Source organism: Acinonyx jubatus, chromosome C2, assembly GCF_027475565.1.
Source record: "Acinonyx jubatus isolate Ajub_Pintada_27869175 chromosome C2, VMU_Ajub_asm_v1.0, whole genome shotgun sequence".
NCBI lineage: Eukaryota > Metazoa > Chordata > Mammalia > Carnivora > Felidae > Acinonyx > Acinonyx jubatus.
Window position 1 is genome coordinate 45,709,579 of NC_069384.1, and position 72,089 is coordinate 45,781,667.

Genomic DNA, 72,089 nt, shown 5'->3' on the forward strand with positions numbered 1-72,089 from the left:
AATGCCGATTTCAAGAGTGGTTATCTTCAAGGGCACCTGGGTGGCTCAGTTGGTTAAGCTTCTGACTCTTGATTTCGTCTCTGGTCATGATCTCATGGTTTGTGAGTTTGAGCCCCGCATTGGGCTTGGTGCTGACAGTAAAGAGCCTGCTTGGGATTTTTTCTCTCTCTTTCTCTGCCTCTCCCACGCACTCTCTCTCTCAAAATAAATAAATAAATTAAAAAAAAAGAGTAGTTATGAGAGAGGGCTATTTACTCCCATGTAGGCTCATAAAGATGCCCATAACATAAAGTTCTAGGCAAGTAGTCAAACTTCATCTAAGATTTGAAGAACCTCCATGGTCAGGGAGCTACACTAAACTCCTCTATCTTGAGAGGTGAGGAAGGGGTTCAACAACGAGGACACCACTACATTATACATAGACATGAAGAAAAGCACGATTGTTGAACCATGGGTAGGACTTACCTACAATAATAATTCCTTATTTTTTTTCTTTTTCTCCACTGCAAAACCTGAAGTTGTGGAATGTAAGTAGAATTAAATGATCCCATTTATTTTTCTAAGAATTAAAGGATTTTGATGTGACAAAATGAAAGAATAACTTTTATTTATTCAACATAGATTTATTGACAGCTTCTTATGTGGAAGCACTGTTGTAGGTGCTGGGATATATCTGTTACCAAAATACCAGTTTTTTCATCTTCTTAAACAATAGAACATTGCCACGATTTTAATGACTAACTTCTGGATAAAGGAGGACTCGTATCAAAAAGAAAAAAGCCCTCTTCTACCTCTTCTCTTGATGCTCTGAGGTCTCATCTAAATTCCCAAAAGGCAGGGTGCCTGGGTGGCTCAGTCAGTTAAGCAATCGACTTCGAGTCAGGTCGTGGTCTCAAACTACTTCATGGGTTTGAGCCCCGCTGTCAGCACAGAGCCTGCTTTGGATCCTTTGTCTCCCTCTCTCTCTCTCTCTCTCTCTGCCCCTTCCCTGCTCACACACTGTCTCTCTCTCTCAAAAATAAACATTAGAAAAAATAAATTCCCAAAGGCAATTGTCAGGTTGCAGTTATAGTCCAGGCTAGCCAGTCCCTAAAGCTAACTTTGCATGGAAAATCAACATGTTGAGTCTATTTAGAAAAAGTTGTGGGAACATAGATATAGTATTTCCAATCCTCTACTTCACACATACAAAATTATAACCTCTTTGTTTCTATTTGTAACCTCCAAAAAATCTAATCGAGCCAATTCCATAGAATTAGACATTACAAGATTTGAAATGGAGACGTTTCAAGATTTTCCTGGTTGTTTCTAATTTAAATCCCATCAGTTTAAGATTTTCCCAACCCTACCTCCAACCTTCCTTGATTGCATCTAAATGTACAAGTACTTGTTTGATATCATGGCACTGAAGACAGGTGTCAGTGTCATGTTACAGATTGAGCTCTCTCAATCTGTATCCCTCTGAGATGTTTGATCCTCTAACTTTCTGGTGATCTCCTGGTGCCACTACCAGTTTTGGTTTCTGCATTCACATCTAGTTCCCAGGCTAGACATGGAAGCGTGATTTCAGCTAAAGCATCTACTTTTTAACTCCACGAGGCTCCTGTCATGTCTGTCAGCTCAGTCTTGCTCTCTCACTCTGCTAATTTCTGAGTAAATTCTCTTGACCACCCTTCTGGGATATCTAAGAAGATGGAAAAACTGGGTTAGAGGTTATTGATATACCCTAGCACCTAACTGAAGGAAAGGCCCATGAGAAGACTGGAGGGCACCATTTTTGTACTTCTGATGACACATGGTGTAGGCTCAGTTTAGGATTTTGAAAGCTTTCATAGGTCCCACCAGAAGGTTCCTCTTGCCATATATCTCCAAACTTCAATGGGCATTTGATTGTCTCCCCATCTCATTCCTAGAACACCTGCTGGGAATATAAGTCACAGAATCCCATCTCATCAAACACTAATTATTTCTCTCTGACTTTCTTTTTATCCCCCAACTCACTACATCCTTATTTCTAGTGTGATACATTGTACTTAACTTATAAATACTTCCCAAAGGTACTTTTATTAAATAAATTTAGACTTTGGAGCTGTCCTTAAAAGTAAGACTTTCTCAATCTATTCTTCCTGTCTGGATTTTCAAAGTTATGTTTAGGGAAAAAAGCATGTGAGATTCACATTGTTGTGCTCTAATCTTTCCTTAAGTAATAAATCTGAACTGCAAAAGCTACTCTCTAAAACGTCAGAAATGATCACGGGGCAAAACAGAATCACAGACTGTTTTCATCTAAGTACTACTGGTTATAGAGAGAAAAGTCTCATAAAATTAGACCTTTTAATATCTTGGCCAATATTCCATAGTAACCAAAGAAAAGAGATTTGGTTAAGACTTTACTTTAAAAAATAAAACTAAAGCTTATGGAAGTAAATATTTTATCTTATACTTAACCAAACTTCAGTTATAATCACAAACGCATACTAATTTTGCAAAGAATGAATCAAGCATTGTTTTCCCTGGCATTATTTTCCAGAAGAATAAAGTATGATAACCAGATACAACCTTTACTTCACTTTTGGATTCAAGGGCTAATAGTAACAAATGCTAATAATGGAGCAATTTTGTAAAATATCCAAAAGTCTCCCAAGGATCTTTCCTAATTCTTACTGCACAAACTCTTATCCATTCAATCTGTTTTTATTGTCCTGATCCTACCAGGCCCTATTTGTCAATGGGACTTTGTGTTTCCTTCATGCAGGTCTCCAAGAACACATTCATCAACTTCATGAAGTCTACTGCATCTTTCTCAAGGTCATTTCACATTGGATTCGAATAATGTTTACTATATCAGAATATCAGCAAGTAATATATTGGCACCATGGATAAAGACAGTGGTGCTAAGCAGGGACGAATGTGTACAGGGAGATTAACTCCAAGAGTGATTAGTTCATTCAGGGATATTGTGTGTGATGACAATTCTTCCTTCCCTGAGAAAGCATTGTCACCTCAGAGACTTACAAACTGTTACTGTGATAGCAACAACCTCTGTGTTGGTTCATCAGTTAATATTGAGGTGTATATTATGTATTATGTATACAGAGGTTAATATTTGAGCTGATTTGTAGACATTTTTAACACTTGCAACACTTTCTTTTTTACATTTTAATTATTGGGGTTTTACCCCTAATATGCCATTTTCTGTTACCAGCTGACTCCAACTATCCGAGTATCCAGAGTTTGGTGAAATGAAGAATATTTATTCTATACATACACCTCTCGGCATGTCATTTACTTGCCCTTTATAGACCATTCTTTTTTCGGGTGATTAGTCCTCATTTTCTACTCATTTCCAGCCCAGAAAAATTACTCTGAAGTTGACAGTGCTTGCTGCTTTGGTGGAGGTCTGCCTTATCAGTGAGCCAATTTCACCACATGATTTTTTTTTAATTTTTATTTATTTTTGAGAGAGAGAGCATGAGCAGGGGAGGGGCTGAGAGAGGGGGAGACACAGAATCTGAAACAGGGTCCAGGCTCTGAGCTGTCAGCACAGAGCCCGGCACTGGGCTCGAACCTACGAACTGCGAGATGAGATCATGGCCTGAGCCGAGGTTGGATGCTTAACTGACAGAACCACCCAGGTGCCCCTCACCACATGATTTTAAATATTGGCTCATAAGTGATGCTGATAAAGTATCAGAGAAGCAGAATGTAAAATCTGTAGCCCATTCAACTCCAGAAATCATACTTACTGTTAAAAGTTTAGTTCAGTTTAATACCATAACTCTCAGGTTATATTTATAATCTGTCGAAATGGAACTATATTTGGACTGTGTACAGGGGAGAAAAAAAAACCCACGTTTTAGTAGATAACTTTTCCTACATCAGAGCAAATAAAATACCTCCTTGCACACTTGGATGTGCCTGTGTCTTGTATGTCTTTTAGAAATGTAAAGCTAATATAATATATTATTCATATTAATTTGAAGTTTTCATTAATTTGTTTATCAAAACAGAATTTTAGCTAAATGAAGACATGATTTTTCTATTTAGTTTTCAAAAAAGGTGAACTTGCTAGTGGATTGGGTTCTTTCATTCCTTGAAAAAATATTTATTAAGATGTCTGTGGCACCAGCACTGGGCACATGAGGTAGGAAAGGAAGTATACTTTGGTGCAAAACAATACAAATATACAATATAGCACAGTAACTATGTTTATTCAAAACTATTTTATGTATACACTTAATAGATATAGACATAACTTAGTGCCATCTTCCATAGCTCATAAGTCATAAGTAAAAGAGGTTATGTTTTACTACAAACATTTACGTTGTACTGATATCATTAAAAATTTACTAATACTCTATGGATCTTGTAGTTAATGGATAAACAACATTCAAAACTTCAGAAAACTTAATTTTAAAGATAACTTTTAAAATATATGTAACAATTTTCTTTATGATTCTATAATGACCAAGACAAGATTTTTTAAAATATTTCTTAGGGAAATACTTCCTGGTTAACATTTCAAACTCTTAAAAGTCAAACATGTCTCATGGACATTAAAAGGACAATAAAGAAATATTATGAACAACTCTATGCCCACAAATTTCATGAAATGGACCAATTCCATGAAATACACAGTCTGCCAAAACTCACACACACACAAAAATAATCTGTATCTTGCAAGCAGAAATTTTATTTTTCGCGAAGTCCAGCTTATCAATTCTTTCTTTTATGGATCATGCCATTGGCGTTATATCTAAAAAGTCATTGCCAATCCCAATGGCATTCATTTTCTCCTATGTTTGTTTAGAAATATAAAAGTAAATCCAGAAAAGTTAAAAAGAGTTGAAGTGGTTAAGAGTTGGGGACAGCAGAAGTTGCAGTGGGGGTATTTTTCATTTTAAGTAATGTAAAATGATATGATTTCCAAGATCTGCATATAAATTGTGTTGATAAAAGTAAAAGATAAATTTTAAAACATGGGTAACAATTAAGCTTGAACATTTTGCTCCTTTCCGCTTGCACTGTTTATGGTAGAAAGCTCAGTTAGCATTTTTGAGGAAGGATACATTCGTTTTAAACCTTTGACATTCCAAGCTACTTTTGGCTTCTGTGCCCATCAAAAATAACAGAAACTCCTTGAGAAAAGTATTCTATTACAAGACGAGGCAAGAAAATATGCATCATATTTGCCAAGGCAGGACCTAAAGAAAAGGTGCATATAGGGAATGAAAGAATTTTTGGTAAAAGGTGAGAGATGAGACTTCCGATATCTAAAAAGGGCAGGACTTTATTATGTTCATCCTGAAAAATGCTAGAGCTGTCCTAAGCAGAACGCAGACAGGGCCTGGTCCAGCCCCAGGTCCTACAAAATGTTGCAAGTATAAGATATATTGGGCCACTGTGGGAAGAAAACTTTACCACCCCGCTGTGACTTATGCTCCAGTTAGTTATTCTAAACAGCCCCAATACTCAGTGACCTAACACAGTAATAATCACTATATTTTTATCTCTCATGGTTGGGGGGTCAACTGTGCTTCCCTAGGCAAGTTCTCACTCAATATTATCACACAGTTACAGTCAGATGATGGCTGGGGCTTTTCCTAAAAAATCCTAAAGGCTTTTCCACTTGTATGACTGGCCATGGTGTTAGCTGCTACATGGGATCTCAGTCAACATGTGATACCTCTTTGGGACCTGGTGTTATGGGTTGAATTGTGCTCCCTAAAAACATATGTTGATATCCTAACTCCCAGTACCTCAGAATGTGACCTTATTGAGAAATGAGATCTTTAAAGAGGTAATCAAGCTAAAATGAGGCCACTTGGGTGGGCCCTAATCCCCTATGACTGGTGTCTTCTATAAAAGGGGGAATTTGGACACAGAGACAGATATGCAGAAGAAAGACGATGTAGGGAGACACAGGGAGAATGTCATGTGAGGATACAGGATTGGAGTGATACAGATGTGAGACAAAACATATCCAAAAATGCCAGCAAACCACCCAAAGCTAAGAAGGGGAAATGATTCTTCTGTACAGGTTTCACAGGGAGCATGGTCCCGCGTACACCTTGATTTCAAACTCCTAGCCTCCAGATGTGTGAGATGATAAATTGCTGTTGTTTCTAAGCCAGCCCTTTGTGATACTTTAGTCCCAGGAAACATATACATCTGAGTTTCCTTACAGCCAGAACTGGGTTCCAAGAATGACTGGACCAAGAGAACCAGGCAAAAGTGCATGGCACTCTGAAGGCCTGGTTTTGGACATCCCATAACAGCACTTCCGCTATCCTTCATCACTGAGACAGTCACAACAGTCATCACTGTTTTACTCACATTCAGAGGGAGGGGCCAGAGACCCCTTGATGGGAAATGCATCAGCATCACACTGTAAGAAGAGCATGAGGAATGAGATAGGCTATGTTGGCCATCACAACCTATACAAAGTTTAAGAGTTTAGGAAGAGTTGAGAAAGATAATTGGGCAGGGGTGTGGATACATTAAGGGCTGAGTTTAGACACAGAATGCTAAGGACTACTTGACTCACTCGTTCTTTGTAAAATTTGCTTTCCCCTGAATGAAGGGAAGATGGCTGTTTTGAAACAAAAAGAGGTGAACTCTGAGGTTGTCGCCTTGGTTTCTGGGCTCCTCAGATGTTCCCTCACTTCTATCTCCCCAATAAGCGAGAACACTATGTGGGAGGTATGATTATTATCCCCATGTGACAGGCAAGAAAATAAAGCCCAGTATGGTTTAATCACTGGATCAATATCCCACAGTAATATTTGTGATCTGAACTCCAGGCTAACTCCAACAAAATCCTCTGTTGTCACATAGGAAGTCACAGAAGACCCAGGGGTGGCACACACTTGTTTAGTTTAGCCCACGCGGTACAGAGAACGGTATAGTACTTTTTAAAAATTCATTTCCAAGATTTAACAATTGGGAGAACATTCATAAAAGCAAATTTTAACTTTTCTTGAAAAGGTGAGAGTTCTGGCAACAATTCGTTCTTTTTATGCCACCTACATGCCCCTTTGAACATTCAAATGTGTAATTTTGCATTACAAAATACTGCCTCTCCTCACACTTAATTATTCCAATACTTACTACAGTAAAAATATTTGCTAACTTGCTATTATAAACTATAAAATATGCTGTTTGAATAATTTCTCTCTGTCTCAGCTCACTTTTTATAGTGAAAACACTAAAAAGAAGAGAAATAACCAAAAAGGCTCAGAAGGGATAATCTTTTAATTCACTAATTAATTAATATATAATCAGATATACAGTGGGCTATTTAAAAAGCAAATAAATAACTAATGGTAAATAAATAAGCTAAATAAGTTTATTTACACTTATTAAAAAAGCTTTTTTGTAACGTTTATTTATTTTTGAGAGACAGAGACAGAGCATGAGCAGAGTGGGACAGAGATAGGGAGACACAGAATCTGAAGCAGGCTCCAGGCTCTGAGCCTGATGCGGGTCTCGAACTCACAAACCATGAGATCATGACCTGAGCCAGAGTTGGACACTCAACCAACTGAGCCACCCAGTCTCACCTAAGTTTATTTTTTAAAAGGAAAATCTTATACAGCAGACAGTTGACTGTTGAGCAATACATTTGTTTTTTAAAAAAATTATTTGTTTTATTGGGCAGGAGGTACAGGTATGAACTTGATAGAAATATGGTAGAACAAAAGTCAATGTAATTTATTTTAGGCAAATATACGTTTTCTTTTTATTAACTATGAACTTATTATTTTACTTAGTTTAAATTATCTTCAACTCTTCGCCTTATGCTTGTATATTTGTTTTGTTGGTGAATCAATACCAATCCCAGAGGACAGACACAACAAAACTAGTTAGTCCTGTTTAATGTGTTCACAGGCAATTCTCTTTCATAAGGGAATGAAAGCCAAACGTTGATGTGGGAAAGAGTGCATTATCAAATTGGTATGCTAATTTCGGAGAACTGAATCATTATATACTGGTATTACTTACAGATCTACTTTCTTTAATAATTAATAATTTAGTAATTTAATAATTAATTTAATAATAATTTAATAAGAAGGTAAGGACAAAAGAGCACATATGAAATAAAGGAAAACTGACTGAGATGAAAATCCAAAACTTTCTGTTAAGAGAAAAAACTGCTGGGAATTTTTTCAAATGCAGAAATATGCATCTGCGTGGAACTAATTCTTCATAAAAGCAAAGAGGGAACATGAGAAAAGAACCGCCTTTGGGTTGTGACACGGATGAGCAGGTTAGGCAGGTACTAGGCTCACTAGTATGTCCTCTCAAAGGAGGTTGTGGGACATACATTCAGCACATTTGCCTTCAGTGTGAACATAGACTGAAAGAATTACTTGAGGTTACCACAACTGGGGACCACAAGGCAGGGCAAATTGATTTATTCACCCCGGGAAGACAACTGCATATAGACTAGCTCTGTGAGCATCAAAATGATGTAATTTCAGGAGCTCCAAGCTCTTCTCCTAGTTAAAATATCTCTCCATCTCTAGATCAGTGACATATCCCACCATTAGAATATTGAGACGAACATGGTGAACAGATTATATCTTTCCTGCCAAATGAGCAAGCGATAGCACGATTAATTAATGAAGGATATTGTCCACGGACTCAAAAATGAAGTATGTTATGCTTCCACATTAAAGGAAATAATTTGCGTTGTGTTTTTAGTGGCAGCCCATGCTAAGGGCAGCGTGCAGTCTGCATTCCCAGGGCATCTTACCTTCCTGGCAGCGACTGAGACACTCAAAAAGTATATTAAGAAAGAAAGAAAGGCAAGCAGGAAGGGAGAAATACAGGAAACAAAAAATTAAGAATAAGGTCTTGGAAGTCCAGAGATTAAAATGGAAATCACTTACCTGGAAGGTGTGACTCATTATCCCAATAGTACAGATCAATTCAATAGGTGGTTTGACAAGCGATTCGGAGGGAAACAGCCCAGAGGAACAAGGAACAAATCTGGGAATGAGGCGCCATTATTCTTACACACCAAAAGCCAGATAACACCCCAAATACGTGATTCCTGGAAGGCCAGGGACAGCCTGAGGACACCAGTCTGGACAGAAAGAAACAGAACTAAAAGTAGGAGGGATAGGGGCCCTGAAACAGATTATCTTCTCAGTTTTATGTTGACTGCACTAGAAGTGAGGCTCTTTTTTTTAACGTTTATGAAATGTTTTACATTAAAACATTAAAAATAATGTTTATTATTTTTTAAAGTTTATTTTTGATAGAGAGAGAGAGAGAGAGAGAGAGAGACAGTGTGAGCAGGGGAAGGGCAGAGAGAAAGACGCAGAATCTGAAGCAGGCTCCAGGCTCTGAGCTGTCCGCACAGAGCCTGATGTGGGGCTCGAATTCACGAACCGTGAGATCATGACCTAAGCTGAAGTCGGACACTTAACAAACTGAGCCACCCAGGCGCCCTTGGAAGTGTGACTCTTTAAAGAACATATCACCTGAGCCCTCTTGTACTCTTATACTATCACAGGAAACCAATGTAATACTGAAATTTATTATGTCAAGGATTCTTGCAGAAGCAAGCTATAACGACCATAGTGATGAAATCTCTGGCATAAATTCCCCTGAGGGTTGTCCTCCTTTTTACTGATCTTCAGTGTCCTCCTCAACCCCTCTTATACAGTGTGTCCTCTTTCTACCTGCCATCCCCAGGGAAGCATGTACTGAGCTCCTGTTAGTGTAGGAAATAACACAGTGCCACACACAGTGAAAAGAATTACATGGGCACAATCCCTGTTCCTTAGAAATGTATCCAATGCAGGCTATTTAAGAAGGAAAGAAAGGGCACCTGGGTGGCTCAACTTGTTGAGTGTCCGACTTCAACTCAGGTCACGATCTCACAGTTCGTGGGTCTGAGCCTGTATCGGGCTCTCTGCTGTCAGCACAGAGCCTACCTTGGATCCTCTGTCCCCTCTCTGCCCCTCCCCCACTTAAGCTAGCTCTCTCTCTCTCTTCTCTCAAAAATAAACACTAACAAAATTAAAAAAAAAAAAGAAGGAAAGAAAATGGCATAGGATATTTCTAGTATATTCAGTGTAATTGACCAGCATAGAACTTCATTCCCCACAGTGCTTCCACTCTCTCAGTTTTTTTCTTCTATTTAACCAACTTTTTAATTAAATATGTAGCCCCTACTTAGAGGGAAATACTAATTTTTGAGATAGAAGATATATTAGTCTTCTCCTGAAGCAATGTGTACCAATAACCGATAAGAGGAAATAGTGAAGCACACAACGTAATAATTATGTGTCTATCTATGTCATGGCATCAGGAAAGTGAGTATTGTGGATAACCAGACTTAAAAGATTAGTTCATGCAGGTGGAAAGTCAGCTGCATAATGTTTATTTATTCAGTAAGTACCCATTGAGCATTTTACCATATACTATGCACTGTGCTAAGCACTTGCTTACTGTGAGCAAAGTCAGACAGGATTTCTGCTCTTGTGGGCTTTAACTAACCCAGGGGAGGAAGGAGACATTAAAAATGATTACAATTCAATAATGTTTAACAGGATTTAAATAAAACTTATCCTCTCTTTTCAGTTTGGTTTTATCAGAAGCTCCACATGCTAAAATGAGAGGTTAGACCCCTGTGCAGGATTTGCAGAAGGTGGTCTTAAAACCCATCTTGGGGCTTTCAGCAAATCACTCCCCACAAGGATCTGTAAGTGCTTTGGAGGTTAATCAGAATTTGGAGAACTGGGAGAGAATCTCTGGGGAGAGATACTGCAAGCTCACAGGGTTTCCCAAAGTCCCACCCGCTGTGGTGAGGAGGGAGCTGGCCCCCTCCTCACCCTACTAAGCCAGTTGAGAGGGGCTTTATTCACTCAGAGAGCTTGCCATGTGCTCCCTGACGTTTGAGAAAGCTGTGGAAGAAGATCTGACTCATTCTTGAAATATCTGACAATAAAAGGGCTTGGCCAGATAATTCTGAAGCAGCAAGATCCCAAGTTGAGTTGAAAGGGACTTAGCTGTTTTTGTTTTTTGGGAGCTAAATGTCTTTCTCACAACAGGAGCTGACCTGGAGTCCTGTTTAAGAGACAGGGAGAGAGAGAGAGAGAGGAGAGAGAGAACTCCTGAGCAACCTGGGGGCAGTGTGACCCTAACAGAGAGAAATCAGCCTGCCAGGATCCCAGGGACTGTGGGAAGAGTGGTAAGCACACAGCTAAAGGAGAGACATTGATTTTACTTGTTAAATATAGTCTGAAGGTCTGCAGAGGGAGGGTCTCTGAGAAACTCCCAAAAGCAGTCTTTAAAAGAGAAAGAGCCAGCAATTGTGCATGGGCTACATGCCCCACGGCCAGATGACAACTGTACCAGCCATATTAAACTGTCCTTCTTCCTAATCTACTCTTTCCATGGTTTGACCATGGAGGTTCAGAAAGTCTCTGTCCATGTAGGAGAAAGTGACTGAGAACTGACAGAAGCTAAGTCCCCTCCCCTATTGTAGGGTTTCCAGACAGAGACAAGCCTAAGCTAAGAGAAGATGCAGTTTCAACTTTGAATGGTGTTTTAATTTTAATATTTCACTAACTGGCCTGAAACGTGATTATCAGACTGGACTGAACTTTTTTCACGTGCCTCTTAAAAAGGATTTCATTATTTCTTAGCAACCCTAGAACTTCCCTCAGATTATTTTAAGGTATGGGGAGATTGGATCCAAGGAGTTTAAAAGGAATGATGACAGGGGTGCCTGGGTGGCTCAGTCTGTTAAGCATCTGACTTGATTTTGGCTCAGGTCATGATCTCACTGTTAGGGAGATCATGCCCTACCTTGGGCTCTACACTGATAGCTCGGAACCTGCTTGGGATTCTCTCTCTCCTCTCTCTCTGCTCCTTCCCCACTGGCTCTCTGTCTCTCTAAAAATAAATAAATAAATAAACATTTTCAAAAAATAAAAAAATAAAAGAAATGATGACAAGTAGAATCACTTCTCAACTTGGATTTTACTGCCTGCCACATTTGAGAACTTTAGAGTGTAAAAGAGTAAGAGGGAGAATGAGCCCCAAGGTAGATGGTCAGGGAAATTGTGCTGAATAAGAAAATATTAAGCTTTGATTGGAAAAATGAATAGAAGTTCGCCAGGTAAAAAAGTGGGAAGGGGTAGGGGGAGGGGTATCAGAAAAAGTCATTCAGGAAGAGAAAAGACCTTTTAAAAGCCTATGGTGGGAAATTGTTCTAGATACTATGCATAGCAAACGACCCCAAAATGTAGCAGCATAAAACAACAACTCATTATTACCTCTTGCAGTTTTGTAGGTTGATTGGGCTTAGCTGAGTGGTTCTTGACTGGAATCTCAAAGGTTATTGTAAGATAATGGAGGGCCAGAGTCATCTGACCGTTCAGCAAGACTAGACAGACATCCAAGTCAGCTGAGCACATGGCTAGAAGATGATCTTGACTGTCAGCTCAGAGCTTAGCTTGGAAATGTGACTGCATCACTTACCTCCATGGGGTAGTGGGATTGATAGATCATATAGTATTTTATTTTTAATTTTTTGAGTAATCATACTGTTTTCCATAGGGGCTACACCAATTTGCATTCCCACCAACAGGGCATGAGGGTTCCCTTTTCTCCACATCCTCACGCACACTTGTTGTTTCTTGTGTTTTTGATTTTAGCCATTCTGATGGGTATGAGAGGATATTTCATTGTGGTTTTAGTTTTAGTTTTAGTTTGCTGGAAGGGGGTTATAACCCCAAATGTTTGAAGTCTTTCTAGAATTTTTCTGGTTAATTTCTTATCTTACGTGTCCTTGAATGCTCCCTTAAGTCCTGGGCAATAAGTGCTGCTCTGCAACTTATTATTATAAGTGCTCGTGAATAATACCCAGAGGTTGAAGTTAAGGTGTGTGTTCCTGACATCTGTTGACAAGCTTAGCACTTAAAATGAACCATCCAAATCCAATTGCATATCAGGGGGCAGTAGTTGATTTTAGGAACTTGAGAATAAGCCACAGAAATCCAAGTTCTTCCCATTCCGTCAATGGACGTGGATCCAATTTAAGCAAGACAATGATGCGGCTGATCTTCAATCACCAACCAATGCTTCTCAAAATCATTGAAGAAACAAATATTCCACATTAGTGCCGTCTTGTGTGAGACAAAGGATAAAAACAGAAGCTTTAAAAATTCTTCCACTTTGAGATGCAAGGATGGCTTAAAAGCCCATGTAGTGAATGAAGTGCCATTTTGAAACGAACCTGAAACTGGAAACTAGACTGCCTCCATCAATGTAGCACCAGCCCCAGCCCTATTCCGCACCAGACTGCAGTCACAGGACAAGCCACAGCAGCTGCAACTCCTGCACATGCCAGGCAAAGGCTGCCTTCTCCCCCTGTGCTATGTCGGCCTCCAGACACTAACACCTAACGTTTATTCAGCTCTTGCGTTTCAGGATCTATTTCACTGTCACAGTAACCTATCAAGGCACATACTATTTTATACTCATTTTATATGTCCATTGTCAAGTGCTTCTGGCAAGTGTAGAGGTTAATGTCAATCACTCATGCCTCTGTCCTGGGTGATCCTTTTTTTTTTTTTTTTTTAAGTTTTATTTACTTATTTTGAGAGAAAGAGCATGAGTGGGGTAGGGGCAGAGAGAGAGACGGAGACAGAATCCCAAGCAGGCTCTGTGCTGTCAGTGTCACAACCTGTGAGATCATGACCTGAACTGAAATCAAGAGTCAGATTCTCAACCAACTGAGCCACCCAGGCAGCCCTGTCTTATGTGATTCTAACCAAAAGAGTAGGAGTGCAATGAATTGATAAGCAGACAGGGGTCAAAGTATTCACTTTATTTATGGAGGCCTAATTACGCCACAGTACAGGGTCCCGGAAAGTACTGGATTAAAGAAAGTAATTTGGTAGTGAAGCCAAAACAAATGAGGCTTCCTAACACCTCCTGCCAAATCCAAACCTTAGGAAGAGCCACGGGGGTGTACTGGGTGCAGGCACACTCTCCCTACACATCTCCAACCAGCAGTGGTGTGATGGATTGGGGCCTGTCTCAAAGAGCCAGTGATCAGCAGAAGAGAGTGCTAGAAAGCACAGGAAAGAAATGGCCTCTAGAAAGCAGGCACTGTACCAGGTCTGTTTACTTAACTGTTTCCTTAGACTGTCTTTCTAACAATCTGTCTAGGAGAGAGGGAATCCTATTTCTTGTTTTTATTTTTATTTTCTGTTTATTTATTTTGAGGGAGAGAGAGAGAGAGAGAACAAGAGAGAGGAGAGAACGTGCACACAAGCAGAGGAGGGGCAGAGAGAGAGGGAGGGAGAGAGAATCCCAAGCAAGCTCCACACTGCCAGCACAAAGCCCAATGCAAGGAGCCCAACTCATGAACCGTAAGAAGGTGACCTTTGCTGAAATCAAGAGTGGGTTGTTTAACTCACTAACCCACCCAGGCGCCCCCTATTTCTTGCTTTTAAATATAGTTTCAGATATAGTTTTCAACATAGTTACCCACTGGAATCACTTTGAAAGATTAAAAAAAACAAAAAACATACACAAAAAAGCCATAGTGACCTGGTCACACCCCAGGCCAAATAAATCAGAAAATCTCTGGGGCACAAATACTGTTTTTAAATTCTCCATGCAAGTCCAATGTGCAGGCTAGGCTGAGAACCACTGCTTTATAGGCTTGGTAACCTCATTCCCTCCTCATGCAGCCAGTCACAGCTAGCAGGATTTGAGTGGCTACTTTGTGTTCAGCAATTTACATAATCCTCACGGCAAGTGTATGAGGCAGGTATAAAAATCCTAGCATTTCACAGATGGGGAAAGTGGAGCTTGGAAAGGCTAAGTGACAGACCTGGAATTACAAATTTAGTATTCTGTCTTCTGAACTAGATCCTTCACCAGCATACACTGTGCTTTTTTGCGGATGTCATGATCCTAGCAATATCTCCAATCATAACATATTCTTTCTTTTTTAGGGGCGAGCATAAACAGTTGGAGAAACTGGAAGACTTCATTCCAGTACTCCCTCATGGAAAAAACAACAACATAAAACTCCTTCCATGGAAGTTGAGGATGAAGAGTGTTTCTCACAACTAACTTTCATAGAGATTTTGAGACTGTGTGGTAGGAAGTAGTAATAAATCAACAGTTGGAGATGGTTAAAATTGTCGAGCAGCTAAAGTCAAAGAGCATCACTTTTTACACAGTCAGTTTAATGGTTTTGAACAGCCGTTCTTGGTATCTTGAGACTGACAAGAAAACTGGATAGCAGTCTATGAAGATAAGCCAGCGTATGGAATGCGAAGGAAGCGGCCGTGGGAGGTTATGAGAACAAGGGAGTCTAGGCTGCTCATGAACATACCAACTACAACACAAGCTGCATAGAGAGAAACAAGAACAGAAGGCTGGAAGACAGGGAGGGCCGGAAAGGCTGCAGGAGAGCTGAGGTCAAGTTCACACCCTGAGACACTGAGTCAGAAGATAAAAGGTGATGCATTACTCAACAAGCCAAGTATTTTTAAAAGGTGAAGACAAAACAGAAAGAGAATTATCTTTCCCTCCATATTTCATATTTTTAAAACTCTGCAAAGGTATAAAGTAATATGAATTAGATCTCACTTTATGTAAATTTGCTGTGTGTAAATCTTAATATGTCAAATAGCATATTAACTTTGCTCATAGAATTTTTAGCACGGAAGATCATTTAAATGAGTCGTGTGGCAATTTCCTCTATAGAGCAAATAACCCACTCTTTTTGCAATTTAAAATTCTCTTATGATGAATCTGCAGGACACTGGCATGTATCATAATTTGATTCAAGGAAAAATGTATCTCGTTACAATTGTATGTTGGAACACCTAATGAGCAACAGAAAAATAATTACACACAGATGTGTTTCCTTGTTTTATTCCTCTCTTTTCAAAGTATGAATCATGATTCCCTTATGAGTAGAGGGCTGAAAGGAGGACAGGACCCCACCCAGCTCTGCCAGCACAGAGCTCCGTCAAGCTTATGAAATTACAACTTGCATCTTCAGGGCTGCACCCATTCAGTAGCCAGGAAATCTCGGGGAGTGTTGTAACTGGCAAAATCAGGTTAATTCAACAGATGGTTTTCATTTCTGGTGAAAGTTTGCATGAGGCTTACTTCTTAAAATGCCCTCACACTATCTTACAGTCAAATGAAGATAACTGGATCTATATTATAAGTTTTAATAGTGCTAGTCTGCAATTTGCTCTTGTCTCTGGAATGGGAAAACTAAATTGATCTATCCTATGGCCATCTCATTCTTCTCACTGATGTGACTAAATCAGTTCACCTTTAAGTGACTTTTCAACTCTGTCCTCTCCCCCCAAAACACACACACACACACACACACACACACACACACACGCAAACACTTTGAGCAGGTAAACCGTAACACATTACTATTATATTAATGACACAGACAGTAGGCACAGTGTTAACTGAACAAATAAATTCTTCCAGGATTATTCTGCCCTTTTTATTGTGTCAACTTTTACGGCTATACCTTAAAATTTTTTGAACTGCATCTTTTGCCAAAAAAAGGATATAAAAGATATTTATTCACATCATTTAATAAGATTAGTTAGGAACTATAAAATTACGATTTTAAAACACATTTCTTAGGGGCACCTGAGTGGTTCAGCCGGTCAAGCAACCAACTTCTGCACAGGTCATGATCTCACAGTTTGTGGGTTTGAGCCCTGTGTTGGGCTCTTCACTGACAGCTCAGAGCCTGGAGCCTGCTTCAGATTGTGTCTCCCTCTCTCTCTGCCCCTCCCCCACTCACATTTTCTCTCTCTCACAAAGACATTTAAAAAAATTTTTTTAATGCGTTTCTTAAATTACCGTGAAACTCATGTTCTGAAAAACCTGAAAATTAAGTTTTTACTTTGGGGGTTGCTTTCAAAGATTAGGTGAAAAGAGATTAATAAAACTTTACTTGCCACTGATTTTATGTCATTAGTTTTAATCAAAAATGGGTCAAATATCAGCAATTTCATATGGCTCTACCTGGTTAGAACAAGAGACAGGTGAAAAACTAATTTTCACCTCAAATGATACAACCACGGCCCTCTATGTTCCAAAGAAAAAAGTCTTTGCAAGAGAGGATGACCTCAGATATTCTGACATGTGCTTAAAATATCAACTACAACACATATGCAACCCCAGAGCTTCTGGTGCTGGCTTCCATACTCAAGGAGGCTACCAGTGAGCCTGTAACTCACAAGTCCGATTCTGACGGAGTTTTCACAGTGCATGTGAAAGATTGGTGGTGGACTGACAATCACAGACAACTTTGGAGGGACAAGTGGCAGGGACACTGTCTAAAATGAGTAACTTCCCAATAAAAAATGTCATGTTGGTCAATAACTTTAAAATCCCATACCTAAGTGCTTTGTGTATATTTACTTAGCTTTTCTGCCTTCTACAGAAGGTGCTGAAAGGCAGTGAACTTCAAGAGTTAGGAAGAGGTAGAAAACTGATAGCCAGTAATTGCACAGGTAATAACTGGTGGCAGAGTAATATTGGCTTTAAGTCAGAAAGTGGAGTATTTTATAATAGAACACAAACATCCACAGCCATTAAATAACTTAAGAAAACTCTAGCCACATTAAACAGGATACATAGAGGTCACAAAACTACTTTGAAAACATGTTTTAAAACTCTGAAGAGTGTCTTATTTTCTAATGGGCGTAAGGGGTTCCCATATTTTTTGGAAGATAAAACAGAGACCCTAGCAACAACGCATTTTCCAGAGAAACACAGAGATCCTCATTCAGAATCCTGCACTTCTTTATCCTAAAATATTGAGATTTACATCAACTGAGACACTATACAATATTGAGTTTCTTCTCATTTTTTATTTTTTAAAAAAGACAGATTTAGGATATTGTAAGAAATTACTAAGTTACATTTTTTAAAATCTGTCAAGTGCTACAGTAATGGAATAAGTAAATAAGATTTTTTTTAAAGTTCAATGTTTATATATAGACATATTTATAAAAAAATGACTGAATTAGAAGATGTTAAATAATGTTGATACACACCAGGAAGGGATTTAGGCAAGGAAAGGCACATCATTTCACCACAAGAAATAAAGACCATAGTTGGAAGTTAATGACTAGCCAAAGCTTTAGGTCTTGTGGTAGTTTTCCTAGCTCCGGAGGGTCATTACGGTGGAACCTTCTTTATGGTACTGAGCTGGAATACATAGACAGCAGTTGGAGAATTTTACTCTATGACCCCAAAGTACTGTTAGAAAGAAAGCACTCTTAAGCCTGATGTGTGAAGAGGCAAGGAGCAAAAATCCAAAATGGTTTGGTGGTACTGAAAATCCTATTGACATACTAAGGAGAGTTAAAAAAAAAAAATACAAAAAAAGGTAAAGTAAAAAATAAGGTTAATCCTCTTGTCTGGCTGAATTGGAATTCCTGCAGTTACGAAGTTAAAGTTTCAAGTAAACACTGTATTTTTCACTTCCTTTCTTGTAGACAAACACAGTATAGATAAACAGCTGCCATACTTCACCTTGAATAAAGCTATATGCCAATATTTGGGGAAAAGGCTCTTAGCTAATCTCCTTATTTTATATAGCTTAAGTCTGAAAATAGCACTAATACTTCTGGCTGACTGGCTATCTACAACAGCACAGTGACCATTAAGTTTTGACAATGAAAGGTTTCCCAGAGACACTAAAGGGTTTCTAGTTGAACAGCTAGCTATTTACTGAAAAGTCTAACCGACATCAGTAGGACTTGCTTTGGGTCAATCTCCCACTATCAATTTTCTTTCAGAAATTTGTGCCAACCGTCTACCCACTTCTTGCTCTCTGGACTCTGAACCCACATTGGTTTGTTTAAAAGATGGAATCATTCAGAATAATCCATATACATTTTAGTGGTATTAAGAAACAATTGTCTGTGTGAATAAATAAAATAGATTTTCAGGATAAAATGGTAGATCCACTCAAAAAAATTAAATTAAAAACAACGGGAGGGGAGACAAGAGAAAATATTAATATTAAAAACATAATAAAAATGGCAATTGCAAAGCAGGCAACTTCCCACTCATGCCACACGATAGGCCTTCATTAAGGTGTACTCTTTCCGATTGGTGTGAGCAGCCCAGATGAAGAGGGCAGAAGCCATGAACTGTAGGGGAGCTGAGACACACGCCAGGCAGAAGGACCATCCAAATTCACCAGACACGTTCTCAGGTAGTTCTAGTTTCTGGTGGAGTAGTTCAATCCCAGCAACATAACAACTCACTGAGCCCAGTGTGCACAGCCCTTGGAGGAGAACAAAACAAAACTGGTAAGAGCACAGTGAGAGCTTCTCGGGCAACACAACAGGACGATACTGCGTGAATGTTTAAGAGTTACAACTCTTTGGTCTCTATGGACACAGGAAGAGGAGAAAAGCAAAGTATCCTGACAAGACCCACCTGCAAGGAGATGCAGAATGCCTGTGGCAATGGTGGGATACAAACTCCGGCAGATGCAAGCACAAAGTCCAATTACGGCTCCAAAGCACATCAAACCCAGACTGACAAAAGGTAAGAGGAACTGGCAACGCCAAAGATCTGATTTTGAAAAAGAGAAAAAAAGAAATGTTACCATGATTTCAGATGGTGTTCTCACAATGTCAATTTCTGTCATATACTAAATAGATCTTTTCTCAACAAGTGAGAAAGGAGTACTTTTAATACTGGATGTTTCTTTTCTAAAGCACTTTGTTCAACAGGATGCTACCTTTGTCCTGATAAAAGTGAAAGGACACTAACAGTTAACAATCACTGAGGGCTTACTATGCATCTGGCACTATTCTTTACACGCGTTGCATGTTAATCCTCCAACATCCCTATGAAGAGGTACTATTATTATCTCCATTTTATGAATGAGGAAACTAAGGCAAGAGGTATAACTAACTTGTACCAGGTAAAACAGTAAGCGGGAGAGCCAGCATTTGAAGCAAAACCTTCTGGCTCTACATACAAATGAATCTAAGTCCTTATAGGATCTCAAGGCGGGAATAACAAGTAAATGAATGGTGATTATAAAAGACCTGTTGAAAGAATATACATGAAACACAAAGCAGAGGATCTCTACACTCAGTAAATGGCAGTTTTAATTATCATAAATTCCCTCAACAACAGCTGTGGGAAGAAAGCTGATGATCTTCCAAAGCACCCCCTTACACTCTTACATTACTTTAATTATTAGTAATGTATTAATATCAACTCTAAGCCAAATTCTACCCTATAGTGCTAGTTTTACTTTCTGGAACTACATAGAAGTCTTTTCTCCAACTTCCCTTCAAACTCTGTTAGAAATATACTTCTTCCTATATATTTGCAATACAAATGTGCAGGTTTAAATGTGCAGGTTGAGGAGCGCCTGGGTGGCTCAGTCGGTTGAGCATCCGACTTCAGCTTAGGTCATGATCACACGGTTCGTGAGTTCGAGCCCTGTGTGGGGCTCTGCGCGGACAAGCTCAGTCTAGAGCCTACTTCGGATTCTGTGTCTCCCTCTCTCTCTGCCCTTCCCTGTTTGTGCTCGGTCTCTCTCGCTCTTGAAATTAAAATTAAAAAAAATTTTTTTCAATGTGCAAGTTGACTTATATGCAGATTTTTAACAGAACATACTGCAAATGTATTTTCTCTTCCTTATCATTTTCTTAATAACATTTTTTTCCTCTAATTTATGTTAAGAATACACTATATAATACATACAACATACAAAATACGTGTCAGGCGACTATTTTATGTTATTGGTAAGGCTTCTGATCAACAGTAGACTGTTAGTAATGTATCAGGGAGTCAAAAGTTATATGTGGATTTTCAACCCCGTGGAGGGGTTCGTGCTCTTAACCCCTATGCTGTTCGAGGGTCAACTGTACTTGCCATTTCATGGTCTCTCACAACATGGTCATTCTTTTGGACAAGCTCCAGTAAGCCTCTACAGCCGGAAAACCAGGTGCAAATCTGAAGACAGTATTTCTTATGCAGTCTGACCATCAAGGAATGGAACGCTCCTAATAAATACTTTCATTTGTTTTTGATATCTATACTTTTGTTATTCCCACCTAAGGCTACATTAATGTTTTTGGTAGCCCTAATCCTTAGTTGACTCTTAGAGCTTATAGTCAACTTTTTTTTACATATCCCTATCTGAACTCAGGTAGCTGAAATGTTTAACTCAAATACAAAAATTTATTATTTATTCCTATTAAATTTACTCTTCAAAAGGGCCCACTAATAACATCTTTTGGGGAGGTCTGGATTCTGTCACCTAATGTATTAGCTGCTTCTCTGAACTTTATATTTGCAATTGGTTAGGTACGTACCTAACCTTAAAATATGTTTTCAACAGAAGAGAGTTCATCGGGATACCATTAGAGATCTTATTTCAAGTTGACATGACATACTGATTCATCTTGTTCCCAAAACAGAAATCAACAAATGGCAAAATTATTTCTTTTTTTCCCAACTGTCCGGCTGAAATCAATGTACTCACAGGTCCGAAGCAGATCAATTCCACTATTGTGGTTTCCAGGATCAACAAATTTCTCCATGAACTGCTCATTTAGTGTGAAACTCATGCATTTTGTGACATCAAATGACTCTGGAACATGAATTAACAATGACTGCTTATTGCTTTAATTATAAACATTTAACAAAAATCCCTTTCAGTAATTATTCTCTAAAATAAAAAGTGATGTAGAAAGATGTTCCCAGAGGACAGCAACCTCTTTGGCCTTGAATGACACACAAGATTCACTGATGCCCAATGGATGCCAGTGGTTCTCAGCAGTGGGCTTAAGACATTGGTACAAGGAAGGGGAAAAAAAAGTAGGAGCAGTAAAATGAATGCGAATAGATATGCAAGAAGACTAGGAAGGAGAAGACAAATAAATAGGAACTTTCATCTTCTCCCCGAAACCTACTCCCCCAGCTGTCTTCCCCCATCTCAGGTAATGACAATTCCATTCTTCTAGTTCCTCAGACCAGAAACTATAGTCATTGTTGCCCACATGCATCCCACCAGTTAATCCTTGAGGGTCCACCTTCAAAACATATCTAGAATCCAGCCACTTCTCAGTGCTACTACTGTCGTCTAAGCCACAATCATCTCTCACCTGAATCAGTGCAAAAGTCTCCTGGCTTCCACCTTTGCCTACTACCTGTTTTCAAAACATGCGTGTAGGTGACCAGATCATCTGTCCTCTGCTCAAAGCTCTGCAATGCTCCTTCACATGTGGAGTAAAAACCGAGGCCCTCATCACGCCTAGAAAATCTTGCAAGGTTTGCCCCACTCTCACCCGCAGAGTACCTTTCTGACAACTCTCCCCTCCTTACCCTCCATTCCAGCCCAGTGGCTTTCTTGCTGGTCCTTGACTAATTCAGGCATGCTCCCACCATTAAGCCTTTGCAGTAGCTTTTCCTTCTATCCCACGATTCCCCCTACCTCTGCAACTTTCCATACAGCCAACTCCTTCACCTACCTCAAGTCTTTACTCAAGTAATGTCTTCTTGTTGAAGCCTATCTTGCCTATGCTATTGAAGATTATAACTTATGCACACCAACATCCCCTTCCCTACATATTCCAAATCCCCTGTATTTTCCTGCATTTTTTCATAGCATGTGTCACCTAACATACTATATAAATAACTACTGTTCATGCTATTACACTTATTTATTGAGTTTACTGCATGCATCCCTTACAAGAATGTTAGCTCCCTCAGACTAAAATTATTTTTTTTCTCTGATGTTCTACATGGAATATGGAGGCATGTAATAAATATTTGCTGAATGAATGATAAACGATTGGTAAGATTCAACCATCAAGTGCTCCTATGTCCTAAGTAGAACTGAACCCTTTACAATTAACTTTAACCACCACCCCCCCTTCCAACTACTTTCTTTTTCCCATTATATAATCACAACTATTGTCCTTCTGATATATGGTAACTCCAGCCTGTTGTGCTGTGATTTAAATATAGTGCTTCCCACAAAGTGGTCAACAGAAGTAGTCATAAGTAGAAACAAATTGTAAAGTTGTTCCTTAGAAACAGTTCTAAAGTTTCCATTTCAATAATTGGAAATTAAACATTTTTAATGGTAAGAATGCTTGCAAAATAAATAAGACAATTTCTTAGGTTTTTATTTCCGTAATGCATATTTTTAACCTACAAACTCTATCAAGTTGTTGTAAAACAGACTCAATATACACAGATTTAAACGTAGAGTTGGATCAAATTATATTCTCTAAGATTCACAGGGCAAATGATAATAACTACTAAAACACAGCTAACACTTAAAAGACTATCAATTCATATTTGTTGATTTGATTCTGGATACTAATTCTTTCACCAATTACCAAATATTTAAAGTCTTCCAATGTACTTTCCCAATTATTTCCTCATGACATGTGTGAGACTAATAAAAATAATTTTACTGATAAGTACAGAGATTTAAACTGGCTTTCCCAAGATAAGGACAGTTACTTATCCAACCAATTGTAACGAGTATCACGGTACTTCATGGAAGATGGACAGAGAAGGTGGTAGAGAGAGAAGACACATAGATTTATTTCTTTGGAGAGAGAAAGAACCCACAAACCTCCTTTTACATAACTGGGTCATCACCATCACTTTATTATTGAGTAGATAAAGGAGACAGAAGTTAAAATAAGAGAAATACCTGTCCTTTCTGGTGGGCTATACCAATATGTGTTTGGAGGTATAGTGATACACCGTCTCCACAATCCCACTGTGCCATTAAATCGGAAAAGCGCATCATTATAAGTCTTTTCATCTGCCTCATCACTCTCAAAGTCGGTCCAGATGCTTTTGGCCAAATCACTGGAATTTTCTTGAACTGGACTTCGATATTCATACCAGAAGTCTGTGCCAATCGAGGCTGCCATGTAGATGGTGGAAATGAGGCTAAGCACACAAGCAATTACAAATGCTGTAGCAAAACGGTTATCCATTCTGGCATTCAGACTGCTCTGTTTAAAAGTCGGAGAAAGAAGAAATGTTAGACTTCATGGACATATAGAGGTTACTTTGAAAGGAATTATCTCAAAAACCACCCTTTATCCTATTCCCCATCCCTTGGCCCTTAAAGTAATATATAATCATTAAAAAATAAATAAAGGCAAGCATGTTCTCAATTAAGTTCAAAATAAAACTCATTATTATGAAAAGTACTTATTGAATGCTCACATACCCAGGATGCTACGGAGACAGAGGTCTTGTTCTCTAGTCTATCACCTGCACACTAAAACAGACAACACTGAAATGGACATACACATTACAGATACAAACAATAGACATGCTCAGAGTCAGCAGTGTGCCATACATCAACTCTTCATTACAGGCTGAATTTTTATGCAAGCTGCAGAGCATTAAGTTTTCTGGGGTTGAGCGCGAACAGGGCATTAGAAAAGGAAGCAGAGGAAGTTGGCTCCTCCCAGTTTCGTCTGAAGAGGAAAACCTTCTAAACCAAGGTTAAGAATCAGGAGCTATTTGGAAAACAGAGTTGAGATGTTCCTTAACCCACACAGAAAAGGTAGTTCTGGGTACACAGAATAACAAAGAGAACAGTAACTATGATAATGCTAGATAGCAATCTGCTCTTAATCTATTAAAGCTAAGGAAAACTCCCTTACGCTGCCAAATTCTCCACTCCTGTCTACTCTCCCCATTCCTCACACTTTTTGACTCTCCTCATCTGCAAACTAAATGATTCCCCCTCAGCTAGAAAGAAAACTGAATTAGGCAGAATATGAATACTCCCAATGTAGCAGGATTCTCACACAGAAAGAGTTGGGACACTGAGGCTTTTCTTTCCAGGAAACAGCTTTATTCGGCGGGCTAAGACCCAAAAGGCTGAGCCCCCAGCGCAGGGCGGGAGGGGGGGGGGGGCTTTTGTACAATTTTTGCTCTTTTGTCTCCCATATATGGTAACATACAGTCTGAATAAGCTACGTTACAGAGTCCTGGGGGATGTCACGCACCGGCATAGAGCCAGGTTGCCTTCCCTCCTCTTGAGGTTTTCACCACATTCCTTAGGGAGGGGCTCTACCACACCAAGGTGTGGACAGGACTCAACGGCAGTAGTAGTAAATGGCCGCAGTAAAATGACTCAAGGCGAATCAAGCTGAGTCAAATCCTGCCAAGTATACACCGTGACCGCACCAAACACCTTACAAAGGAGCACGAAAACAGGCTCGCAAACTGGGATTGCCGAGTTTGGAAGATAGCAAGTGTTGACACAGGAGAGACGGGGCAATTACACTGATTAACAATAACTCCAGAAGTTGGTTTTGTATTCTTGTTCTTTCTAATTCTCTTTCATCCTGGTGCTCTCAAATGACCTTAAAAGGTCCCGGCACCGAGAGCGGCTGTTTACCCAGGCCGGACAACTGGCGCTATCACCTCGCAGGGCGCACTACCGAGCCGGGGACCCCGCAGTCCAGTGCCACCCCAGGCCAGGGGCCCCAGGTACGCGACCAGGCCCCTCCCCAGACCACTCGGCCGAGGGAAAACCCCCGCCGCAGCGCTGCGGCGGGGCACCCACCCGCCCGGGCCGCTCCCCGGGAGGGGCCCCTCTTCAAACTGCTGAAAACATCCAACGGCTACGCGACCACTGCCCGGAGACGCCGACCGCGCTCACTCACCGCCCATCCTCCTGCTCCGCCAGCTTCACCCTCAAGCTCAGACCACAGCACCCTACTCTCCCCGCGCCTCCTCTGACGCACTTCCCTGCAGATCCCGCCCCCTCCATAACTCCCGCGCCTCCGCCTCCGCCTCCACCCGAGGCTGGGCTTAGGCCCGGGGCCGAGGGGGCTTGTGGGAGTTGTAGGAGGGACAGAAGGAAAGCGGCGGGAGGTGGCGGCGGTCCGCATTTCTGGCGCCGCGCGCGGTGCATTGTGGGGAATGTAGTTCAACTCCGGGGGGACAGTAGGGGCGCAAAAGGGGGGTGGGGGGTGGCGGCGCGTCTGGGCTGATGGAATCTTGTATTTTATGAAGGAAGGGAGGAAGGTCCGCAAAGGCGACCTGTCTCTGATCACCGACAGTCATTGATTGTGACTTATATAACAGGTTTTCCAGTTCTGTGCTCTCCCTGTGACATAGCCCTACCTCTAAATACGTCAATAGCAGTAAGATACTTCTGCGATATTAACCCATTTATGTCCTCTCCCACAATCTCACTCCCATTGAAGCAGATAGTCCTTCTGGTTTTATTAAGTTTAGACTAAGAAAGATGTGACTTGACCGTAACCATCTAGAATGTAATGTTTGGGTTTCATATAATTTATGTTAATGGCTACTTTCTCTTTATGGCAAGCGATACAAATTTTCTATTTATTATAGTAGAGTTTCGTTTTAATGCTTTTTTAACGTTTATTTTATTTATTTTGAGAGAGAGCACAAGTGGGGGAGGACTAGGGAGAGAGAGAGAGAATCCCAAGCAGGCTCTGCGCTGTCAGCACGGAGCTGGATGCAGGGGCTCCAACTCACTAATGTGAACTCATGACCTGGGCGGAAATCAACAGATGTCTAGCAGAATGAACCACCCAGACGCCCCAGTACAGTTTCACTTTAAAATAAATTCCAGTTAATTAAAGAAAAATATTAAGTTATGATAATACTGAGGGTACCAGATATGTCAAAAACGTGAATTTAAAAAATTGTTATGTAATGTGAAAAAGACTCGATTTGAGGGAACATTGTCTTAAGCAGATAAGGTCATGGACAGCCTCTGAAAGTGCAGATGGCCATGTGTCACAGCAGTAACAGAATGACTCTTAAGTCTTCAAGTATTGCACAGAAGTTCATGGATAGAAAGCAGAGAAGTCTTTGCAATAATGCATGTGGACCCAGGAACATGGCCCAAGACCAGTAAATGATGGATTTCTCAGCACATACTGACAGAGACAGCTTACTCAAGGACCAGAAAAGCTCTCAAACCCTACCCCATCCCCAAATGCCTTGGAATTTAGCTCAAAGTTGATACTAAATTTCTACCATCCCGATAGATTGAAGGCACAGTATCTGTTTTTCTGTCTGTGGTTCTACTTCTTTCACCGGAGTTGGCAAAGTGATATTCATATCTAGCACATAAATAAAATAAGGTAATAGCCAAATATAATATTAAAATATGACTGGATTTTCATGTAGAATGTCTGACTAAAGGAGAACTTTGTCAGAGGCACCAACTAGAGAAGGTGGTGGAGATGTACAGGCAAATTGTTAATATGCAACTTGACTCCTACCAGAAAGGAGGAGTCATGTACCAGAAAATATCCTTGTCCTTTGGCCTTCATCACAAGTCCCCTATCTTCAGAACTACCTCTCTGGTGAAGTCACATGGTAAATAAACCCAGGTAGAAGGGAAGTTTGAAAGAGGAAGACACTACCTCAATTCATAGTCAAGGAAGCTGATCCCAGGGTGAATAACTGACTAATCAAGCTTGGATAATAGGGTGCACTAACTAGTTTTGTGACATTAGACAAGTTAGTTAACCTCTTAAGTCGCAGTTTTCTTTTCTCCAAAATATGAATGTTGATAAACTCCCTATCCCAAATGACCATTGGCAGGATTAAATGAAAAAAAGAAATGCATGTAAAGTGCCCAGCACAGGGTCTGGGCATAGTCAACAATCATTCAATTATTAGTATTTGCAAATATTTGTTGAATATCTATAATGTATGGTTAGGGTCAATATAAACAGCAAATGCTCCCAATTCCCCTAGAAGCTGGAACAAAGCCATTTATAGAGGTAGGTGTCCTGCTTACTTCAGGAGGTTTATGAAACTCGGGGCTAACTGCAGATGACGAGGAAAGACTTGCCACGACCACATTTCAGGCATCCTTGCTGAGCTCGGCTCAGAGGATTCCCAGGCTGGGCTCATGGCATACATAAATCTTCGTGATTCAGGAGGTAGATGTTTCTGGGGAAGCCTGCAAAGGAGGAGGCTGCTTTCATTCATCAGGTCTGCAGAATGCCTAGGAAACACATCAGACACACTTACATTTCACTCAATTTAGGGGGCACCTGGATGTGTCTGCGTGTTTGAGGTTGTGACCATCCTACCCACTCAGCACAGGAGACTCGAACTGCCTGACCACACCAGTACCAACAAGCACATAACCATATTTCTCATTTATCTCTGCATCTTGGGTATTTTCTGTTTTGGGTGCTTGCTTATGGTGTGGGTAGGCAAAACAAATCCTTAATAAATTAATAGAGTTAAATTTCTACTCCCATTCATTACTCTGCTCTTTGGGAAACAATAGCTAGCCTGACATATTTTCACAAATAAGGGATGATTTAGTGAAACCAAGTACCAATTAGGAAATTTAAATTTAAAACTAAAGTTGAACTAGAACTCTGGCTTGATTTGCTAATGATGATTCTAGTTTCAGGACAAAGGTGTTATGGTTACACTATATTTTAAACAAACCAATAGCTGCAAATCTAGATATGCAAATATTATAACTTGTTTGTATCATGTGCTTAGGTAAAATCTCCTTGTGCAAGAATTCCCTTCAATACCAAATTTCCTAATATACTTAAATTTCATTTTTAATCACATTTTAAAAAAAAAAAACTAAAAATTACCTGAAGAAAGATACATCTACATTATGTTTTTCTCATATAATTTTGTCCTGCTTGTTTTCCTTATAAACTGTGGAAGGCAAAAAGAAGGAAAATAGATATATACACAAGCTGTGGTTTCTAATCAATAACCTCAGGAAAAAATGCATCAATCTTTGAATTTCCTTGTACTAATCCATTATACAATGGCAAAATTAATCAAGGATGAGGCAAATAGAAAAGTGCATCTAAAATGGTTCTTTCCTTCTAGCAATTCCTGTAAAATGCTACACAGAGTAGCAAACTATAGTTATTTAGATGTCCATGCTTCTGAAGGACAGTGAATGGACCAAATGTAGGTGACAAGTTTAAAATTAAATTGTCCTCTATTTTAATATCATCAGTGTGAGTCTTTAGTAAATGACCCTTTTTGAGTCTCAGTGTCCTCATTCACAAAATGGTTATGCTGGATGATCAGTAATATCACTTGAAGCTCTAAAATTTTATGATTCATAAAATTCCATTCTGCTGGAAGAAGAATAATGTAACTCCAAAATATAGTTGTAGATCCACAATGTTCAAGTTTCATTGGGAGATTCCCATGTCCTACACCTCCACGCTAGGCAATGTACAAGATAGAGATACAGGAAATGCAGATGGACAAAGGAAAAGGAGGAAGGCTCTATGCATTCTGATTAGAAAAGATACAGCAACACAGGCCATTGCTGTTTCAACAATAAACAGTAATCATGGAAAACGGAAGCTGTCTAAGAAGTTTGTGAAACCTCCCTATTCATTGGAAATAATTCAAAATTCAAGCATAATTCAGTCCGGATCTACAAACATTAATTGACCACCTATTGTATGCCAGACACTGTGCTGGGTACCAGGGACACTAATATAAGTAAACACAATTTTTGTTATGCACAACCTAAATCCAGATTAAATCAACTGTTATGAAGAAACCTAAAGTATATGTGCCTAAAATAATATCACTTTTGTTTATGTAAATATGGGGTACCAAGGGAAATAATCTAATAAGTGAAGGGGAGGAGGGCCCTGATAACAGCAAATGCATGCCATTTAATTTGGCATGATATATTACATTACAGTACATTACACTAAACTCTCCAAGTAACGGTCCAAATAAAAAAGCCACTGAGACTTAGAATATAAACTGATCTCTTAAACTGGACTGTTTAAATGGCTTTACACTTTATGATATTCAAGTAAGAAATGAACAAGAGAGTGTTTCTAACAAATGAATATGCAATCACTGTAATAAGTTTAATGAAAAACAAAAACTTTGCTTCATAATCTTTGCCACTTATTCAGGAACAAATCAGTAGGGTGTATGAATAGCGATTTCTTTCTCCTGTGCTACTGGCTATATAATCTGATTAATCCCTACCTAATAGAGCAGCCAGAGTGATTGATAGGGAAAAAGCAGAAGCAGAATATGCCAAAATGCCAGTTAGGGTGGCTGTACTCACAAAATCATCAGCCCACCTGTGAAGCAAGTCTGCAAGTCACAGCTAGGGCTGTATGATAGATAATACTGTATTCAGCTGAGCAGACATCTCAGGGGACAACACCCGACTGTCTCCCCATCCTCAACATTTGATGCAGTTCTGAACATATCTCAGGAATTGAGGTGCAGAATAGGGAGGGCCCAGAAGTCTAAATTAATTCCAAAAATTTTGTGATATCAGACTAGAAGGTTGCTAAGAAGTTCGAGTTTAGAGGTGATTTTTAAGCTGAAAAAAAAGTTAGCCAAAATCATAACAAAGCATAACATGTAAAGTTGGTGAAGGTTTGTAAATTAAAACAGTGCTTCTAAACTTTAGTGTGTGTGAGAATCACCTTGGAGGCTTGTTAAATATAATAAGCGACCTTGTTAGGAATCACCTGGAGTTGACTCCAGATGATTCTGATTCAGTAGATCTGGGACAGGGTTCAGAAAGCTATGGTCTAGGAGGCACCCAGGTAACTCTAAATGGGTAATGTGGCCTGGCATCCAGAGGTTCAAAACATGACTTTGAGAGTCCAAAGAAGACTTCAGCTAGGTAACTCCTTTATGTTAGAGATGATGAAGAGGTAATGGATGGCCTCTCCCTTCAAGTTGCTCATGATCAGCTCAGGAAGTCAGACACCAAAACAACTAATCATGTGAAATGAAGTAATGGGAATTTAATAAGCAGTATTGTAAAATATCTTAGAGAACACAAAGGTGGAAGTAATTATCCCTGCTAAGGATGGAAAGCATAATATCTAAAGTTGAATATAAACTGTATTTATGTACTTATAAAATAAAGGAGAGTTGAGCATTTTTTTTCTGGGAAAACAGTTCTTAAAAGGGGGCATGTGTGTGTGCTGTCATTCAGTTATTAATATTTACATCTTACTTTTTTTTTTTTGTCATCACCTTGTTCTTGCTGCCTTTCCACAGGCTTATGGTATCCAGTGTTGTTTCTGAGTTTTAGTCTATGTGTAGTTGGTTATTTATTGTTAGTATCCTCATGTTTATTTCAAAGAGCATTCAAAGTTCTAAACATGACTGTTGTGCTGTTTGGAACGATGACTTCCCCTACTTTATCTAGTCAGCTTTTATTGTGGATTCTGTCTTATAATAGCTTTGTACTCTTTGAGTTATTAAAAGCCCAGGACTATGCTGTTTGTTTCCTTTTTGCCTCAAAATACTTAATCTGTTTTCTGACTCAGGTCCCAGGATCATTTTGATCCACGGTGGATATTCTCACATTGCAACATACTACCATGAACTACCATATTCCAAAGTGACTGTATATGATAAAGCAAGATATTTGGTCCACAGCTGCTCCAAAGTTCAGTGAGGCAGTCAGATTTATTTGAGATAGTTTACATCAACAAGCCAACAACTTGAATGCTGAAAGAAAATTTAAGACCTGCAGAATAAATGTAGGCCAGACATTTTTCTCTGGAATATGAGCATGAACTTTTTTTTTCATTTTATGATACTTTTATTGGAATTATTGAGATACAAGAAAAATACAGATATATCTATGGATAGATATATGTATAGATATAGTGTTTAAATATTCTATGTTTACTCCACCAATCCTTGTCAAGTAAATATTGCCCTAGTTCAAACTATTTGACAAAATGAACGATTACATTAAGTATTTAAGGCTTACTCGGTGGGAAAGATTTCTATTCCAGAAATGTCAAAGCATTAGTTTCTCTCATCTGCAGCCTACACTTAGGGAAATATGCCCCCCACGAACAACACAGAAATGCTAGGGACACAAAGAAAGGCAGAGCCCAGTTGTAAATCAACTTCTGAGTGACTTGCTGGGGGTGCCCCAGATCAGGGGAGTCCTCATCTTTCCCTGACCTAGACCCACATGCCTGAGACTCAGGTCACATTAGAACACATCAGGAAAAAGAAAGGGGTACAAAAGGCAAGATAGTTATTTTCAATATATATCAATTATGGGAAAAATAAAAATTCAGTAGAAAGGACTTCAAATGTTAAACAATGGTGTTTTAATTCACAGGCATGCGTTTTTCTACGCAATAGCAGTATCAGCCTGAAACTGTAACTTTGGCTATGAAACCAGATGGAGGGAAAGAGAGAAGTAAAGAGCCTTAAGCCACTTTGACCAGTAAAGAACTGAAATCAATGGAGTCGATTTCAGGATTTGTACTCCACGACAGTTTTCCTAATATGAAAAGGAACAGATGACAGGAAGATATGATAGGACCCGTCTGTTGTTAGCCCGTTTCTCAAATGCTTTGAATGAACCCCAAATCTTTCTGTTAAAGTGCCTGTACTGGCAACTCCATTATAATGTCACTTATTAGAGGTCTGTCTCTGCTAGGTCAATAATCCCAAAAGTGAAGTTCACTGGTTTGTGGAGGTACTTAAAAATAAGTCACAGCTCAAAAGCTGAAAAATCACTGCTCCAGTAGTGAGGTATGAAAAAGACAAGATGGGGGGGACCCAGAGTCTGATGAAGGGGAGTTACTTGGAGGTAGAGAGAAAATCTCCTAATCAAGGATGTTTATTCTAACAAAAAGGAACTTAGCTGGTTGAATTACAAAGCAGATAAGAGTGTAGGGTGCCTGGATGGCTCAGTTGACTGAGTGGCCCGTTCTTGATTTCTGCTCATGGTTCATGGGTTGGAGCCCCACGTAGGGCTCTGCACTGACAGTGTGGAGCCTACTTGGGATTCTCTCTCTCGCCCGCTCTCTCTGCCCTTCCCCCGCTCATGCACTCTTTTTCTCTCTCTCTCTCTCTCTCACAATAAATAAATTTTAAAAAGAGTGTAAAAATAGCAGTTTGCCATTTTTAAACCTGTGTTTGTAAGCTACATAAATAACAACAAGGCCTACAGTTGAACCACAATGAATACATACTTGTTGATTATACTAGATCACAAAACCAAGAGTTTTCCTGAATAATTCAAGTAAATTGACATTTCCAAAGGACCTATCACGTGCAAGGTACTGTGCTAATGACAGTGGAAAATTTTTAAAACTAATATTAACAGCACAAGACATGGTCCCAGTCTCTTGAGAATTTTTAAAAACATATTGAATGAAACAGGATTAATTTTGTATAAAGTGAAAGAAGCAAGTAAGGGGAAAGAATCTCATACCCTAATTAGAATCATTATGTTTGCTGTAGATGTAGACTGGTATGATTTGGGAAATTTTCAATTCACTCTTTCTGCAGTGAAAGACTACTTCCCTCACTTTTACCAGGGATGTGAATAAAAGGACTATCTTTGTCATCACCACCTTAAAATTTTAAAAGAAAATAGTACCTTGTCTGTGAAACAGAAAACCAGATCAAAAGGATTTTCAGTGTCAGAAAAGCAAAGGATGTCTTTAAAGTAGGTAAGGAAAAAAAGTTTATTTGTTTTCTAATTTCTGGATTTAAATAAACAAACTGAATATCTTGAAGACAGAAGTCAAAAAAGCACCCCCGTCTCCAGGGCAAATGCAAATAAAGAAAACCACAACAACAACCACCAAACACCAACCAGGGTGGTGTTCTTTCTGAGGATTGGTAGAAACTGCGTTTTTTAATCTCTGTTTTTATGCTTGTCCCAAGATCTTTTAAGGGGTGGGGTGGTGGGGGTGGTGGGGAAGAGGTAGCCACTATATAAAAGAAGCTGCCCTGAGATTTTAAACTTTTATACAAAAACTTCCTAGGTAAGGAAACTTAATCGGATCTGGCAGCTGACCTTAGTGATGGACCCAGAAGCAACTGCTGTTTATTTCGATTATTTCTATGCTACAAGCCAAAATCCTGATATTGAGGAGACCCACTCCCGTGTTGCTTACACATCTGTCTTCCTTCCCATCTTCTACGCAGTTGTGTTCCTGACGGGGGTGTTGGGGAACCTAGTCCTCATGAGTGCATTGCATTTCAAACGGGGCAGCCGAAGACTGATCGACATCTTCATCATCAACCTGGCTGTGTCTGACTTCATTTTCCTTGTCACGTTGCCTCTCTGGGTGGATAAAGAAGCATCTTTAGGACTGTGGAGGACAGGCTCTTTCCTGTGCAAAGGCAGCTCCTACATGATCTCAGTCAACATGCACTGCAATGTCTTCTTGCTCACCTGCATGAGTGTTGACCGCTACCTGGCCATCATGCGCCCAGCCGTATCCAGGAAATTCAGGAGGAGAGACTGTGCATATGGAGTCTGTGCCAGTGTCTGGTTTATCTCCTGCCTTTTGGGTTTGCCTACTCTTCTGTCCAGGGAGCTCACCCTGATTGATGATAAGCCATACTGTGCAGAGAGGAGCGCTACTCCAATCAAACTGACTTGGGCCCTGGTGGCCTTAATTTTTACCTTCTTTGTCCCTTTGGTGAGCATTGTGACATGCTATTGTTGCATCACAAGGAAGCTGTATGCCCATTACCAACAGTCGGGAAAACATAGCAAAAAGCTGAGGAAATCCATAAAGATCATCTTTATTGTCGTGGCAGCCTTTGTCTTCTCCTGGCTGCCCTTCAATACTTTCAAGCTCCTGGCCATTGTCTCTGGGTTGCAGCAGGAAGTCTACTTTTCCTCATCTGTTATCCAGCTAGGCATGGAGGTGAGTGGGCCTTTGGCATTTGCCAACAGCTGTGTCAACCCTTTCATTTACTATATCTTTGACAGTTACATCCGCCGGTCTATCTTGCACTGCTTGTTCCCTTGCCTGAAGAACTATGACTTTGGGAGCAGCACTGAGACATCAGATAGTCACCTCCCCAAGGCTCTCTCCAACTTCATTCATGTGGAAAATTCGGCCAGAAGGAGGAAGAGGTCTGTGTCACTCTAAAAGTCACTGTGACATTTCAAGCTCTGTTAGTAGATTGGAGACTTAATTTGTGTCAGCGATAAAGAAGGAAAAAAAGTATTGCTGTTGGTATTCATATTCGCAGTCACGAATACAAGGAAGAGTTTATTTTTAAAGAGATGAATGAAAAGTCCCTGTGTTCATGGCTATAATTAAACCATATGCTGTCTTTTTTGTTTTGTTTTGTTTTCCTTTTTTTTGTTTTTTGGTTTTTTTTTTTTTTTTTTTAGCTGAATGGCCTTCTTTTAACTCTGGTCAATCTAGTTTACCCGGCAAAATACGACTCCTGTAAACCTTGAACTCTGACATAAAGGCCAGCTTGGATCGATTCCTTTCTTCTTGATTGTTTATGTACATTCAGGCCTTTTCCTCTCTCAAGAACAATGGTACCTTGACCCACACCGCCCTTCATAATGGGCTTCAATTGGACGACATCTAAAGGATTCTGCCCACTTTCATCTGGTGAGAAATGTGTTAACAAAACAGGTAGCAAAAAATATACGTGTGCCCTTTAGTTAATTATTACTGAGTAACAAAGCGAGAGTCTGGCCTTAATCTTTAAAACTTTGTATGGCGATTCTTTACTGCCTTCCAATGTTATCTTTCACCCTAAGCCATTCACAATAACTTTGGACTGTCAAAATATTCATGGGGGTAAAATCATTCTGTATTGTGTTTATGATTTAGGACTTCCTTTATCACCTGGTCTTCTAGAGTATTTTAACAAGAGAGCACAGGGCAAAGTTTGACCTTTATTTTCCTTATAAGATATATTGGTAAAAATGTATCTCATTATAATGGCATAGTAACTACTTTTCAAGAGGGTTTTACTATGCTCTTTTGTTTTCATTGACTTCATACATTAGGATATGACTTTGTTTTAATTACATGTTTTTAATTACTAGTTATTGAGTTATCAAATGAAATGTAACTACTAATATAATTGGAGGTCCTCAAATGCTTAGCTACATCACCATGTGTATTATCATTTTACATTTTAATTAAAATGTTAGTGCTACACATTTTCTATAGCATCATTTGCTTGGTGTATATCATTTCAAGACTTGATTCAGTAATATAGGAAGACAGTATGCTCTGTATTTAGCTGAAGTGAAAAATACAAAATGAAGATATTACTGATATTTTATATACATTTTTCCAAACCCAGAGACTTTGCTGAATTCTTTTACCCAATAAAAATTTATTAAGTCTACTTGCACGTATTTTCCTTTTAAAGACTTTGAAGTGAAAAACATGTAATTAGCAGCAACCACAAAAGGCTTTTGCTACAGAAAACATACTATTGTAAATATCTTTTGATTCAAGAGAAAGTGGGTTACGTGTTGACCCTCAGTGTTGACGCAAATGAGTTACTATTTTACTTCTAAATATTAGGTTTGAAAATCAGAGAAAGCTTAGAATCTTTTCAGAAACTAGGTAATTCAAGCTCATCCCATGTATCTTTCACATTAAAAGAAATCTCAAATATTGGGCATACCATAATCTATTTAGAAGTTGAAAATACAGTGTTTTGTTTTATAAATTGGTTAATTTATTAATTTCTCTTAACCTGTATTAAATAAAAATATAATTTTCTTAAGTATTCTTCTATGTTGTATTAATTTCTATCAACACAGTTATTATTAATATTGATATTATAAAAGTTTTTAATACTTTATTATAGATATAGAAAAAAAGGACTGTAAATGATAAGAAATAAGGTTTCTTGGAAAACTTTAAACTGAATTTAAAACAGTTAAATAGATCTCCTAAAGTTAAATAAAAACAAAATATAAAAGATAGAAGCCACTCACATTATAAAAACAAATCAGCAAAAGCACTATTACTAATCAGGGAAATAAATGTCTTTGAGAAATGCTACTTTTAAAAAATAGCTCAATAAATCAGGTAAAGTATTTGTTAGGAAATGAGAAAAAATAGGTTATTAGATTCAGCTTCATTCTTAATGTTGGGACATTGAGTAAATCATTGTAATCTTTCATACCTAAAGTAGTTGGTAATATCTATGTCTATAGAATTGTCAAGAATATTATAAGTCTAATAAATACAAAAGTGTTTTTAAATATTGGGTAAAAGTTATTATATAAAGCTATTGGTTCCTATTATTAATTACTGAGTGTTACTTTAAAATTTCCAAACTACGGGGGCGCCTGCGTGGCTCAGTCGGTTGAGCATCTGACTTAGGCTCAGGTCATGATCTCACAGCCTGTGAGTTGGAGCCCCACATGGGGCTCTGTGCTGACAGCTCGGAGCCTGGAGCCCGCTTCAGATTCTGTGTCTCCCTCTCTCTCTGCCCCTCCCCTGCTCGTGCTCTGTCTCTCTGTCTCTCAAAAATAAATAAAAATGCTAAAAATTTTTAAAAATAAGAGTAAATAAATAAAGAAAGAAAGAAAATTTCCAAACTACAGTATCAAGTGACAATCACTCTCATTTAACAAATATTAAGAATATGCCTTACAAAAATCTTAGCATATTGCATATATTATACTCATAATGTTCCAATGATGGAAGGAAAAGCAGATATAAATTTATAGATAGAATAACTCTGATAGTAAAAAGTTCAAAACTTGATTAAGTTGGTATTTTACGATGTCATATATGGAGTCCTCTGGTATGAAATGTAATTTACATTATAATAGCATTGAAAGGCTTATTATAAATTGTATCAGTAGGTCTCATTTTGCAGATTTTTAAACCACGATATTTCCACATTTTAAGACAAATTCATTTATATACTTATATACATATAGATACATGTAGAAACATAGCTTATCAAGATTTTTGTTATCTCAAACTATTCTGAGAGCTGCTTTGTGGTCATTTCATGTCATTAGTAAAACAAATCAACACACATTTCCATGAATTTCTAGAAAATTAATCTGACATCCTAATAACCACATCTGGCCAGTTACATCTAAAGTTAGAAAAACAAAATAGAACTTAGCAAGAATAAGTATATGTGGAAATCACTACAGATTAACCTCATTTGTTGTCATTTTTTAAAGTGATCCAAAGCCACTGCCAGGTCTTTAAGGACAAATATAAAAGGATAGTCATCCCCCAAACATTTCTCAAACAATTTTTCTTGAACTCACCACAAAAAAGTTCTCCAAGAAAGTCTGTATAAGATGTCGTTGAATAACTTGTAATTAATTTTAAAATCCATGTACTTAAGGTTCACATATCACAAACACACATTTACTCCATTCAGGCCATACTAAAAGAGTAACACTAACCTGATAGTTCTGGAAGGCCCACCATTTGTCCCCTCTAACAAGCCAAAATCACTTCTGAGTGAGAGTAACGCTAGTGAGAATAATGGTCTTAAAGGAAACCAATGTGCGTGACTGAGGGTGGAATATTACTAGGGGTCACGAGTTAATTTTTAAATAGATGCAGAAATGCACAGTATGATGGTGAGCTGAGTGAAAGAACTCTTCTCCTATGATTCATCTTGGCTCCTCCAATCATTCTCTATTCCTCCTGGCAATCTCAAAAGTGAGAAATGACTCATTAGGTGTGTGTGCCACAGTGAACAGGAGGTCTCAGTTTTCCTGCAGAGCTCATTCACAAAAGACAAGCAATATTAGAAGAATTATGAATTTACTGTAGCAGAGCCACTGGTGTAGCCAGCTAGCAAGATGATGGCCTCCAGCACCATGAGAGAAAGAAGTGTCATCTGGAGAAAAAGCGAGAGGATTATTCCAACCATCAGAGTATTTGTAAATGGTTATTGGATTTTGCCTTCCACAGAGATTGGTATGGGATGGTTTGTCTGTTGCAAATGCCAGTTTTTATTTTAAGTTCTTTTCTTTGAGTCAACATTCTCTGTTTTTATCAAGTCTATGAGTAAACAATCATGACTAGACTTTACATATAAGTGGACAGGGAAAATCAACAGTAACAGTGACCTGTGACTTACTCTTGGCACTTCTGGTTATCTTTGTCATTTCCTTTGTAGAGTTACATTTCCTAAATGGGAATTGCATCCTAAGACTGCATCCTGCAACATTAAAAAAACAAACAAACAAACAAACAAACCTACTTTAAATATTCAATGTGCCAAACTGTTAATGAAGCGAAGGTTCTTATGGCATTAAGTCACAGTAAAATGTAAACTTACATGAAATTCCCATTCACTAATCTAAAAGTGGGGGGAACTATTCTGTTAGTTGACAGACATTATCAAAGTAAAAATTTCTCAGTTTAACTATATAAGTAACAAATTTCTAAGACCCAAAGGTACTTTAAAATTACAGTTGTCTCTTTTAGGGGCGCCTGGGTGGCTCAGTCAGTTAAGCATCTGACTGAGTCTCAGGTCATGATCTCACAGTTCTTGAGTTTGAGCCCTGCATCGGGCTCTGTGCTGACAGCTCAGAGCCTGGAGCCTGCTTCAGATGTAGTGTCTCCCTCTCTTTCTGGCTCTCTCCCGCTCTCTCTCTCTCTCCCTCTCTCTCAAAAATAAATAAGCGTTAAAAAAAATCTTTTAAATTACGGTGGGCCTTTTTAAAGTTGACCACATGTAATTAAGTTGAATTGTTGTTAACTTAGGCAAGGGCCCGTTTAAAGAATTTATGATACAATGTTCATAATACTTTTATAATGTTCTACAGATCTAGTACAGGTTATCATTATCTATCTGACATCACTCAGTGACTTTCTTATTTGCTAATTAAGAAGATTTAATAATTAGCTAGTTTCCTATCATTGCCATACTACAAAGAGTTAGGCTTCATCTACAAGTACTCCGTGATGTCAACACGGATGGGAAAAAACATTTTTATTTGCTATCTCCTATCATTTCTAATTAGAAAGATTTCATTTCCATATTACAATTAGTTCAAAATGAAATATAAATGGTTCTCCCTGCTAGAATTCTTTATGACCTGTACTTTATAAATGTACTCTTCCATTTGCTCTTAATTACATACAAGCAGGAGATATAAATATTCTTGTGATGTTTTTAGATTAAATAAAATATTATGCATCAAAAAATACGTGCGACGAAAAGACTATTTTTAATTTGTAAAAAATTTTCTCGGGCAGAGTCTTCAACAAACAACTTTGCTCTTTTTATTTATAGAGTATAGAAAGTATTTAAGAACTTTGTATGGCAAAACTGTCACAAATCTCTAAACCTGCAAATTCTAGAAGAACATATGATTACTTCATGTAAGCTTAATACAGTGTAGCCTGTGCAGATCTACTGTATGAGGCGTAGAAAATGAAGCAGAATCGAAAGGTCAATCCTGGGTGTTGGGCCTTTCCCGATGGGTTATTTGTTCATCACATCAGGAGACAGTGGCTTAAATTGATGCCTTTTATGCCACAGACTTGTGGAGTTCCTTGAAAATAGTCAATAACTAAAATATCAAACTGTTAATGCAAAGTGTCTATTGTACACAATGCACTATAATAGCCCAAAATTTTTTAGCATAAGTGACGGATTTCAAAATAGGCAAATAACAGTCACTTACAAAATTTCTCTCACTTTCTCATACATACACCCAGACACACACATACACACACACACACACACACACACACACAAATACACAAACATGTTATGTACAAATGCAGCTGATGAGTATCTGTTGAATCTTGTTGCTAATACTCAGTCTAAAGTACTTGAAAGAGTGCAAGAAAGAAAATAAAAATAAAGCAAAGAAAACATATAGTAAAATGGCATATATAAATATGTAAATATATCAACAATTACAATAAAAATATAAGTGCATCACATTCCCTATTAAAAGGTTGAACAAGTAGCCTGTTTCCACAATAATTTACTATATACATATATATATATATACATGTATGCGTGTGTGTATATATATATATAGCACTATTAGACTCTTGTAGGATGTAAAGAAGTAGAACTTGTTTCTTCATGGAATTTATAATCCCCATTGTTACTTGTTTTTTGAACAAAAGAATGAAGTACTAATGCTCAAGAAGAGCTTGTTAGATAATGATAATAATAAGTCAAATCGCTTTCTTTTTTTTTTAATTTTTTAACATTTATTTATTTTTTGAGAGACAGAGTGTGAGCAGTAGAGGGGCAGACAGAGAGGGAGACACAGAATCCAAAGCAGGCTCCAGGCTCTGAGCTGTCAGCACAGAGCTGGACGCGGGGCTCCGACTCACGAACTGTGAGATCATGACCTGAGTCGAAGTTGGACGCTTAAACAACTGAGCCATGCAGGCCATAAGTCAAATCACTTTCTTTGATCTTTTCTAATGTTTAGGGAAAGGCCCATAAATAGTCCATATCCAAGTCATTTCAGGTAAGTGCTATTTTGACACGATTGTTTCCTAAGTGTTGTCACATTTCCTTAAAGAAGTGTTCACACTGACATCACCAAATAAAAATTCTTTTGTTGTTTTTAAAAGAGTCTCAAGTGTAAATGATCATTTTAAACAGGAGAACGCACACTGAGCAGTATTAAGTTTAAATTTATTTTCAAATGACGAACTAAAATAAGATATGCAAAGAAGATAACTCTATACAAATCTTGCCCAAAGACAGTGATTTATTGAGATGCCCTCTCACTTACCCTCACTTTAGACCAAAAGCAAAACTGACAACTCAGGTGGAGAAGTGGTAAATGAGAAATGAAACTTGGCCTGTGGTTTTATGTTTAAAGCAAAAAAAAAAAGAAAAAAAAGAAAAAGAAAAAGAAAAGAACAAAAACAGATTCAGACCAGTTAAAGGTAGATGGAAATGGCCACTCTATTTCTAATTAAAAAGTAAATGCAGAAGTGCATAACTTATGCAGCGTTTAGGATTATAAATAACAGTAATTTCAACTCTATAATTCAAATATAGAAAAGATACTACCAATAAATTTATGAAAATATTTAGCCTAATAATCAAAGATGGCCAAATTAAAATAACAAAATACAAATTTTACCTATTATATTAGCGAAGATTTAAACATTAAATACTGAGGTTGACCAGGATTGGAGGGGTGGGGTGTGGGTAGAAATTCTTGGACCGTCTACTGAGTGGAAGTTGATTAAGCTAGAGAAAATTTAGAAACATTTACAAAAAGCAATTCCACTTTTAGGATTTTAATGTAATTATGTATATAACTATGGCCATGTGCAAACATATATGTACATGCATTTTTATTGCAACATTGTTTGCAAAAGTAGAAAAGTGAAATAATCTAAATGTCACTGATAGAGAACTGACTGAATAAATTAAGGTTCCTACACATCCTTACAATGTAGGACTACATAGCCTTTATGAGTACTGTACCATGTACTGACATGAAAAAAATCTTCATAATAAATTAAATAAAATTAAGTTAAAAGAAAAGCAGGCTACAAAATAGTACAATTTTCTACAGAATATTCTACAAATATTCTATTCTATTCTATTTGTAGAATATTCTATTCTACAAATATTCTACAGAATAATTGCATGTTTATGACTATTTCATTTATATAAGAATACAGGACTACCAGAACCCTATACAGCAAAATGTTAACTTTGTTCCTCACTATGTAGGTGATTTTTAATATTTTATTTGATTTTTATTTTTGTGATTTTTATTTTTGTTATAACTTGTATTTTCCAAAAAGAATATGCATTAATATTGCATTAAGGAAAAAAAAAGTAAAGCTAGTTCCATTTTTTAAAAATGAAGTACACAGGTAAAAATAGTAGCTAAAAGTAAACTTGTTTGAAAACATCAATTCTGCAATCACAGGTCCTCTGGTTCTTCTGATTTCTGAGTGAGTATAACCCCTACATTGGCCTTGAAACCTTCCTGAATATCTGCTGATTCTCTTTCGGAAGGCCTTTCTGTTACCTGTACGTGTGCTTGTTTCCTTAAGAGCAACAATTTCAGAACTATCAGACATCTATAGTTTTTTTAATGTTTGTTTATTTTTAAGAGAGAGAGAGCAGAAGCAGAGGAGGAGCAGAGAGAGAGGGAGACACAGAACCCAAAGCAGGCTCCAGGCTCTGAGCTGTCAGCACAGAGCCCAACACGGGGTTCAAACTCATGAACAGTTAGATCATGACCTGAGCTGAAGTTGGATGCTTAACCAACTAAACCACCCAGGCACCCCATACACGTTTACAATTTTTAAATGGTGATGAGAGATTGGCTGTTTTAGCATTCATTCCCCATTTCCCAGTGCCTTCCCTCAGCACAGCAGCTCCTGCAACCTGCCTATGGAATCATTGGTGGTCTTTCCCCAGGCTTGGGAGCTTGGGAGAGAGCTCGCCCAGGGGGAGGGGGAGAGCCATGTCTTCATTTTTGTATGTCTATATCCTATTCCAAATCAGGCATTCATGATTGTTGAACTAAACAGAACATCCTAGAAACATGCCATCTCTGGCTTAAATTAAATTTAAGGATTTTTACAAATGTTAAATATTCCCATTTTTAATTTTTACTTTACTTCTAATATGTTGTAATTATGAGGGGCTAGAAGAGTATACCAGTTACACTTCATTTAGGAACATGAATCCTTCCATTCTCCTTGAATTTTGTAGGTCATTCTAGTGGTATTATGATTAGCAAAATGAGTGGTATAGTAACTTTCACTTGATTCCTAGTCATTTCCTTCTCTCTGTGACATTTATGTCCTATTTAAATGGAAGACTTTTCTTAGTGCAAATCTGATTATGATTTGTAATAAAAATTAGTGATTCACAGTTATAATCATGTGATAGTTGAACATTCCTCCTGTGATTGCAAGGATATTGTCAACCTTTTCACAAACTCCAAGCCTATATTCCAGATGTGACAGATGTGACTCTGTACTTTTGAGAGGACATGAAAGCAGCATTATGGGTCACATAATTGGAAGATAATCTCCATAAAAACTAAGGAAAATGCAACAGCAACTAATAGTCTATTTCTGGCACTACCTGGAAAAAGCAGAGCTAATTCAAATACCATGACATAAAACATTTAAATCATTAGCTTGTGATATTCATTGTAATATAGCTATTACTGCAGGGAGCATGGTATAGCATTGTGGCTAAAGAACACAGATCCAAATTTGCTATTTATTGTCTGTGAAAGGTGAGCAAGTTTCTCAGTATTCCTGAGTCTATTTCTCTCTACAAAATGGGGACAGTTATACTTGCCTTAGATCACGGCGGTTCTAAGAAATTAAAGTGAGAATGTAAGGAATTTGGCACAGTATCTGGTACATATTAAGAGCTTGTTAAGTCACTGCTGAGAACTCCATTTTATAGATAAAGGAAATAGGATTCAAAGAAATCAGACTTCACATAATTCTTAGTGAAGTGTACCAAAAATGCAACCTTGATTTCAATGAAATCTAGGCTTACCTATGTGATTCCAAAACTCATGCTTTTTCCACTTCATATTTTTTTCCTCTGAGTCCCAGATTTTTCAATAGATTCTGTTAACATCACAAGCTTGGTTTGGTTTGTTTTTTTCTGTCTCCAATTCCTTTTCAAATTCAAACATGTTTCTTATTTTTTTCTAATGCAAATACCTCAAATCACCAAAATGTCTGCCTATTCGTGGCTAAATAGTGAAGATATTGCTCAAGGGAAGAGGAAATCCATTTTATTGAAAATACAATCTCGAACGAATCATATTTTCTTGTAGCATGTTTCCCTCTTCATCGTGTTTTATTAGAAATGACATTTTCCATCCTGTTCAGTGGTCACTAAACCTCTTATATAGGCAATCAAATGTATGTTGCATGTAAGAAATGGACAGCTGTCTCCTTCTACTCGCTCTCACATTCAATCCCACATTAAAGGACAGTAACATCTATGACAGTTACCCTCACAGGAAAACATTTTTTTTTTACAGAGCACATACATACGAGGGAAGAATTATAGTTTCATTTTCTTTATTTTTCCATTTTGTTCTAGTCACAGATTTCTTGTAATATTCCTATGGCAAGAAGAAAAGATAAATCCAGTGCCAAAGCTCCCACTATAGACTGTGTGCCTATGGGCTCTGCCACCCAAACTGGTATGAGACACTGTAAGTATCACCATCTTTCCTATTCAGTGCTGTTTGTTAGGCCAAGAAGCTGCACTCACTGGTCTATGTGCAGAGAGAGCAATTTGAATACACACTATTCCTGCATTCCAGGAAACTTGTTTACACTTTTCAGAAAGCACATTTGTATAAATGACTTCCTAATTTTAATAAGGATTTCCAAAAGGAGTTTAAAAAAAAACATAGTGGTTTCTCAAATTAGTAACATCATAAACTGCCCCAAACATTTGAAACTTGATTTACATTTACTTTACTTAAGAAATAATATTTCCGTGCAGCATTTTTCGGAGGGGCAGTTAAGAATGTTCTGAAGTAAAATGATAATAAGGTCAATAACTGAATGACCACAATCAAGAAGAAAAGGAAACATAGTTTTTAAGAATAAGAAAGCATAGTGTTCCAACATTAAACCTGCTATTTATTTTCTAAATATATATTTTTTGAGCGTAATTACCTCAGCTTGCTTTATTTAGGAAGGATATTAAAATGTTAACAATAGTTGTTGTAGGTAGTAGAACCAAAGACAGATTCATTTTTAATTTTAAATATTTTTATGAATGTTATCCATTTTTTATAATGAATATGTATTTCTTAAAGTTTAAAATAAGGGATGCTGAAAGAAATGTCATATGTGGCATAAAGCATATATTAATATTTCAGCACAATTTTACCTCTTCCTCTAAAGTCAAAATAGGATTTTTTTAAATGTTATGCTCAGTTTTAAGTTTAATATCCATAACTTTGAGATGATTTAACTTTAGACAAACCCTCAATAAATTAAAATTCAACCAAATCATATTTGTTCTCATATCAAATGCAGCAAGTCATTATTTGGTTCAAAGCTTCTAATTTACTTTTACTAAATTGGCTTGTCCGTTAAGTCAAAGGTCAGGCCAGGTTGTGTGTATAGATGCAGTTCTTTATCTTATTTTAAAATATTTCAACTTTTCAATCAAGTGCAAATTAGAATTGGTTGGATAATAGTTGACTGTGAGTTATACCATTTATTCCAAATGCTCTATTGAAAAGTATTTGCAAATAACATATTTCTTGAAAAGTGTAAATACCTCCAAATGAAAGATTTCTAAAATAAAAGGAATGATTTTTTAATTTGAGCAATCATATGAGGAAGAACGTTGGTTTTTAACGTCTTTCTCTGTCATGTGGATTTATCTACAAACTTTTCTAGCGTTGAGGCTGTGTAAACATTGTTTGCTAAGTTCTCAAGGAAGCCGAACCACCAGCCTGACATCAATTTTCCATTGTAACAGTACAGTTCTGTTACCAAGAAAAATGCACAGGGCAGATGAATTGTAACAGGTATCTATGGTTCTCATTGCAACGATTTTTAAAAATGGAGCTTAAGAATGAGACCCATGTTTATGGAGTATTCATTTAGTACCAAGGAACTGTTAAATGCTTCACATATGTTATCACACTTAATTTAATCCATAAACCAACCTGTGAAAAAAAACTTATCCAGTCCTCCTTCCTTTTCTCTCTTTTTCCACCGTGGTCAGATCTTCCTTTCAGTCTGAAGCTTTCTCCCCAGCTTCTCTAGCTTCTTCTCTCAATAAATCTTTCCTACTCCTGTCTTGAGGTCTGTTTCTCTGCAAACTTGAACACATAAAGAGAAAAAAAATTTTTTCTGAAAGAATATAAATTTTCTAGAGTTAAAGAACCCTTTGGAAAATGCTTTCTCTCAGACATGTCAAAGATGGAGCATGCTATGCTTTGGAGTAACAAGTGTTTTGTGCGTTTTCATACTGCTGAAGTCATATATTTAGCCAAGACTTCTAAAAATGTGCCTCTGAGAAGTATCTTGATTAGCTGTCTTAAGAAAAGCCCTTGATGGGGGTGCCTGGATGGCTCAGTTGGTTAAGCATCTGATTTCAGCTCAAGTCATGATCTCACAGTCTATGATTTCACAGTCCATGAGTTCAAGCTTCGCCTTGGGTTCTGTCCTGACAGCTCAGAACCTGGAGCCCGCTTTGGATTCTATGTCCCCCCCTCTCTGCCCCCCCCCACTTGTTCTCTCTCTCTCTCTCTCTCTCTCACCCCCCAAAAAACAAATAAACATTTACTAAAAAAAACATTTAAGGTGATAATTCTCACCACTATAGTGATGGTTACTATTGTAGCCATTATTAGATTTTATCTATTTGCACCTTTCCACTATTTCCAACTTTTCACCCACATCCCTAGAAAACTAAAATGAGGAATGCCTTCAAATAATGGAGTAAAAAAACATGGTGTGAGGTGATAGAAAACATAAAGGCTTTAGAATTAGCAAACTTTGTTTTGGAAACCACAACAACAAACCACTGGTGAAGTCTGTGTGAACTGCACAAGTTATTGACATTCTCTGCCTCAATTTTCTCACCTGTGAAATGAAGGTAACACTATGTTCTTTGGGGTTATTGAGCATTAAAGAAATGAGCAAACTTATGAAGGTCATGAGAGTAATGTTTGTTTTGTCTTTAAATTCTTTATTAATCCTGTATGCACAGATACAAATACATATATATTGTAAAAACAAATTTTAATTTAAAATAATTTAATTGTGGAGACTTAAGATTTATGAAGATGTTTTTGCAGTATATATATATATATATATATATATATACACATATGTGTGTGTGTGTGTGTGTGTGTATATATATATATATATATATACCATTAAATATTATTAGGCAGACTGTATACATATCCAAACATGCAGACCCCCAAAAACAGGGTCCTCACTCATGGTTAATAAATTTACTGTGGCCTCTGGGCAGCGAATTTTATAAATTATGTTTGAAAGCTATTTTACTCAAAGCATTATGATACATTTATTATTTAGTTCTAGCTATTGCCATAACAGAAAATACCTTTAAAGGGATAAGATGATCAGTCCTAATCCCTGTGACTATGTATTTTCTTAGCAGTCTCTGTAGGATTTTCATCTGGTTTAATTAACACAGATGTGTGTATACCTATAAATCTATCAGAAATTATGTATAAAGAAGGAGGGAGCGACCTGAGACTCCACCAAACCAGGATAGCTTTTTGCTCTGAAGATAAAAGAAAATATTGGCTGTTGTCAAAAAGTTCTCTCTCTGAAAGTCAAAACCTTTCTCAGCTTTGACATTTTTGATGTCTTATAGTACAGGGGGAAAAATCTACAAAGATAGGTCTGCAAATATTTTAAATAATCCTCAGTCTAAAAATTCAAAATATCACAAATATTTTAGGCATGTCTCTATGCAGAAAAAAACAGGAAACATATACAATACTCTTCCCTCTTGCCTGCAGTTCTGGTGACTATAAACAACACTGCCCTCTGGAATAATTAACTCTGTATGGGGGCAAGGGATTGGGGGAGGGGGGACGTAGAAGGGATGAAGAAGAGGATATGAAATGGGAAAAAGGATCATCATTGTTGCTGATTTTCCATTTATTTTAGGAAAATATTCCTTCCTTGTGGTTTTTTGTATCTGAAATGACTGGCCAGTTGAGGACCTAAGAGGTTGGGAAGGCTTCTCGGGACAGTTAGAGCAGGCAGGTGAAGCCCTGGAGAAAAACTCACGTTCTCAAACTGCACATCAGCTCTGCCCTTGACCACACTGACCCATGGGAGAGGGAATGGCCCGTGGCTGCTCCTCCCTCTCGATCCCTCCCCTTGGGTGACCCTAATGAACCATCTTCAGGTGAATGCACGGCTTCCACATATCAACTCTGATTTTTCTTTAGCCATTTCTGTTTTTGTACCTCTCTGCCTTCTGTTGAGGCCAAAGCAACATTAATGGTTTTTAACATGTTAGATGGCAGTTTTCCCCCCCCCCTTGTTTTACCAAAAAACACAGAAAATAAGAAACAAGAACCCTCTCAGGGTCTTCAGAAATAGCACATTTGAAAATTTCAACATAAAGATCTAGTTAAATTCAGACTTAAATTCAGTTAAATTTAATGTGCCAAGTTTTAGATGACAATTTGGTTCTCTGCATTTTAAAATGCATAACTGTTTACAATATTCTATTTAATGCAGACATGTCACAATGTGCATGATAGATAAAATTAAAGGCTTATTTATATATATTTTTACAGAATATAACACAAACATTGCTGTCAAAGGAGTTGTAAAATCATCTAATTTGACTCACTCATTTTTCAAATAAGGAAATTAAGTGAAGAATCTTATTCAGAAACAAAACTTTTTTTTGGTATTTTTTTAAAGTCATTGAGCTAGTACACATGGACATAATTATAAACATCATTAAACTAAGATAACAATATATTTTTATTTCAGCTAATAAAGTGCTACTGCCCAGAGTCCTCTGAGTGCTTACCTATCAAAACCTTCTGACATCTTCCTCAAAAGCTCCTGGACCCTTCAACATTAAGCAACCAAAAGGTTAACCCTTTACAAGCAAGAGGCCTTTGGGAGCCAGGCACCCCCCCTGACGAGAGTGTCTTTTCAGACTGGCTGGTGCCCAAGAGGGTGCAGGCTGTTAACAGTTTTGAGTATTGTCCCTGCATGCAGCCAATGACAGCAACTTAAATTCCCAGCTGTACTGGACATTTGTTGGTTGACCTAGCATGCATTCTCACACTCCGCTTCCACCCCCAGGCAATCATCTACCTCTTCTTCCTCACACAGCTCATGTGTTTTGGTAAAGGTTGAACCCACCCTGAGCTCCATGGAAAAGACTCCGTAAACTTCAGGTCCTTGGTACCTTCCATCCTCTGGCCACAGGTATCACAGGGCGAGCATGTGACCGGCCAACCAGGCTATTTGGAATGCTAGGACAACACTGCTCTCTCCCCTCCCAGGCCCTGTTGAAATTTGCAACAACCTTATTAGGAGAAAGAGACCCAGTCTTGGAATGAAATTAACATTGTTGACACTAAAGAGATACAACAGAAAAACTAAGCAGCACAAAGCAAATCAAAATAAACTGAGTCCTTCCTGGCATGGCTGAACTACTAGATCAACCAATGCTGAAGTCCTCCCGAATTTGGACTTCCCAGTCACCTGAACCTAAGTATTTCTTTTGTTGTTTAAGCTCATCTGAGTTGGGTTTTCTTTTACCTGAAAGTTTATGGGACCTCATATATTAATACACTGGTCCACCAGCAAAGTTTAGCCAAAGGTCTCCAGTATAGCCCTTTAGTTAATTATACCACAAAGTTATGAAACAAAGCAGAATTTCTCAAAATGTGTTCTGAAGAATGGCTAAAATAAAAAATACAAGAAACAAGTGTTGGCAAGGATGTGAAGAAAAAGGAACCCTCTTACACCGTTGATGGAAATGCAAATCGGGGCAACCACTGTGGAAAACTGTATGGAGGTTTCTCAAAAAAAAAAAAAAAAATAGAACTACTCTATGATCCAGCAAGTACACTACTCGTATTTCCCCAAAGAATACAAAAACATTAATTCAAAGGGATACATGCACCCCTATGTTTATAGCAGCATTATTTGCAATAGCAAACTATGGAAGCAGCCCAAGTGTTCATCAACAAATGAAGGGATAAAGAAGGTGTGATATATTATATATATATATATATATATATATATATATATATATATTACTCAATGATAGAAACAATGAAATCTTGCCATTTGCGATGACATGCATGGAGCTAGAGAGTATCATGCTGAGTAAAATAAGTCAGTTGGAGAAAGACAAATACCATATGATCTTACTTATATGTGGAATTTAAGAAACAAAACAAACAAGCAAAGAAAAAAAGAGGGAGAGAACAAGACAAACCAAGAAACAGAGTCTTAACTGTAGAGAATGAATTGATGATTACTAGAGGGGAGGTAGGTGAGCAGATTGATTCCCTGCCCATGCTGGAGGACCTTGACAGGTCTGTTGACTTTTCTACTTTTCTTTGGGAAGACCTTTAAATCTCTTTAAAAAGCATTAATTCAGAAAACAGAACAACTTCTGTTCTTTCCTTCCCTTCACCATTCACCTACTCACCAGCTGCCAGGGTAAAGGTGGAGTAGAGGTAAGTTTTCCAGATTTTGTAGATAAAAATACAGGATCCCTACTTAATTTAAATTTCAGATGAATAACGAATAATTTTTAATATAAGTATACCCAAATATTACAGAGGATATACTTACAATAAAAAATTGTTGGGGCGCCTGGGTGGCTCAGTCGGTTAAGCGTCCGACTTCGGCTCAGGTCATGATCTCATGGTCCGTGAGTTCGAACCCCGCGTCGGGCTCTGTGCTGACAGCTCAGAGCCTGGAGCCTGCTTCGGATTCTGTGTCTTCCTCTCTCTTTGACCCTCCCCTGTTCATGCTCTGTCTCAAAAATAAATAAATATTAAAAAAAATTTTTTTAAATTGTTCATCGTTCATCTGAAATTCAAAATTAACTGAGAATCTTGTATTTTATCTGGCAGTCCTAGGTAAGCACAGGGAAAAGAGGTTCCTCTTTTATAGTCCCTAGTTTCCTGAGTGCCTTCACATTCCTTGGAGAAGGCAAATGGTGAAGATGATTCTTCTGTGCCAACTTGGGAAGTTCTTTGGTCCTAGGGGACCTCTCTAGCATCAACTCTCAAGATCTGAAGGATATTCCTCATTCCCTCAGGATGCCCACCCCATGTAGCCCTTAATCTGCCAGCTGTGGGGCCCCACAGCAGTTACAACCCTCTGCATTGTCTCATGGGAAGCAATGAGACATCTTTGCCCCCATGCAGCAGCAAGCTCCTAGATTGGCCTCCAAAGCGCTAATGAGCCAACTTTTGCATCTACGTTTCGAGGAGGGCATCAGAGGGCATCGACCTCAGTCTGCAGTGTCCCTGAAATACGGGAGCACATATCTCTTCAAGTAGTCACACTGAAGCCACTGGGCTTGGTGTTGGAGGCAGCAACTTTCCCCAGGGGAAAAGGTGGGGGCCCCATCGCACAGCTGCTAGTCTTTCCTCAGAAAATCTCACAAAAACCTCCTCCTCTGAAAGGATCCAAAAATTGTGGAATAGGTTCCCAGATATTTTGCTTGTAGAGTCTGTGCAGGGTGACTTAGCAACTCGCTTGAGAATTCAGCATTTACTTTATCTTGATGCCTAGTTGAAATTTCAATTTTACATTCTGTTATATAGGTTTCTTTTCTGGGAGAATTCTCACAACTTTTAATATAGCATACATTATGAGTCTACAAGAAGGGGTGGGAATTTGCAGTGGTTCCCAAATGTTTTTAATTACATAAACTTTTTTTCTTTTTCTTTCTTTCTTTTTTTTTTTTTTCAGGAGATTTGAATAAAATTGCTGTTTTGTGGCACAGACTTGGGAATGGATTGTCCTAGAACATATATATTTTGGTGATCAAGAGCAAGATTAAGAGGTCTGAGTCCATATTTGAATTCCAGGTCTTCCACTTACTTACCTTTAGGCCCTGTGCCCCAGTTTCTTTATTTAATTATAGAGAATGATATCTACTTTACTGAGTTGCTGTGGAAGGGAAATTAGTCAAAACATGGCGAAGCCCCTGGAACAGTGCCTGGCATAGAACATGTGCTCAATAAACCTCAGCTGCTATTTGTAGCAACCACATCGGTAGCAGTAAAAGCAGCAGTCCTGGGGCTCCTTAGGTGATCGTTATAAAATGGCAGAGTTTTAAATGCATTGGGACACTGTGTCATTGTGCAAATCCCCAGGTTTCTAATTTTACAGATATGTAAAGCAAATGTTTCCATACATTTGAATATGGCTAAGTGAATCAAAGTGCCCCGGAGAGTCCTTCAAATAATACTACAAAGTTTGTATCCTCTTGTGTTTAGAAATACAAAACTTTTTTGAAATGTCGAGCATCATTTTCACAGAGTTAGAAGATTATATAAGTAGGAATTACGTTTATTGTTATCACTGGGTAATTTTTAGAGAAGAGAAAGGGCTTAATCTGAAAGAAAAAGAACATCCTTAGCAACTTCAGGTGAGAATAATGATTGCAATACCCAAAGTTGTGTACTGTATAACCAAATTTCTAAACATGTACCATCATTCGGGTCCTGTGATTTTTCATCAGTCGCAGTTCTGCCCGAGGCCACCGTCCCCTGACTGAGCGGTGCCTCCCTTGCATATGAAACTGGGAAAGGCAGAGAGAAAACACCAAAAACACCAAGCCCAGCCAGCCCACACCTCAAGACCACTCATTTTAGACACATGGCTGTATCTTAGCTTGCAGTAAACAGCACAACAAGCAAAGGTGCGCTCTGGGTATTCCAGTGAAAAGTCCCAGTCAGAACATTTGGTTCTGAGTAGAGGAGAAACTTTGAGCAATTTCATTCACAGTTTTGACAGACTGTATTGTTACTATTATGACCTGTGCCTACCCGACCCTCAATAAAAATGATGTGCTCAAGTCCTAACCATTAGCACCTTGGGATGTGACCCTATTTGAAGACAGGGTCTTCCCAGGGGTAATCAAGTTAAAATGAGGTCTTTAGGGTGGGCTCTGTTCCAATAAGACTGATGTTCTTATACAAGGGGGAAATCTGGACACAGACATACACAGGGGGAACATGATGGGAAGAGACACAGGGAAAAGATGTTATCTACAAGCCAAGGAATGATGGAAGCTACCAGAAACTGGGACAGAGAATACAGCAGATCCTTCCCTAGAGACTTTAGGGGGAGCATGGCCCAGCTGAACTCAGCTTTCAGAATTCTGGCCCCCAGCACTGTGAAAGGACACATCTCTATGGTCCTAAGCCACCCAGTTTGTAGTACAGTTACAGCAACCCCAAGAAACTATTATAGCAACCCCAAGAAACTAATACACTGTATGAAAGTATGTCTCTCCCAACATGCTAATGACTAAACATGGCTATCCTATACTTTTTCCTGCCTGCTGTCAACAGCTCATCAAAGCTCAGGACCTCCCCTCTGAAGTTGGTAGAAATTCCACATAGAAGAAGCCCACACCACATCATGAAGATACAAGGGAGATAAAATTAAACTGGCAAAAATGCCATCTTAGTACTCTCAACTTTTTTTAAGTTTATTTGTTTTTGAGAGAGAGAGAGAATGATCTGGGGGGGGGGGTGCAGAGAGAGAGGGAGCCACAGAATCTGAAGCAGGCTCCAGGCTCCGAGCTGCCAGCACATAGCCTGAGTCGGGGCATGAACCCAACAACCACGAGATCTTGACCTGAGCCGAAGTCGGATGCTTAACCAACTGAGCCACCCTGGCATCCCTCAACTTTTATTTCAAATGGTTAAGAGAGTATCTCTTTTACTGAAAGGGTCACAGGTATATTCTTCTGAGGTTGCCACATTTAAAAAGAAAGTATTAGTGTTAGAAACCAGCCATGTTACATACGAATACACGCATGCCTCAGACATACTACAGGTTTGGCTCCAGACCACTGAAATAAAGCATGTGTTGCAATAGAGCCAAGTATATCTTTGGTTTCCCAGTGCATATAAAAGTTACATTTACACCATACTATAGTTTATTAAGTACACAAAGCATTATGTCTAAAAAATAATATAATACTATAAATTAGAAAATACTTCATTGCTAAAAAAAAAAGCAAACCATCATCTAAGCTTTCAACAAGTCATAATCGCTAATCACAAACCATAACAAATACAATAATAATGAAAAAATTTGAAATATTGCCAGAACAACCAAGATGTAACACAGAGACATGAAGTGAACAAATGCTGTTTGCAAAAAATGTCACTGACGGGCGCCTGGGAGGCTCAGTCGGTTAAGCATCTGACTTCAACTCAGGTCATGATCTCAAGATTCTTGAGTTCAAGCCCTGCATCGGGCTCTGTGCTGACAGCTCAGAGCCTGGAGCCTGCTTCGGATTCTGTGTCTCCCTCTCTCTCTGCCCCTCCCTTGCTTGTGCTCTGTCTCTGTCTCTCCAAAAATAAACATTAAAAATTTTTAAATTAAAAAAAAAATGGCACTGATAGACTTGTCCATCACAGAGTTGTCACAAACCTTCAATTTGTAAAAAAAAAAAAAAAAAAATGCAGTATCTGTGACGTGCAATAAAATGGCACACAATAAGATGAGGGGTGCCTCTAAATTTTAATTATAACGTATAAATCCTGGGATCCAAGGAATGATAGCAAAGCTGCAGTCTTTACCAGTGTGACTCCATTCCCAGTAACTAACAGGGAGAAGGTTGAGCTGGCTCGGCCCTGAACTTGCCAGCCTCTGAGCCACCCTGGTGCCCTCATTCACTGGGCAAGGCTAAAGCAAAGCAGAGGGAAGAAGTGAGCTACTTTCACGGGCTACCTGCCTCAGCATGACCTGACTGACCCCTGGCTATCTGCTGAAAATGTCTTCCCTATAAAAAAAAAAAAATGGCAGAAATTTTTGGTGGCTGCATTGTTGTAAGATTCCTGGTAAAGCACATTCCTCAAAGCACACCTCAGAAAATTCTCACAGGAGTTAAAAACATTTTCCCTTTTCCTCTGTTGTTCTCTTCTCTTCATTCTTCTTGCAAAACATCCTACAGAGGCCTTTACTCCTCAGGCCTGTAATCAGAGTAGGGGCACATGTCAAGTCCAAGGTCTCTGGACAGAAAGATTAGACCAAAGAAAATAAGGCTGTAAATTTCATGGGATCTGACACTCACAACAAACAGTAGCTATGGAGCTTTTGCATGAGGACTTCACCATCTGGTTTCAGAGACCTCAGTTTCCTATCTATGAAGGGAGGAAATTGTACTGCATGGCTTCCTATGACCCTTGCACCTTGAAAATCCTATGATTTTGATTCCTTATTCACAAAAGAGTAGGGTATGGGGTGCCCAGGTGACTCAGTCCGTTCAGCGTTCAACTCTTGATTTCAGCTTGGGTCATGATCTCACGGTTCATGAGCTAGAGCCCCAACTCAGGCTTCTCCACATTGACAGTGCGGAGCCTGCTTGGGATTCTCTCTCCCCACTCTCTCTGCCCCTCCCCACTCATGCTATCTCTCTCTCTGTCTCTGTCAAAATAAATAAACTTAAAAAAAAAAAAAAGAGGAAGGTACGGATGCTGCAATTACCACGTCTTGGTAATCCTGGCAATATTTCAAATGTTTTCATTATTATCGTGTTTGTTATTATTATTCGTGATTAGCGATCTCACGCTTTAGACTAATTTTTAAAAGAAAAAAGAAGCAGTGTCACTAAAAAGATGGAGACATTACCAAAGGAGAGTAGAAGGATTCTGTGGTAGATTCCTAAGGGAAGTGTTACAACATGAAATGATCCTACAGGGAAATAGAGAGCTAAGACTTGCAAGTGCAAGAGACCAAGCCATTCCCAGGCAGTGGGTCCCACCGGGCAAGCAGAGACCTTGGTGTCTCTCCCTCTTTCTGGCTCACTTTCCGCACTTCACATTCCCCCAGATTTGAGTGCAAAGCCCTGCTACAATGAGTGGAATATAGACTCTTTCCATCTTTGTCTTTCTCTCTCACTCTCCAGATGAAACAAAACTCTTACCTCACACTGAAGGTACCTCTTATAGTCTTGCATGAGATCAGGTGATGTATCAGGCTCCCAGGAGGCAAGAGATGGCTTGCCAAAATTACAATAATTCAAGGGGGCTTAATAAAGACGATAACAAGGATAGCGCAGGTAGCCCAGATTGGTGACAACAGAGCTTGTATCTGTGTTCCAAAGGAAGCGGTCGGGGAGGAATTGCGAACCCGGAAGGAAGGAAGAGTGGTTCAGCCCGGAGGCTGCCAGCCTGAAGCAACAGTGAAGAGAGGGAGCCAAGGGAATAAATACATTGGAAGCCAATATAGGCATGTTGAAAACATTTCAATCCTTGCCAGTTGAAGTACTTCCTGAAATAATTCTCTTAATGTCCCCAATCTGGTAAAAATGTATCCTTACTGAGGAAAAAGCCAGAGGTAGAAAATTTTTGTGCCAAAGCAATGCAGAATTTTTGGTGTGGGATAGATATAAGTAGGCGAATCTGAAATGATTCCTTACTCCCAGAATAAGCTCTTCTACCTGAGATTAAAAACTCATCAAAAAAAAAAAAAAGAAAAAGAAAAAAACAAGTTCTAAAAGTTTGCTACTTGTTATTCTTTGTAATTAAGTAAAAGAGAGACTGTTTTTTTTCCTTTGGATACACTCAATCTGAATACAATTAACCAATGATTGATAACAGGGGGAAGTGACCCTTGAGCCTTCTCTTAAATATCCAGCATTTGTTTCAGAAGGCCATTGGGATCCCACTTGTACAGTCTTAGCATAGAGCTAGTTCAGTCCGAGAATCTTCCTGTGTGTTGAATCTATTTTAATTGCATTTCAACCCCCCTCCCAGAGCATAAGCCAAATTCTCTGCAGTGTCTAACCTGGGGTAGCAAATATATGGCAAAGGGTTTCCACTTTTCACTCCCATACTCACAAGAGATATGACTAATCAACCGTTTCTAGTTCCTGGAAACTGAAATATGATAGTGACTCTGTCAACAAATTCTCTGTTAACCAAAGGAATTAGCTTCTGCATCCTTCCTCTTTCAGTCCCTTCAGGCTTTTCAAAATGGTATTAGTACCTACTACAAAAGCCTTGTTACAGCCTATTGCAATGAGTCATTACTACATAATAATTGCTTACTCCCCTACAATTAACCTTCTGTTGACATGGCTCATAAATTATGCTTCTCTTTCTTATCTTCTCCTGTTAATCTTGTAACATCTCTGGGGGTAAGGAGTAATCCTAACTAATTAACATTTATTCTTCAGGTGAGCCATGCTATAAAGACTCCAGTAAACAATTTGTTTTCTTACCAGTTTGTCATTTACAACCCAAGCCAGAATTCTTCCACTTCAGAATAAAACCAGAGTTTAATTAAAGCAAGGAGAACATCAGCTTCCAGGGATATAGCATTCCTTCTCTGTCTTATGCTTTAAGATCCATCAGATGAAATCCTGAAATACCAACGTTGGAGTGGGGGGGTGAGGAAGCTTTCCTGATGCTGAACACAGGTAATTTTTAAGGTAATGCAAAACACTTAAAAAGCTTGTTATGTACAATAACTAGGTAATAAATATAAACCAAGATTAGCTTCAAGGAAATGTAGATAATTACATGAGGATTTACTTTATGGTCCATTCATTTGTTCAACAAATGTTAATCATTACCAAGCCAAACATTTGGCACTGCATATAGGCTCTTCCTAAACTTTCGAAGTTGCCAGACGGACAACTACCAGGTAACTTCACATACTACCCCTGGATCAGTCTGAAACAGGTGGGATTAGCGTGGCTAGACCATAGATCTGGCCCAATTTGGCCAGATCCTATAATCTTGCAGCATTTCTATTATAGATATTGATTTACTCAAACATATAAGAATAATACTACCTAATCCAAACCCTTTGATCTGAGGGATTATAAAGAATATGTATAAATAGACAAAAATAAACATTCCAACTGAAGTCCTATCTGTTCATCTGATTAAAATTCTATTTTTTTGAAAGATGGATGCTTTGGTCAAATAGTTGACTTTTCTATCCTGTATAAAGGGCTAAATCAGTTTCTCTCATATCAAAAGTTTCCTTTTCCACCAACTTTATTCACTGTCCTGCTGCCCAAAGTCCTGGGTCTAAAGATACCAGTCTGATACCACACAATCCGATGATAATACACTGAATGCTTGCCAACAAGAAAGAATGCTCAAGGAATACGATGATCAGTGACTAAACCATTTTAAAATGCTATTGGTTTCCTTTGTCTCTAGAGGATATACACCTAGGAACAATAATAAAAGTTCAAAAAAGCCAAAATCCTTCTTCCCCCTTTCACCACGTAAATTAACCTCCTCCTTTATAAACAAGTGATTATTTGCAAAGTTGGTTAAAAGGAGTTTAGATTTAGGTTTCATTTAGAATTTCTCAGCCACACATTTTGTTTTTCTCCTATTATTTAAAAATTATTTTATTGCACATGATATTCCAAGTATTTAAACTTTGGTGTGAGTTTTTAAAAACGTAGTTAGAAAAACAACAGAGGGGAAAACATGGCACTGGTTATAAAAACGTTCTTGAAACCAAATTTATCTCAGGAAGAAAGGAAAACCAACAATGCAGCTTAAGCAAAAAGATTTTTCTAATATTGTACTTGTTGACTCTGGGGTGACTGACAGAAGAATAAACACATCCACCCTTTTCTACTATTCAAAACACCTTCCCTTTTAAACACATAATGCAGAATCTTACCTTACAGGGGATGATCACAGGCTACTATATTACAGCTCTTTTATTCAAACTAAAAACCATATCTTGGTGCATATAAAAAGTTAAATCAAATCCAGACAGCCAGATAAGAGACAAATAGAGAAAAAAGAAGGAAACCAGATGTTTCTGAAGGCTTTTTTTTTTTTTTAAAACCTCTTTGGCTCCAGCTAAGGTTGAGGTTAGCCTGAGCATTGCGTGCCATTCTTGAAGGACCCTAGGGCTGACTCATTTATTTTATCATTTCTTGTGAAAATGAGAGGTGGCAGCCATCACTGAAGAGTGAAGGGTGACTTGGTGACTGATCTCTTTACTAAAATGAGGAAAGCAATCACACGCGATGTTCAAAATCTCCCCACTCCCAGAGAAACCCAGCACCTTTATAGAAAGGAAGTTATTTCTATCTAAGAAGACAGGTGGCAACTGAAAATACAAATGAAGAAAAGAAGAATAAACATCTTTTTCAGATATGTATCAGCAGTTACCAATAATGAATATTATTCCAGTTTTCTTACCCGCATATTGCAAGTCAAAATAGACTTGATCACTGTGTTTTTAAAGTTCTATCTTTTTAAAGTTCCCTTTCTAAATGCATCACTTCACTCTTAACTGTCCAAAGGACCCGTTAGAGTCTACTTCCTCTAAAACAGGTGCAATTTTAATAGACTAGTGGGGGCAAAGGCCACCTGCCCACCCAGAGTGTTGAGGAACAAGCATGGGCACAGTGAGCAGAGGAAGGTAGGAAGTGATAAGTGTCCTAAGAAAAGTCATGGCAAGGTCAAAGTTCCTTCTCTCCTGGGGCAGTGGGGCTGGACTTTTAATTGAGCTGAGCTTCAGGGACAGACACTAATGTGTTTCCCTGTGGATCTGGAAAGGAAACAGCAAGAACAACCTGGTTGAGCACTTAACTGGAGTGGGAGAGACAGACACTTTTTTTTTAAGTTTATTTATTTGAGAGAGAGAGAGAGAGAGAGCACAAGCTGGAGAGGTCAGAGAGAAGGAGCAACAGAATCCCAAGCAGGCTCTGCACCATCAGCACAGAGCCCAAGGTGGGGCTTGAACTCACCAACCGTGAGATCCTTAGGGAGCTGAGATGAAGAGTCGGATGTTTAGCAGGACTTCACCACCCAGGCACCCCTGGGACGGACACTTTTCTAAATACATTACAAGAATATCAATTTTAATCCTTAACACAACCTGGAGAAGTAAATATTGTTATCCCAGTTTTAGAGATGAGGAAGTTGAGACACTGAGTTGAAGGAGAAGGAGAGTAAAACTCTGACACCCAGGCAGACTCATCCCATCGCCATTCTGCAGTCTTGATGTTTCAAAACCACACCTGCGTTCTATGTGACTAATCAACATTTTTGTATTACTTCAACTAATGAAGCACATTCTCTTATATTATCTCAATTTATCTTCATTAAAGCACTGAAAAGATGCTCTTGTTAGTAAGCTTGTTACTCAGGTGAGAAAAATGAGTCTCAAGTCGTTCATCCAGGAAATGGTAGAGCCCCGACCGGAACACAAATTTTGTGCCCTCAATTCTTCTGCTCTTTCAGTCTAGCCTCTTGCCTTTCATCTCTGCTCCCCTCCTCTCCTTCTGATTCATGGGAAGGCTGTGATGTCTGTAAATTCCCACATCCACCTGCAGCCAAAATTGAAGCTTTAGTCCATCAGCTTTCCAGCTTCAATTCCTGTTAAAACATAAAGGTCCTTATGAGAAGGGGCACTTGAATCTTTCATCAGCCATTTGCACTTCAGTGAGACCAAGGGTCTGACCAGGGTGAGACCAAGCGTAAACATTTTAATGTTTATTAATTTTTGAGAGAGAGAGAGACAGAGAATGAGCAGAAGAGGGTCAGAGAAAGAGGGAGACACAGAATCAGAAGCAGGCTCCAGGCTCTGAGCCATCAGCACAGAGCTCATTGCAGGGCTCAAACTCATGAGCCGTGAGACCATGACCTGAGCTGAAGCCAGCTGCTTAACCGACTGAGCCACCCAGGTGCCCTTGAGATCAGGTTTTCTTAAATAAATGTTACTTCTTAGAGCAGTCTTGAATTCACAGCAAAATTGAAGGGAAGGTACAGAGATTTCCCATATGCCCCTTGCCCCTACACATGCACAGCCTCCCCCATCATTAATATCCCCTGCTAAAGCAGAACATTCATTAGAATTGATGGATGTACAGTAACACTTCATTATCACTCCAAATCCATAGTTCACATCAGGAATCACTCTTGGTGTTGCATATTTTATGGGTTTGGATGAATGCATGATGGCGTGTGTCCCCAACTACATTATCACACAGAATAGTCTCACTGCCCTAAAAATAGTTTGTGTTCTGCCTATTCATCCCTCCCTCCACCGTAACTCCTGGAAACCATTGATCTTATTTCTTTCTGAAATCAGTTTTTCATAGGCATAGATGAGCATAAAAACAACACAAAGGAACAAAAAACATAAAAACGAGGGCATTTAGTACCTAAGGTATACAGGGTGATGTGGGTCGGGAAATTGAAGATCTAAAGATTAACAAACTCTAGCAACCTTATAAGTGAGGTAGATACACACCTCTCTCTGCCTCACCCCTGCCCACATCTTACTGAGACTCGCCTCATTCAAACTTTTTAGCCATGAAAACCTACGTTGAAACAATATCTTACATTTATATACATAGAATATTAACTAAAAATGTGATTGTTAAGAGTTTGTTAGAATGAAAGTTTAACTATTTTAATAAAAGTTATATTGTTACATGTACCTCAGTATTAACTTCTGCTGGCAGCATCCGATCTATTCTTTTTAAATTTTTATTTATTGTATGGCATTGAAAAAATCCAATTCATAATAATAAATATCTGCAAATGGTTCTTTTTTAAAAATTTTTTACTGTTTATTTATTTTTGAGAGAGTGAGAGAGAGAGACAGAGCATGAGCAAGGGAGGGGCCAAGAGAGCAGGCGACGCAGAATCCAAAAGAGACTCCAGGCTCAGGTCTGACAGCAGAGAGCCCAATGCAAGGCTTGAACTCACAAACCGTGAGATCATGACCTGAGCTGAAGTCTATGCTTAACGAACTGAGCCACCCAGGCACCCCTGCAAGTGATTCTTTCAAAGAACTCAACTTGCAGTCTTGGACTATTTCCATTAAGCTGAATCAGAACTTTTACAGGGCACTAATTTCTTGCATTCTTTTTTAAGTTTATTTATTTTTGAGACAGAGAGAGACAGAGCATGAATGGGGGAGGGTCAGAGAGAGAGGGAGACACGGAATTGGAAGCAGGCTCCAGGCTCTGAGCCATCAGCCCAAAGTCCGATGCGGGGCTCGAACTCACGGACCACAAGATCGTGACCTGAGCTGAAGTCGGAAGCTTAACCGACTGAGCCACCCAGGTGCCCCAAATTTCTTGCATTCTTTAGTGTAAATACAAAAGTCTGACACATATCTAAAATGCACAGTTAGCATTAACACCATCTGTATAAAAATATCAAAATATGACCAAGTTATGTGCTCAATTGCTTCTATCTGAGTACTGATGCATGAGGAAAACATTCACCAAAAGGCATTCCTGGGCCTTGCCAGGACCACAATCATGTAAGCATTATCATGGTATACTTAGTGGTGTGCATTTATAGGCTTAAATCTTGCAAATGTGAAGCTATAAACTTTTTTAAACAAATCTCTTATCTGCAAGAGCAATGTATGAGCAGACCCAGGGTAAACTCTGAAAGAAAAGACCATTAAAGAAGACTAGCCTTGCCAGATATTAGAAGATATTATAAAGCTCTAGTGATTAAACTGTGTGTTGAAATAGTCAACCAATGAAAGAGAACAGCGTACATAAATATATATATGAGATATGAATATGATAAAGTTGAGCACTTCAGTATAAAAAAGATGACTTTACCATTTCTTGGGGGAAAAAGCCATATGGAAAACAACAAAAAAAGAACCTGGATCTCTCTCATCCCTTATGTCAAAATACATTTCTGGTGCAGTGATGTGCTAGACCTGGCATATACCAGCTGGCAGGAGCCCATTGCGCACATCTTTTCCTAACTAACTCTGTGTTCAGTTCACATTGATAGCTGATAATTGAGCAGGATGGGAATGTTTACACTTCAGTAACTGGCAAATACTACAGATCAGGGCTGCTGTTGTTTTTGTGTTTTGAGACCCAATTTTCCAGTCACCACTGCTGCTGGAAAAAATCATACAAGATACGAAGCAGAAGATAACATGAAGATTTTTCTTTTTACAACCTTAGAGGTGGTAGAGAAAGTTTTTTATACAATCCAAAATATTTTTTAAAAGATACACTGACAAAAAGCAGAAACCTACTCTGAAAAAATTCTATAAGTCATGTTAAAATTTAAATGTCAAAAGAGGGAAAAATAAACACACATATAAAAAAGGGCTCATTTTCTTATGCAGAGTTCTAACCAATTAATGGGGAAAAGCTGAGCAATTTAATATGAAGATGACAGACAGCAATTGACAGTTAACAGAAACATAAATATAAATGGCTAATAAGTACATGAAAAACATGCTCAACCTCATGCATAATGCGAAATCCAAAATGAAAAACATATATATTTTTTTTTAATCTATAAAATGGCAAAAATCTAGTGTAGGCTGTGATGTTGAGGGTAGAAGTGATGTAGCCCATTCATTCACTGTGGGACATTGTTAAATTAAATTTAACATTATTAAGTAAAATTTACAATTCACACTCTTTCCAACTCAGTGATTTTACATCTAGGAATTTGTTTTATAGGCTTTCACAGTCTCATAAAAATGAGCAGACGTGGATGACTGTTACAGTTCTGTGTGTGTAGTAGTTACCTATTACTACATAAGAAAAGCTTGAAGTCATGTTAAACATTATTATCTTATACAATTTCTGTGTCTCGGGAGTTGGAAAGCCGCTTAGCTGGGCGAGTATTTTTCAGGAGATTGTAGTCAAGGTGTGGGCGGAGGCGTCTGAAGGTCATTGACTGGGGCTGGAAGAGCCAGTTCCAGTGTGACTCACTCATATGGCTGACAAGTTGAAGGAAGCCTCAGTTCCTCACCCTCCAGACCTAAGTCGTCGGATTGCTGGAGTGTCCCCATGACACGGTAACTGGCTTCTACCAGACTGAGTGACCCATGAGAGAACAAGGCAGAAGTCCCAATGCATTTTATAACCTACTCCTGGAAGTAATACATCACCATATCCATAATACCTTCTTGTTACACAGGTTAACCCAATCCAGTGAGGGATGAGAATATACCAAGGGCATGAATACCAGTGGATGAAAGTCACTGGAGGCCATCTTTTGAGGCTGATCTCAACAGCCACTAATAAGGTGCAGGTTAAATAAATGTCCTAACTTAATGAAATGTCATAGAACCTTTTAAAAGAAGGAAGCGGGAGCAGCCTACATGCGCTGCTATGGGGAAAATGCCCAAATTTGAAGCACACATTTATGTGTTTATAATACGAATCTCTGAGTATTCTTATAAATATAGGCATATATGCACAGTTGCATAATTATATGCATAAGGGTACACAATTTCTGCAACAATTTATAAGGAGTTTTATTAGTGGTTAGTGGTTAAAGATAGGTAACTTTTTTTATGCACTGGTAATGTTTGAAAAAATGTTACTGTGCACATATAATACATTCATAATTTTTAAAGCTAGTTTAAAAATATGCTTCACAGATATTTACAGGACAGATAAACAAAGGGAGATATCATTTTAGCCAAGGTCAGATGACAGACTTCCTCCTTACTCTAGCCCTTGCTCAGAGGAGCTGAGGGATAAGCAGGAAAAAACACAACAGGGTTTTCTGAATTGAGGATTGAGCGCTATGAAGTCTCCCTGATCTCCAGGTCTCCAAACTCTGCAAAACTGGATTACATGAGACAGGAATTATCCCAAAGGAAAAATCTGCTGTGATCGATTTCTCCCAATTCTGAGGCCACAGAGTCCAATGGAGGGTCTGGCAGCTGAGAACGTGCAGGAATGTCAAGGCTTGCAGTGGGTAGCAGTTACACAGGGTCATTCAACCATGGAAAGCCTCTCAACACCTTAGTGTTAGTGAAACTCAGTGCCTGTGGATTCCCTCATCATCTGCTGCTAGGAAAGCAGGGCACGTGAACCTGTGTCCTAGAAGATCCTCAGGGACTACCACTGCAAGAGTGACCACTCTTGGTGGATTATGATGATGGGATGTGGACACAGAAAGCCCATGCTCAGTTTATTACGAGGTCAAGCTTGTGTTACAAGGTCAAGAAGCGCTCCGCTGGGTTGAGGGAGAGGACAGCTGAGAACTGTGGGCAGCAAGCATGAGCAAGATAGAGTTATAGATTTTTAAGGAATCTTCCCAAGAGCTTGTATAAAAATGCCAAAAACACAATGATAATAATTATATTATCAGATGCAGCTGATACATATTGAATGCTGATTATTCATTTACTAATTGTGCCCATTTTAAAGTTTAAAATGCTGAGAATAGGAGAAGCCAAGCGATCTTCCCAAGGATATTACATAACTTATTTTGGAATTTCAGTTTTAACAAATAATTCAAAAATGTAATTTAAAAACATTTTGAATCGAACATTTTAAAGTTTTATTTATTTATTTTGAGAGAGAGAGAGTGCATGCACAAGGGGGTGGGGGGCGGGCGGGGAGACAATTCCAAGCAGGCTCCGCACTGCCAGTGCAGAGCCCAATGAGGGCTTAAACTCACAAACCATGAGATGATGACCTGAGCAGGGATCAAGAGTCAGATGCTTAACCAGCTGAGCCACCCAGGCACCCCTGAATCAAATATTTTAAAAGTAAGCACTCCCGCTCAAGAAATCTGAAAACTACTGCTTTGCTGATCCAACACTGAACCAGTGAGCAGAATTTACAGAAGGGTAAATTTCTGTTCAGTATAAACTTATTCATAATTGAAGTGTCAATCATGGAAGGACATTTCCTGAGATAGAAAGCTCCCCATGACTGGAAATGTTCAAACAGAATCGCTCCCGCCACCTGTTAGGTATCTTCTAGACAAGGGTGAGCAGCACCCCATCGGTTCCTTTCATAGCTAAGTTCTGATGTTACCACTGAGAATAGAGGCTTTACATCTGTTACCCTTCAGGTTGAACTGAGCTGAAGCTGCTGATTGCAGAAGACGTGATTAAATATATTTCCTAAGACGTGATTAAATATATTTCCTAAGATTGGGGGGTTTTAGTGACAATAGTAAATACATACAAAGCACTTAATTATATGCCTGGCACTGTTTTAGGTGCTTTACATATATTAACATACGTGATCCTTTCTATCACCCTAATGAAGCATGTATTATTTACACAGAATTATCTAAGATCCTAACCTCAAAATCTGGCTACCAAATCCATGCTCTTCAACACTGTGATATTGCAGTGAGATAGTTGCAATTTATCCCTACAAAGGGAGAAGAGTTTAGCTAAAACACTGCAGATAAAAGAATAAACAGACACAGGAAGTGGTTTGTTATGTAATAGGGAGTTTCTGTCCATGTTTCTAGTTCTGTCTCCAAATCACAGGTTGATACTTCGAAAAAAATGAGTGCCTCGATATCAGTAACATTCCTTGTTTCTGAATTCAGTACAAGTCAGTTTAACCTAAAATTTTTAACTTAATGGAGAAAAAAAAGATAAGGAGAAAATCATAAGAATAGCTTAGTAGAATAAGAGATTCTTAAAAACTGAGAACAAACTGAGGGTTGATGGGGGGGTGGGAGGGAGGCGAGAGTGGGTGATGGGTATTGAGGAGGGCACCCTTTGGGATGAGCACTGGGTATTGTATGGAAACCAATTTGACAATAAATTCCATATATTGAAAAAAAAAAAAGAATAGCTTAGTAGAGTGTAAGTTCCCTAGCCTTTTTTTCTTTATTTTTTTGCATAACAATGGGATTTGTTTTCACAGATCAACAACCAGGCACATTTACAGGTCCCTTATTGAATGCAAACCATGGTTAAGTGCTGAAAAGTGGCCAACTGTGAGGCAAAGTCTCTCCACTCCACTCAGAGGCGCTTTCCCACCTCAGTGATTCAGAGTCAGACGTGGCTCTACACAGGACTCCCTCCTGTGGGGCAAATACTCCCACCCCCCCCACCGCCCCGCCCCACCACACCTCAGTTTTTCTCATACATGTAATGGGGATAATAGTACCTGTCTCATAGGAATATTTCTTTTCTTTTTTTAACGTTTATTCATTTTTGAGAGACAGAGCATGAGCTGGGGAGGGGCAGAGAGAGGGAGACACAGAATCCAAAGCAGGCTCCAGGCTCTGAGCTGTCAGCACAGAGTCCGACGCAGGGCTCAAACTCACAAACTGTGAGATCATGACCTGAGCCGAAATCAGATGCCTAACTCACTGAGCCACCCAGGGGTCCCCTCATAGGAATATTTTAATACTGAGTAAGCTCATGTAATTTTAGAACAGTGCCTGGTACACGGTAAATCGCCAATTAGGTTAGCTATTAATGTTAGCTAGTGTGAGGAGAAATAGGGCATTTATTATTATTAATGTTTATTTACTTATTTATGAGAGAGGGAGACAGCATGAGCAGGGGAGGGGCAGAGAGAGAGGGTGAAGAATGTGAAGAAGACTCCAGGCTCTGAACTGTCAGCACAGAGCCCGACGTGGGGCTCGAACTCACGAACGGTGAGGTCATGACCTGAGCCGAAGTTGGATGCTTAACTGACTGAGCCACCCAGGTGCCCCAGAAATAGACCATTTAAATGTACATCTAAGTTTACAAAGACATAAATGATACTGCTGAACAGTGTGTAAGAATCTGATGAGTTACAGATACTAAGTATGCCTGGGGTCAACATTGGGTGAGATGAATATTGAGAGAGGACTGGGGCTGGCTGTCAGGGTGGGGAGGCTCCTGCAGGGCCAGGAAACCAATTCTTTTGCCAACCTTTGATGTGGCATAGTTTCAAATGCTGTTAGGAGTCTGTGCTGCACACTGGACCATAAGGGAAAGAAACAAAATACAAAGAGAATTAGAAAGTTAAACAACAGGTGGGAAACAGTGCTAAATAAAAGAAGACACACAGAGGTTAACACGTTATTTCCTTCTGCAATAAGTAAATAAATATATGTATGTATGTGTGTATACATTTGTATAGATATGTGTACATATAGATATACAATAAACCTTGGTTTGCAAGCATCATTCGTTCAGAAAACATGCTTGTAATCCAAAGCGCTTGTATATCAAAGCTGATTTCCCCATAAGAAATAACGGAAACTCAGATGATTTGCTCCACAACCCAAAAATATTCATATAAAAATGATTGCAATACTATAATATCATACAAAATAATAAAGAAAATACAAAATAGAAAGAAAAATAAACAAATGAACCTGCACTTATGTTTGAAAACCTTCCTGGCTGGTGTGTGGGAGACAAGAGAGAGGAGGGTTATTGTGTAGGGCGACTTTCACTATCACTAAGAGAATCACTGCTAAATGGAATCTTTTTCTGCATGGGGGCCAGTATATAAGCATACAGTCGCACAGATGTTGACTACAGTACAGTATTAAAAAACTCTTGTCATATACTGTATTTAATGTAACTGGCAATAAGGCAGCAGAGGAAAGGGTCTCTATCTGCAGGCAGCCTGACCTAGAATGAAGCAGAGCAATCGTAAGCTTACCCTTACATGGAAAAGCAAAGGGCCGTCCATAGGTGCTTTGAAGTGACAAAAAATGCCCTAGTGCCAGTTGTGGGCACCTTCCAATGTTCTGAAAATTCACTGATTTCTGCCAAACACCACAGACTGAGACCAAGCATCCGATCATGGAAGACGATCATCCACAATCCCCAGAGAGAGAGACAGAGAGAACCGTTGGGTCAGTTGTGCTCATGTGATGTATGGCATCACATACTACTCGTATTGCAAGACACCGCTCATTTATCAAGTTGAAATTTATTAGAAATGTTTGCTTGGCTTGCAGAACAAGTTACTCTCAATCCAAGGTTTTACTGTATATAAGTGTGTTTAATATTTTGATGTATGTGTAAATATATATTACTGAATTGTTTTTCACTTTTCCAGCTAAATTCCTCCTCTGTTCAGATGACTCAAATTTCTTAGTTTTAAAACTAACGATTATTTTTGACATTGACTAGAAAAAGTGAAAAGCAATTTACCAAAGCCTCTCTCTGTAAAATCTAAACACGTGTGGGCATTTATAGTTCCCACCTGGAGGGGATTCCTGATGAATCTCATCTACTCTTTCAAGTGTCAACTACTCATTCATCTACTTTTCTATCTCATCACTTGTTTTAATGTGTTTGGTGTGGTTTTAACTGATTTTCTAGGTACCTAATAATGTTTGGACTACAACCAGGTTACTGAGCTCTTTCCCACACATTATGTCACAGTAATGTTGAGAGGTGCATATTACTCATTCTAGTCTACAGAGTAGGTAACTTGAGAAGACAGTCTATGTGACTTTCCCTAGATCACAAAGGGGTGACTGGTCTATGTGGGGCTGGATGGTATGGGAATCTTATAAAAGGTTTCAGAAATGGCATTTAAGGGTCCCCTGGTGTCTGGTTAAAAAAGGAAAAGTGGGAGGGATAATACAGAGTGAGTCTCTGCTTGTAATTTTGTTGTTGTTGCCATTTATTGGTCTTACTTTGATTTCGTTTTTGATCTGAAAGAAAGCTAAAGGGTTATTTTTTCCTCACAAGCTTCAGAACCCTGCCAGAGAGAGCAATTCCCACAACCCCCTGACTGTGGTCTGGGGTCTGTATTCAGGGGAGCAAGAGGTGTAGTGATGGAACAGAATCCCGCTCCAGCAGCAGGGACACACTGGACTGCTGGGTCCAGGGAAACTCTTCCCAGAACTGCCCCATTGCCTCATCCTCATTAGGGATTAAAGTAAATTATTAAAGCCACAACCCTGTGAACTGGCTGCATTAGCACCTAGAAAATACAGCCTAGGTTCGTAAAGCTACTTCCTCCTATGAAACACTTTGGCAGAAGTGGTGGTTCAAGACAGGCCTGTAACAATGGAAGGATTTTTACAAGAGCCTGGGGGGTGGGGGGGTGGGAGGAGGGACACTGGAGGAGAGGTTGGCAGGAAGCCCAAGGTACCCCAGGAGCCTATTCATAAGCAGTCCTTGGCCACCAAAAAGGTGAGGAGCTTTACCCAATCCTGGAAATATGAACTTGTGGCCTGATGGCACCCTTGGAATTGAGTCTCTTTAGTGTAAGATGTCAGAAAATAAGGATTGAGAGAAGCTTCAGGGATTAGGGAAAATGGAAAGGGGGCATGTACAGAGGAAAACAAAGGTAGGTGGAGGGTAAAGGCAAGGAGCAGGAATTAGTGGTATGATGGTTAATTTTATGTGTCTACTTGGCTGTGCCACAGTGCCCACATCGGTGGCCAAAAATTATTCTGGATGTTTCTGTGAGGGTGTTTTCAGTGAGATTGACATTTAAATCAGTGAACTTTGAGCAAAGCAGATTGCCCTCCATAAGGTGGGTGGGCCTCCTGCAGTCCTCTTGAGGAGGGACCATAAGGCAAGCTGAGGGCAAAGCACAAGCTAGCACAACTCGCCCTCCCCCAGATGGGATGTGTATGCTATTCCTCAGGCACTCCTGGATGCCCAAGAACAAAGGAAAGGGAAGAAAACAGATGGTTAACTGATAGAGATCACTGTCATGCAGTACAGGAGTCTTCACTAGTTTACAAATGTCTTAGTAAATTACAAGAAAAAGGCAATCTTATCAATAGCCTAATCTCTAGAAACCTATAGACTCAGTTTCCTGGAACCCCTAATATCACCCTCCCCGCCCACCAGAGTGATGTGGAGAACAAAGGCAAGATGGAAATGACAGGTAAAATTAACTTTCTTTATAACTTGCAGCCCATTGACAAATACTTGAGGCAAATACAGAGTATAACCCCCCTACTGTCATCATGTTAATGGAGGGAAAACATTAAAGGAGGGAAAACAACCTTAACCTGACAATAGCAAGCCCCCTGGCATCTTATCAGTCCTCTTTAGCTTATGAAAGTCCTTCTGGAGGCCTCCCTCTTGTCTTTACTGCCTCCAACTCCATAGTATATAACCAGTCACTCCTCACAACCCTAGTGCAGCTCTTTCTGCCCACAGGTCCTGTCTCTGTGCTTTAATAAAATCACCTTTTTGCACCAAAGATATCTCAAGAATTCTTTCTTGGCTGTTGGCTCCAGACACCCACCACTCCAAAACCTGATCACTCTGAACGCTTGAATAGAACAAAACACCCAACCCACCTCCCCGGAGCAAGAAGAAATTCTGCAGTACTTGGCCTTCATTTGGACTTGTGAGGCATCCACTCTTTCTTAGGTCTCCAGTCTGTGGGCCTTAAGAGGTGAACTGCAGGTTTTGGACTTGCCAGCCTCCATAACAGCATAATGCAATTCTTCAAAATAGGTCTCTTTAAGAGGCACCTAGGTGGCTCAGTTGGTTAGGTGGCTGACTTTGGCTCAGGTCATGATCTCGCGGTCTGTGGGTTTGAGCCCCAGGTCGGGCCCTGTTCTGGCAGCTCAGAGCCTGGAGCCTGCTTCCGATTCCGTGTCTCCCTCTCTCTGCCCCTCCCCTGCTTGCTCTCTGTCTCTTTCTCAAATAATAAACATTAAAAAAATTTTTTTAAATAGATCTCTTTAATACGTATATACATTTATATATTTCTAGATCTCTTTAATATATATATGTAATGCCCCCGATTTCGAATCCGAGAGACCACCAAGGAGCCGATACCAATGCAAAGGCATGAGGGTTTATTTACAAGCTTGAGCTTGGGCCCAAGTATACCCGACACAGCGGAGC

The 72,089-nt window shown here is 38.9% G+C and overlaps 2 protein-coding genes across 6 annotated transcripts; one reads left to right on the top strand and one right to left on the bottom strand.

Annotated features, from left to right (window-relative positions):
- Positions 1–17,883: 17,883 nt before the first annotated feature.
- CLDND1 (claudin domain containing 1) lies at positions 17,884–28,060 on the bottom strand. 4 transcript variants are annotated; one of them, XM_053220724.1, is made up of 6 exons: positions 25,728–25,823; positions 24,275–24,325; positions 23,744–24,053; positions 21,557–21,664; positions 19,486–19,623; positions 17,884–19,330 (listed from the first exon to the last, which is right to left on the bottom strand). In XM_053220724.1, exons 3-6 carry the CDS (start codon positions 24,033–24,035, stop codon positions 19,110–19,112), a joined length of 759 nt encoding a protein of 252 aa, XP_053076699.1. In that variant the 5' UTR covers positions 24,036–24,053; positions 24,275–24,325; positions 25,728–25,823; the 3' UTR covers positions 17,884–19,109. The 4 variants fall into 4 exon arrangements, with proteins under 4 accessions (XP_053076699.1, XP_053076700.1, XP_053076701.1 ...); XM_053220725.1 differs by having other exon boundaries at positions 24,275–24,340; positions 25,728–25,786; XM_053220726.1 differs by lacking the exons at positions 24,275–24,325; positions 25,728–25,823 and adding an exon at positions 27,851–28,060.
- A 5,830-nt stretch (positions 28,061–33,890) lies between these two features.
- GPR15 (G protein-coupled receptor 15) lies at positions 33,891–53,383 on the top strand. Of its 2 annotated transcripts, XM_053220723.1 has the most exons (3): positions 33,891–34,745; positions 44,890–45,004; positions 52,275–53,383. In XM_053220723.1, coding segments are annotated over exons 1-3 (972 nt in total). In that variant the 3' UTR covers positions 52,277–53,383. The 2 variants fall into 2 exon arrangements, with proteins under 2 accessions (XP_053076698.1, XP_053076697.1); XM_053220722.1 differs by lacking the exon at positions 52,275–53,383 and having other exon boundaries at positions 44,890–45,477.
- The last annotated feature ends 18,706 nt before the right edge of the window (positions 53,384–72,089 follow it).

What these genes read in the sequence shown, in the direction of transcription:
- CLDND1 (XM_053220726.1), bottom strand. Translation starts at nt 24,035, where the DNA reads ATGGATAACCGTTTTGCTACAGCATTTGTAATTGCTTGTGTGCTTAGC. An exon ending in TAGCCCACCAGAAAGGACAG is followed by an intron (nt 21,665 to 23,743) that starts GTATTTCTCTTA and finishes TTCATGTTCCAG; the next exon opens with AGTCATTTGATGTCACAAAA. An exon ending in AATTGATCTGCTTCGGACCT is followed by an intron (nt 19,624 to 21,556) that starts GTGAGTACATTG and finishes TTTCAAAATCAG; the next exon opens with ATCTTTGGCGTTGCCAGTTC.
- GPR15 (XM_053220722.1), top strand. Translation starts at nt 33,891, where the DNA reads ATGGACCCAGAAGCAACTGCTGTTTATTTCGATTATTTCTATGCTACA. An exon ending in TTATCCAGCTAGGCATGGAG is followed by an intron (nt 34,746 to 44,889) that starts GTGAGTGGGCCT and finishes ATTTTGTTCTAG; the next exon opens with TCACAGATTTCTTGTAATAT.